This window comes from Pelecanus crispus, chromosome 23 (assembly GCF_030463565.1).
Source record: "Pelecanus crispus isolate bPelCri1 chromosome 23, bPelCri1.pri, whole genome shotgun sequence".
NCBI classification, from domain to species: Eukaryota; Metazoa; Chordata; class Aves; order Pelecaniformes; family Pelecanidae; genus Pelecanus; species Pelecanus crispus.
This window is the reverse complement of record NC_134665.1, coordinates 1325941-1396419: the sequence shown is the minus strand read 5'-3', so window position 1 is coordinate 1396419 and position 70479 is coordinate 1325941. Positions and strand designations below refer to the sequence as shown.

The following is a 70479-nucleotide window of genomic DNA, read 5'->3' as shown; positions in this document are numbered from 1 at the left end:
GTCCTCGGGTTTGAGGGAAAATTAGACTGGTAGGGCTTGTTCAAATGGCTTAAACTACCATTTGTATTTGCATCTAATCACGTTGGGTTTATGTGGTATGTTTAATGAAAGAATACCTGTTTGGGTAAGTCAGAAACGATACAGCATGCGATAGCTCAGTCAAGCCATAGCTCCCATGAATGGCTTACTGTTAAGTAGCACTAATGGAAGGATATCAGTATCCAATATTTCCAAGCACAATCAACAAACAACGTACTCTGCGAACACCATCCATCCAATCATGCAACAGACATCCCTTGGTCAACAACACAACTAGGTAAAAGCACACTTGGTAAGTTCTTGCATTTAGTTCCAGTTTCTTAGACATTCAGCACCCATTAGTAACTTGTCAATCATTGGCTCAACAAGTAGCTCCCCTTACCTAGAATCTCATCAAAGATTTTGTATAAGCCAGGCACAAAGGTCACAGCTCGGCAGTTCAGGCCCACGTCCTCATCAAAAACCCACACCTGCTAAAATAAGAAGGCAAGAAACACATCAGGTCCCCGGTACACCTCCTCTTCTGGGCCATCAGTTTGTAAAGCAGATGTTTGGTCCCTTATAAACAGACGTTAATGACTCCTCACCTGCACCCAGGAGTTCAGGCGGCTTAGCCCCACAACCCTCCCTTGCCCCGGGCCCCCCGCACCTGGGGCACCAGCTCCACGGAGCCGATGTAGGTGTCGGGATGGAGCAGGATGTGCTCCAGCTGCGTCTTCTTCTGGTACGTGTGCTCCACCGAGATCCGCTTCTGGGTGCCATCGCCCCTGGGCACCCGGGGGTTCCCGTCCGCGGGCTGCTCGGGGGGAGAGGCAGTGGCAGTGAGGGACAGCGGGATGCGGGAGGGGAATTGGGGGGGATCAGGTCGGGGGGGAGTTGGAGTGGGCCCAGATGGCGGGGGACCCCGACACGGTACCAGGGGAGAGGGGGAGGATGCCAGGAGGGGCCCGAGGAGAACGTGGATGGGGGAGATCTCAGAGGAATGGGGGATCTGAGGAGAGCGGGGGCACTGGGGGAAGAGGCTGTGAGGGGGGCCCGGCGGGAGCTGACGGAGGCCCTGGACACCCAGGGGACGGGGCGGCAGGGGAACCCCAAGCCCTGCGGGGACAGTGGGGCGGGAGAGAGTGGCGGGGGCCGCACGCCCTGGGAGGGGCGACAGGGACTGCTGGGGCTCCACTCGGAAGGGACAGTGGAGGGACGGACAGCGGGATCCACCACGACAAGAGCGAGGGGAGGGCACTGTGCGGCGGGGCCCAGCGCCTGCACGCTTGCCCTTGGTGCTGGGATGCACTGGGACGCACTGGGCACCTTCTGGGGACGCGCAGGGACCTACTGGACAGGCCCTGGGCACCCACTGGGCTGGCCCTCGTGTCACACTGGGGCATACTGGGCAGGCACCGGCACTGTATTGGGCAGGCCTGGGCACACACTGGCACCCACCGGGCAGGTCCCGGGGACATACTGGGAGGCACTGGGCAGGCCCTGGGGGAACACTGGGGACACTGGGGCACAGGACTGGCTCTTCAACAGGCGCCGGGCCCTGGAGCGTGCCCCCCCGTGCCCACCCCACCGCCACCGACCGGGGGGCTGCCGCCACGTGCAGGCAGACACCCAAACCTCTCTGCTGCTGCCAAACCCCCCGCCCCAGCCCTGCCCGCGCACCCTTGCCTTCCTCCTCCTCTGCGGAGAGCCTGACGCTGCCTGCTTCTTGGCCATTCTGCCTCCTCCCGCTGCCCGCACTCCCGCAGAGGCAAAGCCTGCTGCCCGCACCCTGGCAGAGGCTGCTCTGCTCACGCAGCACCCAGCAACACCCACATTACTGCAAATGGAACCCTGTGACTTCACCAGCCCTCTGGCATCCCCTCCCTGCCCACACCCCCCATTTCTGCTCATCCCAACGGGGATGAAGCCCATGCGTGGCTCCAGACCCTCTCCCCATTCCCCGGGATGGCTGCAGTGTGGCCCCCCCATGCCCCTCGCCCATGCCCTTCACCCTTTGCCACAGGCTCTGGTGTCCCGGAGGAGAAAAAGGAGCAGCGCTGCTCGTCACTTAGGAGGAGCACAGTGAGTAGAGCCTTTCTGACCTCCAGTTCTCCCACGACCTCGTCCATGAAATCTCCTGAATTCTGGTTGGAAGCAACTGCCAGCTGGATAGCATCACTGAGGGGCTGATGAGAAGGAGAATGCTTGTCACCCCAAGTGAGGGGCACTGCCTTTCTGTAACACAAGGAAACGGTTCCCACATCCCAAGGAAAGAGAAAAAAACCCAAACCTCTGCAACTCCCTACAGCTACCAGAACCTCACAAGTAGCCCAACAGATGTCCTGGGCCATTTTCTGCTCTCTGTGCCTACAGCAGCCTCCATGTCCTTGCGCTGCAGAGGGGTCTCATGGATGCTGAGCCAAACAGCCAGGTTCTACCTTCACTACCTTGGTGCCATCTGCAGCAGACACAAAGTCAAAGGGCAAACTGAACTTCCAGGCAAAGTGGAAGCTTTTCTGGGTCCCCTCCATAGCCGCTGGGGCAAAAATATAAGGAGAAAAAGAAAAAGGAGCAGCGGTCAGTAAGACACCACTGCAGGCAGAATGCCAACATATGCAGGAGTGGTGGAGCAGATGGAGACCAGAGCCTGATTTAGCTGGCAAGGCCTCCTCACTGGAGGGCAAGGCCAGGAGAGTCCTTCCCTAGGGTCTGAAAAGCAACAGCAGCAGCAAGGCGTTGACAAGAAGACACAAAAAGAAAAGACTTCTTGTTGCTTTATCCACAGTGCTTGACTAAATTACAGAGGGATTCTGGTATGTTCTAAACGAATAATGCTTTGCGGCTTAGAACATGTCAGTTCACTTGCTGTGCGGCAACCAGGAATGTTTCCCAGGCACAGCCCTACGATTTTTGCTGTGTGTCCACGTGACCTGGACACCATTGCCAGTACAGCCATGCCTCTCCCTCCACTTTGGCCTTTTTAACCAGAACTCCCCACGGCCCTTATGCCATGGCACCTACCTGCCTGTGAGGCAAGGGCACGCTCACAGTCTACACAGGACTCAACTGCTGGATATCTTTAACAGGCAGTCGGGTCCAGCTACCCCAGCCTCAGCAGGCCAGAGGCTTCCTTTCAGCTTTGGAACAAATCTCCTGCATGCTTACAGGATGTGCTGACACAGCAGTGACGGCTCAGTTTTGATAGAGAGGCAGCCTGTGTGCCAGCACAGGAGGATGACTCCAGCTGATCCGCCTTTGCTCACAGAAGCCACAGCTGACGTCGTTCACACTCCAAACGCTCGCCAGCGAGCACTGCCCAGGCAGCCACTCCCCACCTCTTTGCAGGAAGCTGCAGCCACTCTTCTGCAGGCTGGGCCTGTGTTAAGAGCTGTGGGCTGATCATTTCCTACTCTGGGTGCAATACAACAAATGAAGGCAAGGCCCAGCACTCTCTTGGAGCAGCGTCTGCTCACACAAGAACACTAAGAGCAGCATTCATCTAGACAGAGCTTCTGTCGACAGTAGGGCTACCAACACCAAGTCCGTTTGCCTCGCACTTCCCATACAGCCCATGCAATCGGTGGATTCAAGGCGGGCTTGGCACATCCTGTAGGAAAGGCTTCTATTAGGTGAGATCAATCATGCCCTAAACCGAGACCCTAAGCGGGTTAGGAGTCAGGAAACAAGACTCATCTGAGCTAAGAAATGGGAAGCGCAAAGTATAGGAAAGCAGAAAGGGCAGAGGACCAGAGAAGAATGTCTCATGTAGCACCCCTGCAGAACATGTCAGAACAGGGTTGTACTACATCATGCAATAGTCACATCACAGAACAAGAAAGGAATGCCCTCTTCCCTCACATCACCTCTGACAGGACTGCTTCTAAATAACCACGTACAATTCCGCTGTACGTACCACCTTACTGGAAACACAGTGACAAAAGGAAGGCAATTTAGAAGACAGCAAAGCCGCGGAATATAGTAAGAGTGCTATCAGGAAAGACAGGAGACAGCTAAACATACCCAACTACACTGGTTTTATCTGGCGAGGGAAGAAAGAACAGTGTAGCAAAGTTTTTTAAACCATGGGAAGAGACAAGAAATAGAAGGCGGCGTAACCATAAAAAGTAACATATGGGCCAAGTGTCTGCTGGGACTGTTATCAGTCAAAGTTCCACCAGATCACAGCTCAGACGCTACCCTTACCATAAGACAAGCAGGAGCCTGATGGTAATAGGATGCGTGCGTGCTCGGGAACCTCTCCTGTCCAGCTGTGTCCCACAAGGCTGTAAGACACAAAAAACCAAGCTGAGAATGACACAACTTTCCCAGTTCTCTTTTCCTCACAACTTAAACCCAGGATGCAAAGCCCAGTCCATCTACTCAGGGTCACAAATTAGGTTTCACCACACTAATCCAAAACATTCCAGGGCTAAGAGATTATGCAAAACTAGGGAAAACCTTCTCTTAGCTAGGCTTAGCTAGGAGTTGTGCTGACACTGAACTTGGCTGTAAATGCAGGAACAAAAGAGAAGTCAGATGTGATTATCACTACGGCGTCCAGATCCAGTGTTCTAACACAGTTCAGCAATATCTTTCTTGTCTTCACTTGACCAACCTAATGATGTGATCCCCAGACAGATTATGCTATAGAAATAACTTAGGAACAATGAAAAACAGGCAGACATGAGAAACACCCAGAAAAGACTGAGCAAAAAATTACTGATCATGCCAGAAAGCTTGCTTACTTGCACTCCTTCTCTCAATGTTTATCTTTCGACTTCTTTTTCTTCTTGACCTTCTTGTATTTTTTTCATTCCTTGGACACCTATCTTTCAGCATTTCTTTTCTATTTCACTTCCGCTTCCTTCTGTGTGGGTGTCTTTTCTTTTGCCATTTCTTAGTTTTTCATTTTCCCAGGAAAGGTCCTCAAAATGTGAACGAGCTGACACAGGAGGAAGTGCATGCCTTTCACAAGAATATTTTTCAGATTGCTGCTGAGGTACTGAACAATGATGTAAGTTTGCTCTGTGCCTGCTGAAGTGATGCACATCTTCCTCTCTAGAGAGGGCGTTGTGAGGCCACCTGCTTTCGCAATGCTAATCCTTATGCGACCTGTTGTTGTAAGCCTGACTCCATTTGTCAAAGTCGTTATCGCACTGAGAGGACTTTCTCTCTCTACCATCTCTATTCCATGAGAGGAATAATAATCATTGTAGTGTCTGCATTTGCCCCATCTCCGTGGTTCATCTTGATACTATCTTTCTCTGCTCCAAGTCCTCTCTCCTTTGCAATGATAATGCCTATTCCTGTCTTGTTCTGTTCTTTCTCTGCTTTGGGATCTAGAACGAGAATATTTTCCAGAGCTTCTGACATTATTTGAACTGTTTCTTTCATTATGGGAAGAGCTGTACTTGCTTTCCTTGCGATAGTCCTGCTTATGACAATTCTGCTTATTTCTTTCCACACTGCGAGAGTACCTCCTCTTGTGGGAATGATCATCTGCTCTGCTTCTGGTTTGCTTCTCCTTCTCCCTCTCTTCAGTGTCTGAGTTTTCTCTTTTCTTGCCGTCGTGGTTCTTGTCCATTTTTTGAGAGTTGTGTATTTTTTTCTTATCTTTTTTTCCTATGTTTATCTCCTTCCCATTTTTTATTACTCATATTACTCGCAGTCCCTCATTTTCTCTAGAAAATGGACTCACCAAAACGTTATCCAGCTTTGTAATAGAAGAGTCATTAACAGGTGGTACCTCTACATAGCTATTAGAAATGTCCTTTGCATCTTGGCATTTATCTCTAATATCTAGAGATGCAAGTTTGTTAGAAATACATTCACTGTCAGACTTTATGGAGGAAGTTTGCTCTGATTTCTCTTCGCTCTCAGGAGACCCTTTCATGTACAAAGGATTTTCTTTTGAAATTCGTTCAGGTTCTTTTGATCTTCTTTCTTTGTCTTTGTCTCTACTGTCTTCAGACTCACACCGCCCAAGGAATTCCCCTTCAGCGTCCAAGGATTTTTTTCCTGACTTTGTGCTGACCATTGATACTGGGATGCACATTATCAGCTTTTGTGATAATCCCTTCAGCAACTTCTTCTGTGGTAGAAATGGTTTCAGTAACGGTTTTGAGTAAGAAGATTCTCAACCTCACAGCTAAAGTTGAAAGGAATCTTCCTGGATTCTTCAGGGGCAAACAGTGCTTCCATCACTACAGTTTCTAGAAGAGCGTCATTCTCAGAAGATTTCTGAGGCCCAGGGGCACTACGCAAGATAAAAACATGTTTTTCACCTGAAAAAGGCCATCTAAAAGATGAATGTTAGGAGTAAAATCCCCCTAGGTAAAAAAATTGGTGGCTACTGGAAAACTCTGAAAGACATTCCCTTTAGAAACCTAATGATGACACCTTCCTCAGCTCCAGGAGAAGGTGGGTTTTCTTCCTCTTGATTCTGCAAGTATTGCATTAAAAACCCCACACCCAACACATCTGTCTCCCTTCACTTGCTGCTCTGAATCACATCAACAGCCAAAGCCACTGGATTTGCTCTCCCCACAACTAGAAAAAAGTAAAGACATGGCTTTCCCTCTCTCTCCCAAATGGCAGAGCAGGTGGTGGGAACTTACATTCACACAGCCTAGGATGGAAAAAGGTGAGAGAGGAATAGAAAGAGTATTCCAGACAATGGGGAAAAAATGGAAGAACATTCTATGAAGAAACAAAAGTTTTCCAGGAGGCATCCGCCTGTATTTAAGATCAGCATGATAAATGCTCAGTGCTCAGGTTTGCAACACTAGATGTACAGCGTGGAATTCTCTGGGCTGATTTAAATCTTTCTATTCAATAGTATTAGGAGACAGGTAAAACAGTGATAATCTTGTGTGAAACCTTGTTTTAGTCAGAGTGTTCTCATTTTACCTTATTTCCTCTGACAAGCTCTTCAACTGGCTCTATGTGAGAGATTCTAAGATTATTACTTGAGGAGCCGGCAACAAAGCTATAGGCATCTACAATTAAAACATAGAAGTTAACAGACAGAAAAAAATATTCTCCTTAGTAGAAAACTACTGTTTGCAATGTTTCTACACTGGAAGTTAAACCAGGTCACTTTGAGTTATATGCGCTATCCCCGTTTTACACATCACCCCACTCACCCCCCCAAATATACTTTATGAAACTTAGCAAGTATTATCTCAGAGGAACTTCTCTTAAGGTGACGTGTTCTCGTATGTCAGCTCAGCTCTGCAAATTCTAATGGGATAACAGCACAAGGTGTTGTGATGACATTTGCTGCTGCGTGTTTTCTCGGTATTTCACATCAATTAGGAACATTATAATGCTCCTGAACACCGAATACATCCCAGGGGAGAAATTCCAGATGCAACAAACATAACTCGCCGTTTCAAGCAATCCGTTTGTTCTAGAAAAGAAAATCTCAGAAGGTTTAACAGGTTGGACTTGGCAAGTGGAATCATCACATCTCAGTCCATTTTCTTTAGATTCATGATCTAAACTTCTACTTAAATTGTCTCAAGAGCATAGTCTTCAGTGCTTTAGGAAGCTGAGTTGGAAGTATAAAGTAATGAAGAAGCATGGCTGCACAATTTAGGATTAGCCACTCTTTGAATAACTCTGGCTGTAGCATGAGGGCTGTGAAGAAAGCTGCAGTGCAGAAGGAAAAAAAACCCTCAGATACTAAAAAAACAACAAAAAAAAACCACATCAAAACCAACACCCACTATCAATTTGGTGCCATTATCTGCCCCCCTCAAATTACCTTAATCGTATGAGGAGAAAGGCGTGCTCCCAGAAATGCAGCCTGCTCACTATTAGCCCACGGCTGACCAAGCAATGAACAGGGGTAAGACGGAGCTGGTAAGTAAGAAGCACGTTCTCCGAGCGTCAAATCACAGTGCCTGGGGAAAAGAGCAGGGATCTTAGTTTAGAGTTTTTCTTTCAGCCTATTCTTGGACTAAACCCCATCCTATAATTTTATAGGAACAGTTCATATGACACACAAGACATATACGGAAGACTTAGCCAAAACTGAAAATTAGATAATGGTCTTCCTACAATGACTATCCTTTTCAGAGCCATAACTCACCCTTACACCATCTATGGCCTTCATTTCTCCTCTTTTCTAAATTAGCCACCTACAGAGAGCAAATCTATAGCAATGTACACAAGCGCAGCAGCTGAAGCCCAAGCAATGAAAGATAATAACGGCACGGGCAATTTCAGGTTTGACAGAACCGAATTATACAAGTAGTAATCTCCTCCTAGGACAGAAAGAAAAACACTTGAAAGGAAGAAAAAGATCAGTAACAGGAAAGTAAATATATTCTCAACACATTTAGTATTTGTTATTACCTGATATAAAAAAGTACAGAAGCCTGCTGATTGAGAACTGCTTTGATATCAGAAAGGTCTACCGAGGCATCGTTCATTCCATACCAAAGTCCGTTACTGGCCTGCAAATAGAGACAATGATTCCTTTAGATGAACTGCATGGCTTCCAAATGGCATCACAGTTAGAACACTACAGAACAAAACACAGCAAAACAAATCAGACAAAACATAGAATGCAACCTTTCCCCCTAAAAACAGTGGTTACCAGTAAGGTTTGAATTTCTTTGTCAGCACTAGAAATCAAGCTGATAGCTGCCTTTATGAAGCAGAGAGAGTGTCCTGTGGTACAGCTGAAACCCCTCTGTACAAGAACTGCATATCAAGCATAGATGAGTGGTTCTCCAGCTGATTGGGACATACAGACATGCTTGAAGATCCAGGACATTTTACATTCTAAAGAGAGACCAAGAAGATTCAAAAATTATCCTGAAACACTCCATGGAATGGCCTGAGAAAAACACTTCTAAAAACACAGACTAGGATTATATGAATATATTTTTTGATTCATTTAAAAATACCTGTTCTCATAAACAACATCTAATAACTTAAGTTGCAGAGAAATGTTTTCTGCAGAATTAGCTCTTTAAGAGTCAGGTATGTTCTTATGGCCACACAGGGACTTTATCATACCTTGTCGATCTTTCCACCTGTAAAATTTACAAATCTCCTCAGTGCTATTGGGAGAATCTTGGGAGAACGATGTATCGTATACCTCCTTGATACAGCAACCATCTTTTTACACTTTAAAAACAAGCACAGACAAATGTTTAAAAGCATATTTCCCCACCACCACCCCAAAGTCAAACAAGGTTTCATCTCTTCACACACGCTTATGCTATTTGAGTGATAGTACCTGCATAATAGGTTTTTTCTTTTCAGAAATCCATACACTGCATTTCAGGTTTGTGAATCCAGAGAAGGTAGCAGGATATAAGAGGACAGCTCTACAGAACAAAGAAGAAAGGATTTAGAACATTATCTTTTCATAGCCAAACAAATGTCTGGACATGCATCTTTGTTATGCCAAAAAGGTCAGGCTTCCCAACAACTCGGCACGAAGCAGGACCAGGAATCTCTCACTAGAGCACATCACCAGAACGTCAGGCAAGGGCACCATTTCTTGTTATACCAAAGCAGCGGCTATTTTGAACACATGTCCTGGATACACTCCTTCAGCTTTCTGCTAGAATGCAAATCTTAAAAGTGCAACAAGAGAGTCTGGGTCCTCAGGACTAGAAACTGCAAGTAATTTCCAAAATGGATCATAGATCAATGTAAAAAATATAGTGGAAGGAAACAGGCATTCTGCAGGAGGGAGACATTGGACAGTAATAAGTCTTCATGTACTGAGTTGCCTGGAAAGACACCGAAACCATCTGCACCCCTTCGTAACAGAATTGTTGCACTGCGCACTCAAAGGGAGGGCCTGCAGAGTGAGCTGTGAAATTCAACCGCTAGCACAGACAAAGACTGGAACACGTCAGTTCACACCATCAAGAAAAACACTGTTGGGAGTCAACAAATAGAAAGAATTAAATAGTCTCTTTCAAACTCTGATGTCAAAATGCAAGGCACATAATTCCAAACTGATGGGGAAGTAATACCAGCTTCCATACGAGCAATGGAAAAGATACTGTACATATGCTAAACCTTTCTCTTTAAACTCACAAAAAGACTGAAACTTCTGGGTTTATGTGAGACTCAACTGATCACAGCCCACATTGATGAAGGAACGTGCAATCCAGATGTGAGGTGCTTATCAGAGTTATCTTACTCTTCCTCCGCCAGAATCTGTAAACTATGAGAATCCTTCATACGTTACACGGTGCTTGCTAGGATACACAGGCTGAAATGAACCTGGGATTAAACTGTTGTAATAGCCTATTGGATGCTCTTTATGCAGCATCTGCATTCAAATGTACTAATTAACTTCTAGTTTTCCAACAACAAAAAGCAGGTATTCCTGTAGAATAAAGTGCCAGAAAATGAGAAGCAGTTCACTGATGGGTCCTGTCGTCTTGTGGGCAAGCATCGGAGGTGGAAAGCTGCTGCACGGAGTCCTCTACGACAAGTCACAGAAACTGCTGAAGGCATGGAGTCGAGTCAGTTTGCAGAGGTGAAAGCCATCCAGCTGGCTTCAGATATTGCTGAAGGAGAAATGTGGCCAGTGCTTTATCTCTATACTGACCATGGGTGGTGGCAAATGCCCTGTGGGGTGGTTGCAGCAATGGAAGCAGAGCAACTGGCAGCGCAGGGGCAAACCCACCTGCAAAATCTGGTGCTGGAACAGCAGAGCATCCACAGCAGACAAGTTGTCTTCTCTAAGGTCGACCTCTGTCTGCTCTAAGCACATAGTGGGCATCACCTTCAGGTCCATTTTCAAAAACCAAAGCAGCCTTGAGTGCACTCTGCTCAGGTGCTGGAGCCTACAGAAGCTTTTCTAGGAAGGGGTCATGAGCCTGTACGGTGGGGCTCTCCCTCATCCCTGCACAGGGACCCTGGATGTGTGGAAGAAGGGTGTTCCAGGGTTGGGATCTGGACCCAGGGGCTGCCAAGAGCACTGGATGGGCTTTCTGGGCAATCATCTCACCATCCTAGAAAGCAGCAGCTTTATGATTTAATTACAAAGTGAGCCTTACCCTGCCACTAGATATTTACATACATATTATCCCTATTCACATAAACCACTGACCAAGCCTGAGACTAAGATTGGACCCAGCCGCACCTCGACTCCTCTCTGAAAAGGAGTTTAGAAAGCAAGGGGGTCTGTTCTGAACCTCGGGACTCAACGGGAGGGTCCCCCTTATCCCCTGCACACACAATCTCTCTGTGAATCATTCCAGCTCAGTGTAACTCAATTTCCCTTTATGCACTTCTTCCATCTAGTAATAGAGTGAACCTTGCCGTCTTTGAATCTGTAACTAAAGTCACTCTTTTGATCAGTTTTGTCTGATCACTTTGTTAATCACTGAGGACTGAGTGTTATTAAAATATCACAGTCAAATCCTGCCATTTGCCACAAGTAAATTCTCAACTGCTACTAAATCAAACTGTGTAAAGTCACTCTTTCATAACAAATTAACATAATCAGCAGGATTCACAAACCTGCGTTCGCGACAGTTTGGCGTAGTCGGCAGGATGGTAAGCAGTAGCTCTGATTACTTAAAAACAAAGGGAGTAAGTCCGAGTCCCAGATTCTCAGAAGAATGGGCTTGTGATAACTGGCATGATAGGGAAGCTGTGGAAGAACAGCTAAAAGTTACCAGGGGAAATATTAAAAATGGGAAAGGAAAGGGAGTCATTTGCAAAATGCTAGGCACCTGCTTAGAAGCTGCCTGCAAAGACTGAGAAAGGTTTCATAGAAGGGAGCAGGATCTAAAGGACGAACTAGAAGGCAGGAAGGCAGCGGAATTAATACTGTCCCTACAAATTGAACAACTACAGAAACAGATACAGAAAGAAAAGGAGGTGTGGAGTGATTGCTGGAGGTGACTTAGACACCAGACGTAGATTTACGATTACAAGAAAGGTACAGCATTGAAGAAGCTCTCTGGATGGAATGCAGCTGGATGCAAGGAATCTATCCCACAGAAGTTCCTAAGCCTGTAACCTTGGATGTCGCAACCCAGGGGAGCCTGGTGTGCTGATTCTGAGAGGAGCTGCCCAGGGGGTGGAGTGGTGTGGAGACATCACGGCCAAGCCCTGTGATAAGGGAACTCGGAGGGGCACCATGGCCCTGATAAGCTGCATAAGTGATACCCTGCATCAGCAAACTATAATGATGTTGACGAAAATGCTGTCCTTTAGTAACCTTTACTCATTATAATATCATTATAATACTAGAACACACTCCCATCTCAAAACCCACCCGCCTCCAAGGTAAGACCCCCCCTCACTGAGCCTGCGCTCTGAATTTTTCTGGGCCTGTACCTTTAAAACGAAGCGAGAAAGTTTTACACCAATCGTAACAAAAGTATGTATGACTAGAGTCCCTCATGCTCCACCTAATGTGTAAAATACTATAAAATTGGCCTAAGGGAGAGGGGATGTTGGGGAAGACATCATCGTGTACTACTCTGACCTCTGGGATCAGTCGCCGGGCTGAGCCTCTCTTCCCCCCCCATCGGGACGCCTTTGGGTAAGAATCTAACACTTGGTTATACCAAGTGCCTCCACGGGAAACTTACAAACCTCTATAGAGTCGCTTTATGTCTGTTGATGCATCTGTGTTATTCTAACCTTTGGCAATCGTAGGTGCCTTGCAGTCAGTGAATTTATCACCGGTAATCCAAAGAACCTGTGTGTCTGTTGCTTTAATAAATTGCTTTGATTTGTTGCTCTAGCGTGATAGTGGTCATTGAATGCGACCAGACACTTTAAGTGTGGCCGTGATAGCTCATGCAGCACGACTAGACGAAAGATGCCTACGTTATTTGTGAATCTGTAATCGTGACAGTTCAGTGTACTGAACGCGACCGGACTTATAACGATAAATTGGGTACCTTCCAAAGCCTCTCTTCATGCAACAGGAGGAAAACCAAAAATTGGCAGAGAAGGTTGAGATGATGCTTGTGCAAGCTCCCAATCCCCTTGACATTGTACAAATTAGGAAATTAATTGTATCCCCTGAAGAATGGGATGGAAACATCTGCGCTGACCCCGATGATAACAAAACGGTGTAAGATGATGATTCTTTATCTCCTCCAAATCCCCCTACATACGTAGCGAGGCCCATTATAAAAACAGAAGAAACTACTGGGCCTCGGGGTGGAGCAGGAAATAACCCCATGTGATCCAATCCAAATGGCTGACCTACAAGAATGCTATGGCCCTAAGCCAGGCGAAACTGAAACTGAGTATTTCTGGAGAGAATGTTTAACTGGCGGAGATAGAATTTTACTAAACGGCAAGGAAACCAATGGATTCTGGGGCCCTGGTGTCTTTTCAAATGCTGCCTCCAGGCCTCCAGATGATCCCCACTCCATAACCAGCAGAGTGGCATACTGGGCCGATGGAATTGATATAGGGGAGAGAGGAGAACCTCTAGTAATGCCTATTAAATCCCTAAATGAACTTTCCACAGCTGTTACAAAAGCTGCCGGTATCCAGGCCATGCATGATCGCAGCCCTCTTGACGTTCCCATATCAGCAATCGTGGATCATGAGAGGCTAAAGCCCTTAATTAAGGGAGCCCCTGCTATGCTCAAACCCTACCTCGTTGCAAAACAAGATGAAATTAGGAGGGACGCAGAGTTCAGTGCCCTGTTAGACATGAGGGAGGTTGCCAACAAACAGGAAGGGGCCCTAGTGCGCAGACATCTCCCCACATGGGCAACACTGATGCACAACATCATCAATCATGGACGAGAAATGGGATGGGGTGATCCATCTGTTGAAACCCAAAATCCTAGTGATAACATCAGACAAATTAAACAAACACCCCAAAAGAGTTCCCAGGAACCAAAATCCATTAATCGTCAACCTAGGGGTCAGAGGTGGAGAGAACTACAGAATCAAGCACTGACATTAGGCATTCCGAGAGCTGTAATTCAGAAACAACCTGCCAGCATTATCCAAGATCTAATTCATGCAGTTCAAAGACACCATCGGAGAGAAAACATTTCCAACACTCAGATACCATCACCAGCTCCGAGAGGGGGTGATGACCCTTTCCTTCCCCAAAATCCAAGATCAAAAAACAAGTAGTGCCTGGACGACAATTGGGTCTGTCCATCTGGCAAGTGGACTCCTACCAATGGATAGATGATAATGGCCTATATATTTTAATCCCAGTTCGCCCTCAAAAACAATTCATCAAATTCCTAATAGACACCAGTGCACAAAATTCAATATTGACACAACAAGATGCTGAGAAGCTGAGTATATGACCCAGATGGCAAAGAGTTAAAATTACTGGCGTGAACGGAGCAAGTGCTGTTTGTCAGACTGCAACGGTTCATTTATGGCTCCCGGGTGACAAACGCATGCTGTCTACCCATTTGCAGTGAAAAATCTTAATGAAAGAATTTTGGGCTTTGATGTTTTGAATGGCCGAACCTGGCGCCTCCCAGACGGTGGGATGTGGTGCTTTGGTTCAAATATTAATCCTAACCTGATAAAGATCAGGAGCCTACAGTGCGTTTACTCCGTGCAGCCCCTGCACTCCCTAATTCAGAAGTTACTAACGTACCACAATACCCAGTTTCTGCTGAAGCTATTGATAACAGTGGTATAAAACACAGAATCACTACTAGGTGGATTTATCCTGTATCATTAAAGAGGGAACCCGCTTGGACTCTCCCCGCTGAAACAGGGGTTTTTTCTCTTCCCTCTCTTTTGCAGCACCCCGCAGGATGGCGAACGGAAACGCTGTGTTCATGTTACTATTCCAAACCCTAGCAACGCTGCTCCTCTTAGCCTGTGAGCAAAGATCCATCACCTACCCCCACCGGAACTGTTGAAGGCTAACTCTGAAAAAAAACCAAAACAAAATACAAAAGAAAACAAAAGAAAACAAGGTCTACGTCACTTCACATTTTGAACCATTTTAAACTGGTACAAAACTGAACCTTTGTAAACGGAGCAGAATTTGTAGTGCTTCATATATAAAACAATGCCTATTTTTAAGATTCATTACATATCTACGTAGATAGGCTTGCTGGAAAAGCTGGGTCTGTTGTAGACCAAATGCTACAAATTAAAGATTTGTGGCTTACCCGTTTCATTTCTACATTTTCTTGGAAAATGGTTCTAGCAAGATTTTAAAGATAAAATGTAAATACTGTACAGATATGGACTGATAGAAGTATTACTCGGTGCACACAAGTGATTTGCATGACAAATACTCTGGATCAATCATTGGTAAAAATGGGATGTTCTATGTAAATCCACTGCAGTATTCATGTTTTCATTTGTCATGAAGACCTGTGGCTTAAATCTGGTGATTTTCTCAAAAATAGGGGGAAACTGTACTATTGCATAGCTCCTCATTTACCAAGAACACATGGGAGGCAATTGCTCTTCTTTTTTTTTTTTTCTTTAAAGTGATTAAATTTTACAACATGTGTTATAACTGCTCTTGTAAGTAAAAGGCCCCTGTTCCCTGCCTTTACACACACTAGTTTATATTATCAGGGTTAAATTTTCAGACAGAAAAAACCTTCAACTGCAACATAGATTGTTTCAGTGAAGTATGCTACAACTGTGAGTTTTATTCCATTAAGAGCTGGTTTCCCTCGAGAGTCACCCTAAATTAAGGAGGTATTTTGTTCCTGTTCCATGCAAGTCCCCTTCCATGAGTTTCAGTGAAATGTAAAGGGGGGGGTGCGGGTGAAAGCGGATCTCTGCTCCTCAGGTAGATTAATTAGACCTCCCCCAGTTAGAAACAGCTGACGCTGCTGCAGCTGCCCAGTCTGCTTCTCCACAGCTCTAATCTGAAGCTGTCACAAACTGCCCTCCCTCCATTTACTGCTTAGTAGCTACTTGGGGCAGTTGTTGCTTCTGCAGCTCTTCATCGGGGTGCAGCAGTCAACATTTAAACTCCTTTGATACTTTTAGGCCAGGGTTATTCATCAGACAAAAGACAAGACACCAAATCTTGGAGCCAAAGGACAAAAGAGGGAAAAAAGCCAGATACAGGAAAGCTATGTGGTTTCTTGGTCATGCTACTTTATGTCACCTCACATAACTGTTGCCATAGGAACATTAGGCAGGGGACACTTACCCTTTGGCCTTAGGGTGTTCTCCAGGTACCAAAATATTCCTTGCACTATTTAGTAAAACATTAACCTTGCTCCTTTTTGTCATGGTGTCACACACGGGAAAAAGCTACTGCTGAGCTTCCAACCTGCTGCTGGTTTTGGAAGCTTTTAACGTCAAAGGAGAAAGCCGTCTGCGTTCTTGCCTAGGCAGCTGAAGTCCCCAGTTACTTATCTTCCCTGGGTCACACCGACAGCATATTCTCACCCACCACTGAACGGAAGAGCTGATTTCAGGAGTATCAAACCCACTCTATACTATATAAATTTTACATGCTATATATATTTACAGTGGGGCAAGTGCTTTTTATCCTTAAAAACAAAACCCAAAACTTTAGACATCTCTGAACAACACAGCTTGTATCAACCAGGCAGATTATTCAGATGAACTGTATTTAATACAGGTTCCCCACTCACCTCCTGATGCAGGACCAGTGAAGAAGTCGTCCATCACTGTTTGATAGCATTTAATAATAAAAATAGAAATCACAGCATGAACTTGTCTGTAACTAGACACTTTAGAGAGGCAAAACAGACAACCCAGACTTAAGACAAATGGTGGTATATTAAGACAATGTAATAAAAACATATGGAAGAGTAGACAAATAAACTTGAGAGAGACATTCAGAACTGCATATCCCGTGTTTCACAAGTATTCCCTGACCTGATCCTCTTCCACCAAGGGTACCTCTTCCTTGCTCCCGCCTTTCCACCTGCTCTCTGGGACCTGGCACTCCTGAAGGCTGCTCTTGCTAGTAAAGGCTGAGCCAGAGAAGGCATTCAGTACCTCCGCTTTTTGCACGTCTGTGGAACCAGGTCCCCTGTCTCGTTGAGCAAGGGGCCCACAGTTTCCCTCGGCTGCTTTTTGTCTCCTGCGTACTTAAGAAGTTCTCCTGGCTATCTTTGACATCCCTGCCCAGATTCAATTCCATCTGGGCTTTGGCTTTCCTGACTTGGTCCCTGGACGCTCGGACAATGTTTCCATGTTTCTCCCAGGACTCCTGGCCTTGTTTCCACCCTCTGTAAGCTTCGTCTTGCATACAATCATGGAATCAGAATCATTTAGGTTGGCAAAGACCCTTAAGATCATTGAGTGCAACTGTTAACCTAGCACTGCCAAGGCACCACTAAAGCAGGTCCCTAAGCGCCACCTCTACATGGCTTTTAGATACCTCCAGCGATGGGAGGAGATGGATGAGGAGAAACTGGAGGAAAACATGAAGGAGGAGGAGGAGGAGGAGAAGGAGGAACACAAGAAGGAAGATGAGGATAAGGAGGATGAAAAGATAGGACAAGGATGAAAAGGAACAATGAGGAGGAGAAAGATGAGAAATGAGCAAGAGGAGGAAGAAGAGGAGGTGGAGGAGGAACAGGAGGAGAAGAAATAGGAAAAGGAAGAGGCATAAGAAGAGGAAGAGCAGGATGAGAAAAAGGAGAAGAAAGAAAGGAGGATGGCGACAGGAGGATAAGGGGGAAGAGGAAGAAGGAAAGGAAGAGGAGGAATAAGAGGAATAAAATTAAGAAGAGTAGGAGGAGAAGGAAGAAGAGGAAGAACAGGATGATGAAGAGGAGGAAGAAAAAGAGGAATATGAGGTAGGAGAAGAAGAGGAGGAGGAAGGAGGAAGGAGAAGGAAGAGGAGGAAGTAGAAGAAGAGGAGAAGCTGGAAAAAGAACAGAAGGAACAGCAGGAGGAGGGTAAGACCAGGAGAGTAAACAGAACAACAGAGTAAGAGGAAGCAGAGGAAGAAAAACAGAAGGGAATAGGAGGAGGATGAGTTGGAGGAGGAGGAGGAGAAGGAGGGGTATCAGGAGAAGGACTATGAAGAACAAGAAGACGAGGAAGACAATGAACATGCAGAGGATAAACATGCAGAGGCATATGAGGAGACAGAGGAGAAAGAGAAGGAGAACGAGGAAGAGGAAGAAGAGGTGGAGGATGACAAGGAGGCTGAAGAACAGGAGTCAGAGGAAGAACAAGAGGAGAAGGAAGAACAGCAAGAAGAGGAAGAGGAGGAGGAGAAGGAAGAGAAGGAGGAGGAGGGAGGAGGAGGAAGAACGGGAGGAGGAACAGCAGTAGGAGGAACAACAGGAGGAGGAAGAACAAGACGAAGAGCAACAACAGGAGGAGGAAGAAGAACAGCAGGAGGAGGACGACGACTATGACAAAAAACCAGACGAGGAGGAGCAGGAGGAGAAGGAAAAGGAGGAGGAAGAACAGGGAAGAGGAAGAGGAGGAGGAGGAGGAAACACCTCCAAATTCACTCTAGAGCGTCAGCACATCAAAGTTCTTGGATGGAGCACCTGCTGCATCCATTTGTCCATGGGGATCCACTAAATCCAAGCTTACTGGTGAAGCCACTACTCACAGGAGTTGCTCCACATCATGGCCATCACTCCTCTCAGGAACAGACGGGAAAGCTCTGCATGACAAAGGCTGTCAGGACGTGCTCCAGAAGCAGAAGACCACTGCAAGAAGATCCCCGTCACCTAATTGCACAGAAATAATTCCAGCTCAGTGAAACAATTATTGAAAATGAAACACACAGAACAGCATCCACCATCAAAACTCTTTCAGTCGTAGTTTTAACTGCCACAGAGCTGCAGGCTGGCGACCTTACCATCACCGTCACAGGACCCCAAAAGAAATGCTAACTGGCAAACAGTAACTCTGCCCACAGCCCGTATCTCTCCAGCCTTCAGAGGCAGAATAGCTCAGCCCACAGCTCTGCAGGTACAGACCAGCCCAGGCTTACAGCCTGTGTCTGCCTACTCCATCATCTGCCCAGAAAGTCAAATCAGCGGCTCCCGTCACGCAGCTCCCCCTGCCCAGGGCTGGGGCTGGCAGCACAGACAGGCCTGCATTTTGGGAAAGCCTTGGGGCCCAGAGCAATTCCCGGGCAGCTCCCTCCCCGGGCAGGCCCAGCCCCCAGCAGAGCCCTGAGGGAGGGCAGGGCTGTGCACAGCCCTTGCGCTGCTGAGAGAACAGCCCCAGGGCCATGGCCCTTCTCGCAGGCCGTCTCTCCGCAGGCCCAGTGTCCCGGCGGGCTGAGGAGCCGCTGCGGGCTGGCGGGCAGCGGGCGCAGGGCAGCCCTGGCAGGAGAGGCGCGGGCTGCCTGTGCCCGCCTGGCAACAGCCACGCCATTGGCCACAGCTGAGCCAATGAGCGGAGCCGGAGGCGGCCTGTCAGTCCCAGGCAGCCTGGGGCGGGGCCGGAGGGGGCAGAGGCCGAGCAGCCTGAGGAGAAATGGGGGGGGGGAGCGGGGAGCTGCGGGGGCGGGAGGAGGAGAAGAAGGAGGAGGAGGAGAAAGAGGAGGAGGAGAAAGAGGAGGAGGAGGAGGAGAAGGAGGAGAAGGAGAAGGAGAAGGAGAAGGAGAAGGAGAAGGAGAAGGAGAAGGAGAAGGAGAAGGAGAAGGAGGAGCAGGTATCTCCCCGTGCGGGTGGGCCTGGGGACAGGGACCTGGAGACCTCAGTGCCCTGGGCCCCAGCATGGCCCAGCTCCCCAGCCCAGCCCCGAGTGCTCAGCCCCAGGGCCAAGGCCACAGGCAGGGTCCGAGCGGCTCCTGCTGCTGCCCCGAGGGTCGCCAGCCCGCGCCCTGAGAGCTGGAGGTGGGTGTCTGATGTGCGCAGGGCAGGGGAAGGCGGAGTGGCCTCCTCTCCAAGAGAGGGCTGCAGGCTGTGGAGCGGGCGTGCTGTGGTGGGGACAGAGCAGGTGCCTTTGCTGTCCCCAGGCCTGCACGTGGGTCTCGTGCTCATGGTCGGCCCCACCTCTGTTGACAGCCTTTGATAAAGAAATGTGCTGCCTGCAAAAGGCCTGCCCTTGGGCCTAATCCTGCACCCTAATATTGGCATCACCTTGCAGGGTGGCCAGGAGTGGGGAGAAAAGCCCGGCTGGGAGGAAAACAACTGCCCAGCTTTGGGTTTTTTCTTGGTTTGCTTGTTGGTTTTGCTTTCAAAATAATACTATTTAGGCTCTAAATACAACCTGCAAGGAAAAAGGTAGCAGGCGTACCAGGCTGGCCACATTTCAAGCCTGAATGCATTCAACAGCCGCACAAACCACCGCTCGCTCCCACTGTGCACACTCCACCGCCTGCCTGCAGGTACAGGCAGCCGCCCTGTTTCTTGAGCACTCTCCAGGAGCGGCACCACCAGGCATCTCAAAAAACCCTCCTGCCTGCAAAACCTTGAGCAGGGGTTAATGGGGGACAATTTCTCCTCTCTTCAGGCCTGCTGGTTAAAGACTCGTCCATGGAGAGATGGCTCAGGACCACGGCAGGGCCAGCGGCGCTGCTTTCTGGATGCCATGGTGGCGATGGGCAGAGGGACCGGTTGTCAAATCCCAGGTCTGGGTACCCGTGTGGGGTGTGAGGGTCCCCCCTGCCTGGCTTTTCCCGGCAAAGTCGCAGCCGGTGCTGTCCCCGTGCTGCAGCCCCGGGGCCAAGGCTGAAGGAGCCGGGCATTTCTGTGGGCGCTGCACCCTGCCGGGCCCCAGCGCTGTCCGCCCTGGGCTTCCCCCGCTGTTCTCTCCATCTCTGCTTTCTGCCAGGGCCGGGGCACCGCAGAATGTCTTGCCCGCTCCCCACAGCCATCCTGACCCACGTCTGCAGCTTGTACATTGTGTCCACAGCACCCAGCGTGTGATTTGGGGGTGGCAGGTCTCTCTTGTGGCACCCTGGGAACAGGGACAAAGCAAACGCCATCGCTCTCTTTTGCTCTTTGTCCCCAGGGTGAACAAGCGGAGACGTCCCGTGTGCTGGAGAGCGTCCTGCAGGGAGGTGACAGCGGATTGCAGAGCAGCACTGAGACCCGCCTGACAGCCAAGGCGCGTGGTGGCCGCAGAGCAGCCCAGGTGAGCTGGTTCTCTTGCTTCAGGTTTGAACGCCTGCTCATGGTGGTGACTGCATGCAGTCCTTAGCTCCTGTCTCAAGCCACAACGTGTGCTTAGGGCGAGGTTCATCATCCATGCTAGTGGATGTGAATCTGTATTTCAGATAGATTTCTTGATCGTTTTGGATAGTGGGGGGTGAATTTCTTGTCAGATCTGATTCTGATCTTCCTTGGTTTTGCATCTTCACGTGGCTGGCGAAGAGCTCGTAGGAGGAGTGGGAGAAGGGTCAGTGGTGCCGTTTCCACATTGACCGCTTGTACGGGAGTTATCAGGGTTCTCTTCCATTGGCGGTTTCTTTGCAGGCATCTCTTGAAGCCACTTGTCTGTTTTGTGAGGGGTAGTGGACTTAACGGGAGACCTGCTTTAACTTTTTTTGGTTGTTCTTGCATTCTTTGGCAATATCTACTTAAAAGTCTACTTCAGGAAAAGAAGAAGAACTCACTTTGGGTTTCTGTGTCTGCCTGAAAGGACTAAGCTGATGACAGAGAGAACTGATGTGAAGAGCCATTTTTTGGCGATATTGGGTGCCCCATCTGACTTGTCTGTCTTTCCCTGTGGGTAGGGTGGTGGTTTGCGCATGGCACTGCTCTGTGCTGCTGGGTCCACGTCCCTGTTGGTTGCCAGATGCAAGGCAAAGGGCTTATCCTCATTTAAAATGACTTGTCTAATTTCAGAAATTGTCTGCATAGAGTTAAAGATGAAAGTCTTCCTCATCTCTTTGTGCACTAGTAGAGAAGCGGTGGGGGTTTTCAGGGCAGTGCCTGTGAACGAGCCTTTAGGAGATGCTGTCCCTTGACCCTCAGATGGGGCAGTGAAGTTTGAGAAAGTTGTGGGTGTTTTGGTGTTCACCAAAGCAGGTTTGGTTTTTTTTTTTGTTTTTTTTTTGTAGCTTATATTTCTTATGTAGGAGAGCTGTGAGGCTGTGAGGACAGACTGTGGGTAGGAGGGAATGTGCTTAGTTGCATATCAAAGGAAGATAAATATCTGAGTAAGGTCAGCGTTCAGAGTTCTGGCTGTTTACATGTGGACCTGAACTTTTACCAGAATGGATTTGCTTGCACTTCTCTTCTAGTTCATGCGTGGGTACAGGAAAGAAGGCAGCAGACGTATACACTAGGTCAAATCCCTTTTTATTGCCGGCCATAAAGGTGCCTCTCGGCTGGGAGCCCGAGAAGCACGCCGTGTTACAATTCTTGATTCCTTACATGCAGTCTTAAGGCTACTCACGTATTCATTTTGACAGTCTAAAAAACTCTCTTGGATTTGACCATGATGTAGCCTGTTAGCATTCACTTTTGAGTATTTGTTCACATGAACCCCTGTGCAAGAACGCTTAATGCATATTTCCCAGCTGAGTTGGCACTCTTTTGGTGCAACTTTGCTGCTTTCAGCTGGTTTCCGTCTGGTTTCTTCTAACAGTAGAGCCACTTGTATAGGCGAGGTCACGGTCGGTCAAGTTCTCTTGCGCATGTCTTTGAAGCCATCTTTACATAGGAGCTTTTCTTATGTACCGCAATGTGCTGGTCAGCTTTTTCAGCCGGGCTAGTTCAAAGCCCCCTTCCTCCCACTCCTCCTCCACAACTTCATCCTAATCCTCCTTCTCCTGTTAAATGTCCTTATTCTCTTTTTCATCCTCTTGCTCACCTTCTTCTTGTTTCTCCTCCTTCTTCTTCTCTTTCTCCCCCACCTCCTCCACTGCCTCCTCTTTGTTCTGTTCGTCTGTTCATCCTGTATGTCATCCTCCTCTTCCTTCTCTTCATCTTCCTCCTCATCATCGTCCCATTCCTCCTCATTTTCCTTCTCCTTTTCCTTCCTCCTCCTCCTCTTCCTGCCCCATCTACCTCCTCCTTCTCGTCCTTCTCCTCTTCCTCCTCTTTTTTCCTCTTCTTTCTCATGTTTGTCCTCCTCCTCCTGTTCTGTGTCTTGTTCCCCTATCTTCTGCTCCTCCTCCTGCTCCTCCTTCTTCTCTTCCTATTCTTCCTCCTGCTCCTGGTGCCACCTGTTCCTCTTCTGACTGTTCCTCGTGCTCCTCCTCCACCTCTTCTTTCTCCTCCTCTCACTCCTCCTCATGTTTGTCCTCCTCCTCCTGCTCTGTGTCTTGTTCCTCCTTGTTCTCATTCTCCTTCTGTGTTCCTCGTCCCCTTCATCCCCTTCCTCCTCCTCGTGCTGTCCATCAGTTCATCCTGTTTGTCTTCCTTCTTGTTCTCCTCCTCCTGTTTGTCCTCCTGTTAATTCTCTGTGATGGGGTCATCACAACGTGGTTGGTTGGGTGCCTGGGAGTCGGTGATAGATGAAGGGATTCCCCGTTTAGAAGAGGCTTTCCATATGCCCTTTTCTCCTGTCAACGTGACAAAAACGACAGGCTGACAGTGGGGGTTTTAAAGGGTTTGTGGGTTGGAGAGAGCAGGGAAATGAGCTCATTCCACTGAGCACTCTGTCCTGTGCTGCTAAAAGGTGGTCTCGGGCTAATCGATTCTGTGTTACCATTTGTGGTGATAAGTTGATTTTTTCCTGTAGGGCTGTAATACTCCCTGCGGTTTCATTACTGGCTTTTTCTAGTTCTCTTGACACATTTGCAGTAGCTCGCTCTAGTTTTGCAACCCCTAAGCATGGGATAAAAGCTGTTACAGACAGGGGGAACTTAGTGCCACGTGCCATCAGAGGGCTGTAACACTTTTTCCCATAGCTATCAGTAGCTGGGAGCTCCAGAGGCAGAAGAGATGCTGGTTCTAACCTGTGTGGGAGGTATTATTGCACTTAGAATCCACTTTTCAGCTCAGGTGGAGGGTAAATCCTGGAATGCCCTTTCTTCACCTCTCCAATATTGCCCTGGTAGTTGTGCAAATAGGGCAGTCTGATCTTCAAATGAGTCTGAATGATGCAAATGATTTCCTGTGCAAGGGTTAGCATGTGCCGGATTGGGCTGTTCAGGTAAACCAGTGAGGTTGGGACCCAGAGGAGATGGCTCAGAGCATCAGGATCCTCTAGGCCCGTAGTGGCAGCCAAGTACCATTACCTTTAGTTTGATTGTGGCTTCCTGCAGAACAGCAAGTGAATCTCTCTGCGAACATCCACGTTGTCTGGCAGTGTGCAGGGCCGGATGAACTCCCTCCAGGAAGAAATGGCCAGCGTGATGGCTTATTCGAATGGGTTTCACGTAAGGGCTTCTGGAGAATCTCCCTTGCCCACTCAGTGGATGTGGTAGATGGGAAGGTTTGGAGGAATGTGTGGAGGAATGGCGATTGCCTTTAGGGAGAGCTCAGGGTTAGGAGGAAGAGGGCGGGGCCGCCGTGCCCCCATGACGCGCGCCTTTTGTCATAATGCGCTGGGTGAGGTGAGGCGCTGGCGGCAGCCCGTGCACTTGTCGTCCAGGAAAGCCCTGGGCGGAACGCTGAGGCCGGGCGCCCGAGTGGCCATAGGGAGCGGTCGGGCCTGGGAGCGCTGCGTGCGAGAGAGGGAGCGGAGGAGGAGCCGGGGCCGCGGGGGCCTCTCCCCATCGTGTGGCCGCCCAGCCGGGCTGCGAGGAGGAGCATGTCGTGCGTCCACTACAAGTTCTCCTCCAAGCTGAGCTATGATACGGTCACCTTCAGCGGCCTCCACATCCCCCTCTGCGACCTCAAGCGCCAGATCATGGGCCGCGAGAAGGTGAAGGCGGCCAACTGCGACCTGCAGATCAGCAACGCCCAGACCAGCGAAGGTGCGTGGGGGCGGCGGGCGCGGGGCCTTGGGCACCTAAAGCTGCCTGTTTATCTGCAGATATGTCCTGGTTTTGTCTGGGCCAGAGTTGGTTTTCTCCCTAGTAGCTGGTGTGGTGCTGTGGTTTGGATTTAGCATGAGAATAATGTTGATAGCACACTGATGTTGTAGTTGTTGCTCAGGAGTGTTTGTGGCAGTCAAGGACTTTTCCGCTTCCCATGCTCTGCCGGGTGCAGAAGAAGCTGTGAGGGGGCAGAGCCGGGAGAGCTGACCCAAACTGGCCGGAGGGCTGTTCCATACCATAGGGCGTCATGCTCAGTATAGAAAGTGGGGGGAGTTGGCTGGGGGGCAGCGATCGCTGCTCGGGGACGGGCTGAGCATCGGTCGTCGGGTGGTGAGCAACTGCGTTGTGCATCACTTTGTGCTTTGTATGTTCTTTTATCATTAGTAGAAGCGGTATTACTATTTCTCTTCCTCTGCTGTCCTATTAAACTGCCGTTATCTCAACCCATGGTTTTTACCTTTTTTCCCCCCCAATTCTCTCCCCCATCCCCACGGGGTGTGGGGGGAGGGTGAGCAAGTGGCTGTGTGGTGCTTAGTTGCCGACTGGGGTTAAACCACGACAAGATATTTAAACTGTGTTCAGGAGAATGTCTGTGAAGAGACTTAAGAGCACACTGTTAGGGGTCTCAGGAATGCCATTGGATTGCATGGCACGCGTAGGTAGAGATCCATTTCAGGAGTCTTGTATTTTTCTACTACTGTTGAATGAAATTGTCAAGAGCTTTTGAAAAATGGTTACTTTGCCTGAAGGGCTTTGCTGCAGAAGGGTCTGTGAATGTTGTCTTGGGTTGCTAAGGTACTGTCAGCTTCACACATGCCAGCAGGCTGAGTGGCCAACTGGCTGGCGTCACTACTGGAATGGTTGGGTCTGTGTCAAACAGAGCCTTAAAACCAGACTGATGGATGGTCCTAAATGTGATGGAGCCCAATTCTTATCCCCAGGAGAAAATATGTTTTGAGATAGGCCGAACATGTGGCTTTTCTTATAGCAGGTGAGGAACAGAAAGCAAAGTTTTAGAAGAAAAAGTGATGCTCATAAAGATGTTCCCCCATAAAGTGTTACTCTAATGTATATCATACCAGTTTTACAAAGTGTGTTGCTTTGTTTCCATACGTAATCAGAATCCGGTGAAGAAAAAGTGTCTGCTTCCCTAGGTTCTGTTAAGCGTGGTGTTCCCTAAAGGTGAGGTTAAACAAGGAGTATCTGTTATGCTTTAAAGAGCATCCCTCTTGTTCACCAGTGAGCAGATCCTCCTCTAGGTCGGTTGTGTTGCCCTTTGACAAGGAGTAAAAGGAGTCTAAAATTTTCAACTTGGTCTATTAGTGACACAGGTGCTTCCTGAAGCTTTCCTAAGGGTGTTTCCCATGTGAAAATGCAAAAATCCCCCCGTGGTTTTCAGAGCAAAGCTAGAGAATACATTTCAGTGTAATGTATATGAATGCCAAATTTTTGCTTGAAATGCATAACCATGAATTTCAGTTTTTATTCATCAGATGTAGATGCTTAAACTCACTAGAAGTAAACAGGATTTTAAATGTCAGTGGAAAAAAATGATATGATGGACTCTTTTGAAGATCTGGGAAGGCAAACTGGATGGTTGAGACCTATTTTGAATGTCGGGGGGGCAGGGGTGTCCTCTTCCATGCTTCCTCTAGAGGCGTGTTCTATAAAGGCAGAATTCCCTTCAAAAAGCCTGCACTCAGGAACGATGCATTTCAACTTGCCGCCTCCTCTTAATTTGATCTGAACTTCTTGACCTGTCTTTTAGAATGGATGTTCTCACAATGTTGTGGAAGAACTGTGAACTGCAGAGCTCAGGATTCCTGAGTGCTCTTTCCTGCCCTGTAACATTCTGACTCCAACCCCTTGGAGCATGTGCTATTCTGCTTCTCAGGCAAGAGACAACAAACCAACAACCAAACAACAAACCCCAGCTGGGACCTGACCTGGTCTTAGTGCAGATGGCAGGCTGTCTTCTGTGTTCTGTCAGTCCTGAGTGACCTTGGAGACCAGTGTGCTGCTGGCATTCAAACTGTTTTAAATGAATGGAAAAGATTTTGCTGCTTGTGTGTGATTATCAAACCTGAAGACTTCTAGGAATGTCCCGTTAGTGTGTTGAGACGATAAAAGCGCAGTGTTACATAGAAAGCTTTGCTTTCATCCCTGTGAAGGGATTGCCTGAAGTGCTATGTCATTACGTAGTAATAGACATTCTTACAAACTGAATACTGTTTTGTTCTGTATTTGTGTTGTTTTCAGAATACACAGATGCTAATGCGCTGATTCCAAAGAACTCATCAGTGATCGTTCGAAGAATCCCTGCTGGAGGAGTCAAAGGCACCAGCAAAACCTATGTTGTGTAAGTATCCATACAGCATTGTACCCTTTGTTAGGGCTTTCAGTGTGTTAGCTGGTTTTGTGGATATTAGTTTACAGAGGCATTCCGATTGCATCTTTGTTGTTAAAGGTGCTGTTAATTTTGGTTGTCATGAGGTAGATTGTAATGTATCTGTCCCAAAGTCGACTGGGACATGGGGTTTGAACTGGAGCAATGGTAACTTTTAAGATGATTCTCTTGGGCTTCTTCTTGGGCTTGATTTTGCTGAGACCCAAGTTGTAGGTGCTGTTTCCTCTACCTGAGTGGTCATTATTAAATCTTCTTGCTTCTATTGCTTTTATAGTGAAGAGAGATAGGCATTGTAGTGTGAACTCGGAATTTGTTCCCATCTCAGAAGAATCTGATTGTTGGGGTTTGAGTCTTTCTTGCCTTTGGGGGAGGGAGGGTGGGATATGGCAGGTATTCTTATGCCCCAGGTCTGGGGTTTTGCATCCTAGCTGTAGAGGAAAGAGCAAGGGTTGCCAGCTGGCGAACCATGCAAACAAGAAGTTCCATTCATAAGGGATTTGTATCAGTTTCCTAAAGACAGCGTCCGTTTCAGGCAAGAGAAAAAGAACAATATCCCAAAGTGTATTGCCTTTTGAGCGAGTACAATGAAGGAATAGTTAATCCTTTCCAAACCTGAAACGCAGGAAGCAGTTTAGCACATTGCCAACTGTTGCTAGTTCTCTTTCTACATCTGTTTTTACCCTAAGCTGACATCTGTGCTCCAGGTTTTAGTTCTGTATTCCCAAGATTTAAGGAGGGCAGATAACTGGGTGTATTGATTAAAATGACAGCCACTCAAATGCCATCCTGCCTACAGCATCATTGCTGTCATTTCTGTATTCACACAGTCCAGTTGTGTATCAGCTGCATTAGCACTGTTTGAATGGTCACGTTTTCCAGCCTTCTTAAAGATAGACCTCTCCACCACAGTTAGTAGGTGTTATTAGCTTGTGGTTTTGCCATGTCCTTCTGATGTGGGTTCCCCATAAATAAAGTATACTGATGAGTTACAGTGTGTCTCGAACAGACAGTACAGCAGCATCCTGGTGCCCATGAAGCACTTGCAAGCAAAAAAACCCTGAATTTGTGTGGCTCTGCATGTAAACTTTGGGCACATTACTGCAGCAGTTGTTGCAGTGCTTTCAGGCACTACTGAGTAATTCTGGACGCCACAGCGTTGTGCTTATAAACGTGGCCTTGTTTTGGGGGTTAATTGAAGGATGGATGCTCAGTGCTGCCTTGTGAATGCATCCTCCGTTTCTGGTTGGGTGGCACCCTCTCCTGGTATTGTAATGCTGCCCTAAAGTGAGAGGACAGATGCTGCTGGCATCAAAGCTCAACTAAATCCCTGTGTGTGGGGACAAGGAAGGAATGGCACTGCTGTTGTAACGTTGAAAATTAGCCGTGCAGATTAGCTTTTGATTCCTCCAGCTGGAAACATTGCAGAAACTGCTGGTAGAGTGGTTAATGTTTGGGAATGATGAATGCATGCTGTAATGGTGGAGAGGCCTTGAAAATGCGTTACTCGCCTTGCAGTTTGTTCTTGAAGGAGAATGTGCGAAGAAACCCCTGTGTGGTGATCTACAAGTATTTCCTTGTACTTCCTCATCTTCAGGAGGTACGGGCTCTATTTTAAGTTCTGATCACCTCCATTTCTCTTCCAGAAGGCGAACGGAGCCAGTGAGTGGACCATCAAAACCAGTACGTAAAAACACAATCTCACACTTTATTCTACACACTGCACTTAATTCTAAACAATGTAGCTTTGTATTAATTTTCCAGTAAGTCACTGAATACTTTACAAAGTACACTGAAAATAAGTTTCCTGTAGTGATGGTTCCTTCTCAAACAAAATTAAGTATTTTTTTAAATTTTGGCACAAGGCTAGAGCCTGGTGCATTTGTGGGTGAAATCCCTGTCATTTGTCCTAACCTCTGCCTGCAGTATGCTTTTGGAGCTGGGTGACTTCAGGGTTGGATGCTGCTTCAATTTCGCAGAGGTTAAGCCTGTCTTTAGTGTACCACCATATGATGCTAAACATATGGAGAAGGAATGATGAACTGGAGTGAGGAATCTTTTTCTGCATGTAGAGATCTTTTTTCCCAGAGTCTGCTAAAAACTGCTGCCTTGAATTCTTCCACTGCGTTAGGCACTAAAGGACAAGAGCGTTTTCCACGGAAGGCTTTCAATCTCTCTTCTGATCCAGTTAGTGACCCCTTGAGGAGAGCCGTTCAGTTTACATTGTGAAATGTTACTCTATGCTTTTGAACAACTTCAGGCATAATAAGCAGTGATTCGAGTGTCTTTCTGCTAAGGTTTTACTGGTGTGAGCTTCACTGCTGCTTGTGGCGTAATAGAATTGAGTATACTGGAAAAGGAGCAAGCGAAGAGTTCCCCTTTTTCCTTGTGGAAAAAGTGCCCTCCAGTCTTAGTTCTCAACAAACACAGCAGTCCATTACGAACCAGTGGCCTGAGGACTTCATTCCTGCAAGCCCTTCCGTAGGGAGCTGGGAGGGAGGAGTGTGGCTGCAATTTATTCTCAGAAATCCCTTTTTAGCTGCAAATTGGCAGCTTCCTTACCCCTGTGACTCTTAAGCAGTTGTGAGCATTTGACAAGGGTCCCTCTCTGAGATAGTCTGGAGCAGTAAGTTGATCTCAGGCGGGTTTGGTGAGTTTGGTTTCTTCTCATTAACCACAGAGGCACTCTGGAGCTGTCACAGGTTTGGACGCTTTTTTGAACAAATACAGATTACACTGGGTTGGAAATGCCTCTTTCAGTGACACTCAGAGGATATGGTGCAGCCTTTCAGACTGCAGTAGAGGTGAACTATTGCTGTGTTTTGATTGTAGAACTTGAATATGTGTTTAATGTTTTGTGCACAGATCAATGACTCTTCTGGATCTATTTCTCTGGCCCAGCTCATTAAGGTATATCTAGATATATTCTTGTCAAATGCTTAAAACCAAAAGTGTTTGCTTTGTATTTTTAAATCTTATACGGTGATCTATAGCTGGATAACTCTTGTAATGTGAACAGAACTTTAATTTAGATTTTACTAATTTAAAAGTATTTATTTTAACTATAAAATATGTGCGTATTTTGATACTGTCCTGTAAAGAGTAGTTGCCAGTCTGGGAAGATAGAAGGGGAGTACCTTATCAGCCTCAACGTAATGTTGCCATATTACTCACCTTCAAGACACAAAGAAGCAGCACTGCAGAAGCTGTTTACCGTTTTTCATACGTTTCATTCATGTTGTGTTGGAAACTAACACAACTTTCAGAGAAGAATTATATGGTCTGTAAGTTATGGACATTTCAGGGCGGGTTGCAACACCCAAACGAGAAGCGTTTCTGGAACATGGACGATTGCGTGGCTATTTTTGAATTTCTAGTCACGATAGTTACAGTTCCGTTCTGTGAATGCTGCAGAGTTTCATACATCGTAGTACATCTACAGTGGACAGCACAATCTAATTTGTTTGAGTGCAGGCTGTGTCAATTGTGTAAATGTACCTGACTGTTTATAGGAATATGCCAATGTGTACGTGTGGCATATTAGCAGATGTGACCTTCTGAAACTGTTGCAGTGCCGTGTTTTGCTGTGGAACTGCTTGCGTTCTGTGCTCAACAATGTGTAGCTTTGCCTGGTGGTTGCACTAGTGATTGCACGTTGTGCAAAGGCGTAGTGCTAGCCAATGGAATGAGTGGTCTTTCGAGTGACAAAGATGAGAGAAGGCAGGGCCTAGTGCAGAGGATCTGCTTCTTTCTTCTGAAAATAAAGGCTGGAGTTCATTTCCAAGAAAGAGAAATCTCTTCCCACTCGTAACTTCTTCCCTCACTCACTGCAGAAATTACACTGTGTACCTTTGGCCAAAAAAAAAAAAAGAAAAAAATTAGTTTGGAAGGTATCCACCAGAAGAAATTGGACTCCATTAGTGCTGTGCCTAAATGTGTCCTTGATTCTGTAAACTCATGTGAAGTTTTCCCCTGAAATGTGAAAAACTGTCCAAGTGGTGTAGACATTTCAGCTTTTGAGAACATTTAAAGAAAAATACAGGAAAATAACATAAAGCAGCTCAGAACTGTTACTTGCTCTGACCTCCTGAGTGCAGACTGCCTTAGCATGGAGGCAATGTGTTGTAAAAAGTTTTCCGGTTTGTTATTCCTATGTATTAAATGCCATATTTGAGTTTTGGTCTATTCCTAGGATGCGTTATTTTGTGTTTTGGAAGTGTTCTGTAAACCGTTTGGGTTCAAACAAACTAGTCAAGTATCTGTAAAGTTGTCTGTAAATGTTAATGGCAGTGACTTCATAGATGTTGATCTGGATGATGTTACAGTTGAGAAAAAACTGTCTATATGAATGACTTGACAGATGTTGATGTGAATGATGTTACAGTTGAGAAAAAAACTGTCTATATGAAACAACCATTTAATAAAATACTGAAACTAGATGGTTGCTTTTGTGAATGAATGCATCTAAAAGCAAAAACATGCGCTGTTGATCTGAAAGATAGGTGCTTGAAGGTCCAAGTCATTTACAGTCCCTCCCTTCGTCCCTGCTTATGTCTGGACTAGCGTGCAATAAAAAAATCTGACCAAATACTGGTTAAACAAAAGCAGCTGGCTTCAAGAATTTGAAGACGTAGTTGTGCGTAAGGTTTATGAAGAAGTTAGTAGGGGGGAACATGCAGTTTGGACTGCCTACAGCACATGATGGTGACATTTCTACTGAAAAGAATCCTTTGTCTTGCTGAGGGATTCTAAAAAGCTTGATTCCTTTTCATGCTTCTGTGTCCGAAGCTCAGTTTCAGCAAGCAGAAACCAACTTCCCTGACTCCTAAGTTGAGTGTCCTTTTAATGCTGCAAAACGTAAATCATGATAGTGGCATACATCTTTCTCAATTAAATGTACAGTGGAGATCTTCTCCTTCACATAGTCTGGAGCTTAATATCAGTTCAAAAATACTGGACAGTGTAATTGTTTCTACGCGGAGCTTGAGTCCACGTGGAAGAAAATGGGGCTGGTTCCACAAGCCTTTATGTAAGGTGCAGACAGAGCCCAAGGTTTTGGGTGCCCAGGAATGCTCTTGTCAAGCAGGTTACCAGGCACCCAACCCCCACGTAAGGGCGTAAGGACTCCCCAGAACATCTTCAGCACAACTCTGTTTTATATGAGTAGCTGTTTTGGTGCAGCCTCAGCTGGCGTTGTGCTGCTCTTGACGGGACTGGGTGAGTGCTGTGGTCTTTGGCCGTGGGGGCTTCACTGTGTTTCTCATGCGTGTGTCAAATCCTGACCTGTTAAACAGACTGCCAATCTGGCTGAAGCCGATGCTTCCGAGGAAGATAAAATAACAGCGATGATGATACAGTCTTGCCAGGAATATGATCCATCCAAGTAAGTGTTGCTGATGTCGGATCTGTTCTTTGAAGATGATGGAAAAGCTGAAAGGATGCTTGTTGGAACAAGAGAGACACCTTTGCATACCTTTTTCTTTCTTTCCCCAAAATCTTTCAGTTACCTGAAGAAAGCCTTGGGTCCACCTCCACCATCTTACACTTGCTTCCGTTGTGGAAAACCTGGCCACTATAGGAAGAACTGCCCAACACATGGGGTAAGATTGTGGGGGACTGCTGGTGTTCGGTAGTTTGTCATTGTTTTTACCTTGGCAGTCACGTAACAATACAGAAACGCTCCTATTAAGAATTGTTTGTCTTGGGGTGAAACGCAGAGGTTACCTGGCAGTGTTGCAAAGCCCTTCAGACTTCCAGGGAAACCTGCAATTACAAATGTAAAATTGGCTTTTCTCAAGGTCATAGACATTAAATATGTCCATAGACCCTTCTCTGTGGACTTTCACGCACATTTTTGTATATTTCAATATCACTGGAAATGTTTCTGGTTTTAGCTCTTTTTAATGACTGGTTGTAGACAGGTTTCAGGATTCCGTCTAAACCCAAGATGTTTCTGTTGACCCCATCTTGTGACTATGTGCGTGTTTTAGGTACACAAGCCTCTGGTTGAGTATTCATGCCATTGAACGTTCGTCACTGAATGCATATGCATGAGGTCTGAATTCAGCCTTCATCTAGAGATGGTGAACACAAGTTTCCCCAGCGAGTGATTCAGAGCAGCGAACTGAGCTCTCGCGCTGAATTGCGCTGGGGAGGAGGAGCGGGTTTGTGTCTCTTCTCCGAGTGGATGGCGAGCGCAGGGGTATTTCCCCCTTCAGGAACCTGAAGTTAAGCCAAAGAATGTCAAATGAGTTCAAAACGCTGCTCAAGCCTTTTGAACGTCCTGGCTCTGTTCTTTTAGGAAAAGAAGTATTTTAGTTGAGCAACCCTTACGCTGGGTACAAGGAGAGCACTAAAGGCTTTTGCTGCTTCCAGTAGTCCTTGAAATGTCATTTTAAGTGTGGGTCCTGAGATGAGATATGTCTGCATTTCTTTCCTTAACAGGACAAACAATTTCAGTCTGTTCCCAGAATTAAAAAGAGCACAGGAATTCCCAGGAGTTTCATGGTGGAGGTGGAAGATCCCAACACCAAGGGTGCTATGCTGACGAAAAGTGGAAAATACGCAATACCAGCTATTAATGCGTAAGTAGGGAATTAATTGGACTGACCACAAAGGTAATAAGAGAAACCATGGGTAAATGTTTGCATGGCAATGCAACCAAGTTGGCCAGCATCTGGAATTACAGGGGAGGAAGCATTGTCATTGTAGCTTACCCTTAAAATCTGTGATACTTTCTACCATTAAAATAGGGCGGTCCTTCTGTTCCAGCCCCTGCAAGTTGGTGAAACTTGCGGTATGCTAAGAATCTGTATTTCTGCAAAACGTTTCAGTAGTGTTTACAGCGGAGTCGGTCTCTGTGAACGCTCGTTTTGCTTCTGGGTTATGCTTCAAAGGCTTCCTGCAAAATGTAACAAAGAGCTGTTGGACTGAGCTTTCCTGCCCCCCTGACTTTAATCCAATCCCATGTGTGAAACAGACTGAAGTTTTCCTGAGGCTATAAATTAAGAAAAGACTACTGTGTGCTGACAAGAGTGGCTGCTTTCAAATGCACTTGGTAGCACTTGTGTTTTTCTGTTGTGGATCTCCTTTTGTAGAAGCTGTAACACAGGCTTCCTCCATTAATCAAACGTAATTACTCAGAGACTAACTTTACCCCGAGCCTGCAATTTACACTTACCCTCTGGCAAAGGAGAGGTGGGATTCATTTCACCTGATTTCTAGGTGTCAAGGAATTCTTCTTCCAGTCTGAGCTGGTTTCTGAGTTGATCCAATGAATGGGAGAGTTCTGCAGAAGGAAAATTCTTCCGCCCCGCCCTCTTTTAGTGCTGTGGCTACAGAAAAGTAGTTCAAACGAAATGCCTACATGTTAGAAGGCCAATGGGGAGTGAGAAGGATTCCATCTATTCTCTTCCTTTGGTAAAATGCAAAGCTTGGAAAAGTTTCCCTTTACCCATCTTTAACTCTTTCCTTTTTCCTTCCCCACCCCGCCTCCAGGGAAGCTTATGCTAGAGGCAAGAAGGAAAAGCCTCCCTTCCTACCAGCGGAGCCGTCCTCCTCCTCCTCCTCAGCTGATCCTGTTCCAGAGGAGTTGTTGTGTCTCATCTGTAAAGATCTAATGACAGATGCAGCTGTTATTCCCTGCTGTGGGAACAGTTACTGTGACGAATGTAAGTGTTACTGCCCTGTCTGTTCATGCAAAACATCACATCTGATCTTCGGAAAGCAGAAATAGGAGATAACAAAATTACTTTCTTACGTAGATGCTGAACAGGAAAGAATTCTTCTCGTATAATGGGGAAAAAAAAGGCAGAAAGCTTTTTTCCCTTTTTACCTATCTAGTTAAGTCCTCTTTACATGGGAAAGGATGAGTATGAGAAGAGTGCATCACTGTGCAGGTGATTACAGTATTGGATATGGAATGCATTTAGTTTGTCCACAGCCCTTTCCCTCATACAAAATTATACAGCCAGCTCTGGTGCCTCACTGTGCTCTGCAACAAAGGGAGAGTTAGGCATTTAATCCACGTTCTTCTCCATGGGAGAGCTGGTTAAAACCTTCAGAACTCAAACATACAAATGTTTTTTTGAGACATGTTTTATTCATTAACCTGGAGGTTGGTGACTTCTCGCTGTACTAGAGAGTGGAAAAAAGACTCGTGGGAACATCAGGACACAGCCTACTCTACATCTTCAGGTGTGACAGTAGTGAAATATCAAAGCTGTACGGTTGTGTGCTGCATACGAGACATTTGTGACGCTATTGAACTTTTATAGCTTCATGCTCTCAATTCCAGACCACAGTCACCCATTAATCATAGACGTGTTTTGAGAATTGATTAGAAGCCAACAAATGTCCTCACTTTGGCTAAAACCTGTTTTGATGGTTCTAATTATTCACAGGCATTAGAACAGCGTTGCTGGAATCTGAGGAGCATACCTGCCCAACATGCCACCAGACAGACGTTTCGCCTGATTCTTTAATTGCCAACAAGTTCCTACGCCAGGTGCCATGATGCCTTTTACGTAAACTGTTTGTAAGACAAGTCTGTTTGTGAAAAGGTGAAAGGGAAGCAAATCCTAACTTACATCTCCTTTAAGCAAGGCTGAACTGAACAAGGCCAAATTTACTTCTGAAATCCATGATCTGTTGTTACAGAAGCTTACAGCCTGGCACATTCAGGTCACACTTTTGTTTAAGATGATTGCCTCGCTTTCAGATTTGGTGTTAACACTGAAGTACTTTAAATACAGATACTCTGAGTCACCAGTCAGTAATATCAGTGTCTAATGGGATGTGTTCATATATCTGTATGGGGATTTATTTTACGGTTGATAGCATTTATAAGAACACAAAAGCAATTTTACTCTGTGGAGGCTTTTGTTCATTTATCTACTGAAGTTCCGTATTACCTTTTTGTCAATGTTTTTCTGCCTCTAGGCTGTGAACAACTTCAAAAATGGAACTGGCTACACAAAAAGGCTCCATACCCAGATTCGGCAGCAACAGCCACCACCACCACCACCACCACCACCACCACACCTGCCCGTCACCCCTCCTGCTGCTCTGGTGAGTGCCGCTCAACTGTCTAAACCTTCCCCTCTGTCAATCAGCAGTCTGTTGGAAGAGAAGGTAAGTTTTATTTCAACATATGCGCTGATTCCTGTATTTTCATAGAGCTTATTTTCCAACTGTTTGCATTTATTCACAAGGGCTACCAGGTTCCTGTACAAAGGCAGCCCGCAGTAGCAAGTGTTCTGGGCCCCCAAGGACAACCAATACCCACAGCTGGTAAGTAACTGTAACTTCAGGATTTCCTGAAAAGAATTATCTTCAGACCAACTGAATGGATTTTTTTTCTTTTTTGTCTCCCCACTCCACAAGATCTTCCAATGAGAGCCAAAACAATTTGCTCAGCAGGTGGCAGAGCAGGTTGGGAACTGTGAGTATTTTACAGAAATTCAGTAGATGACCACTTGTAACCTGTTAAACGAGGCCGTAACACATGACTTGTACAGCAGCTGGTTTATAATGAACTGAGTATGCACAGATCGCTGTTTACACGTGCTTTTGCTAAGGAACTGATGAACTATAAAAAGATTCAAGAAGAGCATAGGCATTCGTTTTCCAGGTAACTGCTTTCCATGTCCGTAAAGGAGAAGCAGATTGTCTGGAAGAACCAGGAGGAGTTCCACTCCACCTCTCTCGTTAGGTGGATTGGGTGACTCAAGGGATCAGCAGTGATAGGAGTTGCACATGTAGGTTGCTAGCTCAGCTCTGGCAGAGATTCAGGTTGACCGATAGTTGTCCTTTGGCAGCCGTTGTTAAGGAACAGGCGTCTCTTTTCCTAAAGCTTCTCTGCAGTGACATCCTTCACCTCCTGACAGCCGTGAGAGGCTGGAAACTGAGTAGTGTAGTTGCTGGATTTTCTGTGTCTCCCTATTCTGACTGTAACCATGACCTCAAAGCACTTTGGAGGAGATACGTGAGAGAAATTGTCTTCATTTCCTCTTTTGTTTATTTCTGGAGGATACATGGAGAGATTTTAACCTGGACTGCAAACTGGTGGCTTTCGCTAGTATTCTGTTGACATTGTTGAACTTTTCGTAGGAATTAAAAGATCAGGCTTGTTTAAGGAAGTCTTAAATTGGTGAAGGACTTTGAGAGGAGGAATGATGCTAATGGACATAGGCGGAATAATGTGAAATAATGTTTCTTTAAAAAAATAATAAAAGAAAAACTTGTGAAGAAAAAACTCAGGGTAGCTGATGTTTTCTATTCCTCAAAATCACTTGGGCAGGAGTCTGAATAACTCTGTTGTTCATGCTCTCAGGATCTTTCCTGGAGTAATGGCATTGAGTCACATGAAACCAATCAACAGCTGTGGTAGTTCATGTGATAGAAGTGAGTGGAAATAGCCTTACCCTTCCTGGATGTTTTTACACTAACAAGGCAGCAGCTGTTGTGTCTTGTAAGCAGAAACTCTTACATGTTAGCAAGTTCTTCGCTTTGCAGTAGCATCATGTCAACAGCTGAAAGAATCTTTGACGTAAGCATATGGAGAGGAAAAAGTAACCCAAACCAAACTTGGGAGGAAAAAACCTGGGGAGAATGACTGTTTTGACTTACCTTCAGTATTCTTTTCTGTGTTGTGTTTTTTTTAAGGTCCATGTCTCCTTGCAGTACTTCATCTTACTCTAGAAGTTCATATACCGACTCCAAATCAAGATCTGGTTCTTCCTGCACTCGCTCCTCCTCTCGATCATATAGACGTTCCTGTTCTCATTCCTACTCAAGATCACCACCATATACAAGAAGACGCAAAGAGAAGAGTGGCAACTCTCATTCTAGGTCAAGGGTACATGGTTCTCACAGGTCAAGGTCAAGGTCACCCCCATCCAGAAGATCCCGTTCACGGTCAAGATCACCAGTATTTAGAGGCCAGTCTCCCACTAAACGGACAACACCTCAAGGGCAAGGAGAAAGGGGGTATTCTAACAGACGGAGAGAAGTTCCACCGTATGATAAGAAAGCTCCCCATGGCAGATCTGCTGCCTTCCGACATCCATCTGAAAAGGAAAGATACAGCGCGTGGGAGAGAAAGGTCGACACCAATCATGAAAAATCTGCTCACATGGAACCTCCTGTGAAAAAAGTGAAGAAGGAGTAGCCAGACACAGACAGTGTTAGAACATCTTCCTTTTAAAAGGATGAGAATACTTTGATACTACCTGTAAAGAGTAGTTCCCACTTGGGAAGCTAGAAGGGGAGTACTTTTTGGGGAGGGGGGCGTTGCAGAAGCCATTCTGGAACATGGACAGTTGCATGGCTATTTTTCTCTTTGTTTGCTAGCTATACTTTACTAGTTATACTTTGTGTATAAACACAAATCACACGCTCATAAATAAAGTTAAGATTCTTTTAGCCTCGTCTATTCCCTGGCATGTCTGTATTACATTTCTAAGTAGCATCTTGCCATAAGGGAACAGAGAAGTCTCAAAAAAAAATCAAACCAAAGGAAAAATCCTGGAGTGGGAGGGAAGACTTAGAGTTAGTTAGAAGGAATTCAAGTAAATGAAAGAGAAAGCAAACCCATTCCCTTCTTGTTTGCTCTGACTGTCCCTGATTTGGGCTGTGGGTGGCTGTCGGCAGGGTGGAAGCCTTGCATCTCTCTTCACAAGTCCTCTCTCCCTCCCCTGTAAAAGCTCTGCAGCCTCAGGTGCTTCTGCGCTTGGAGGCACAATGAGCTGCATTCTTAAAGCTACCTCAGGTCTTGGTCTACAGAGAGGGGGTTTGGTCTTGGTTTTGGTTTGGTTTCTTTTTTTTCATACACATATCCCTGTATGAACTTCGAAGCAGAACCTGGATCTGTGAGTGGCAGGAATAAATCACTGGAGAGCCTGCCAATTCTTGTTGAACAGCAAAGCAGCAAAACTAAAATGAGTGAAGATTTTTTTTAAAAAAAAAAGACGCACAAAAGCTTATGCTTTGCGTTTTTCTTCATTGTGTTGCTTTTATGTTCACTGTCGTTCTGCACTTGCAAATTTGTGCTGCCGTCCTGCTGTTCCTGCAGCCAAAGCAAGCAAGTGGATCCTTTTTGGTTTAGTATGACTATTTCAGTAAGTGCAGGGATCTCTGGTTGGTGTTTGTCCTTAGAGGCTGCAGAAATGCAGAGTCATGCCCGTTGTTTCAGCACTGTCAAGCACAGCTGTGATCCTTCCTGGCTGAACTTTGAGTTTAGCCAAGCCATTGGGTTTTAGGAAACCACTGGAATTTATATGCAGCACTGCAGCAGTGAGATTAGCCTTTTCCTGCTATTTTCTGTCCCCTTTCCCACTTGCTCTGTGTTCGTTTCTGTTTAGTCTTCTGTTGGAAGTGGGAGTTAATACATTCACTGTCAGTTCTGGGTTTGGGGTTTGTCTTTTCTATTTCTGGTTTTTTTTCCCAATTCTTCTGCATTATTATCTTCGGGTTGTATCCAAGTTGCATACATCGCCTGAGGATGGAAACATTTACCCTGCTGCTGGGAGCAGGGAGGGCTCAGGAGCATATCTGAAATGCTTGTACCCCAGGGCAGGCAGTGTGAGAAACAACCAAGATGAACTACAAGCCTGGGTCCATTCCCAGCGCTAGGATATCATTGGTATCAGTGAGACTTGGTGGGGCAGCCGGGTGTCAGCTACAGCTGCTCACATGCTGGAGTGCAGGGCAGTCGCGGGAGAAAAGCGGGAGCCAGGCACGTGCGTTGCATTTGCTGAGCAGGGCTGGGTCCCTGGAGGGCAGAGAGCAGTGGCTTGAAGAATGGCAGCCTCAAAGGGCGTGCAAGGTGCGGGAGCTTCCTGCTGCCACCCTGGCTTGTGGGGATAGAGCTGAGGCACCCAGCCGAGTGCAGCCTGGTCCCTAGGATGGCAGGGCAGGCTCTGCCTGAAAGTGGAAGAGCTGCTCTCAGGGCCCTTGAGGCGTAGCATGGCTTCATGGGCACCAGAGCTGGGCCCCAAACCAACTGGCTCAAGGCTGCTTTGGATTTTGGAATGGACCTGAAGGTGGTGCCCAGTATCTGCTCAGAGCAGACAGAAGGCGGCCTTAGAGCAGACAGCTTGTCTCCTGTGGATACTCTGCTGTTGCAGCCCCAGATTTTGCAGGTGGTTAAGGGGGATGGATGTGAGAGGTGGCCACACTGGACAGCAAATTGAAGGAGGAGTTGGGGTCTTTTTGGGGAGAGGAATCTGGCAGGGACAGCAGTACCCAGGAAACCCCATCAGTAATGGCATGGAAGTCCAAGAAGACCTAGCTAACAGCACCTGAAACACCACATCTGTTCCCAGGTGTGGCAAACGTGGGAGGAAGGGGGAAAAATAAGCAGGGGTAGGTGCCTTGTTTGGGAGGGGGCACGGGCGCAGAAAGGCAGGAGCCAAGGAAGCTGAGGGGGATGTACAAGCATGGAAAGTGGAGAGGAGTGGGGATCAAGGATCCAGCTGCTGCTTGGTTTGCTGGTTTGACTGAGCCCTGCACCTAATCCCCACAGCCCGTCCGACCTTCTTTTGGAGGGCGATTCCAAATCCTTTTGTGTGTGGCCCCACTCTGTGTACCCGGTGCGGGGTGGGTGCAGAGGCCTGGCTGCTGCAGTGGCAGAAGGGAGCACAGGGCATGGGGACCCAGCAGCTGGAAACACCGAGTGTCCAGGGCCAGGTACTGCTGGAGCGCTGTGTGTGTGCAATTCGCGAGTGAACTTGAAGCTGGACGAGCTGGCGAGCAAAGAGGAGAGACCCTTTCAGTCATGCGGATGGCATGTGGCTGCAGCACGGGTACACGGGGTCATATGTTGTTATTATTATTAATACTACTACGACTATTTTACTTCATTTATTTCAATTATTAAACTGTTCATATCTCAACGCACGAGTCTTCTCACTTTTAACCTTCCAAATCTCTCCCCATCCCACCGGGACAGGGAAGTGAGCGAGCGGCTGTGTGGTGCTTAGTTGCTGCCCAGGGTTAAACCACCACACTCTGTGAGCTGCTCCCTTAGAGCCTGCAGTCACCTGCACGTGTCTGGGGCCACCTCCTGAAGCCCAAATGTCGCCAGGTGTTTGTGCCTGAACAGCTCCCTCCTGGCCTCCATCTCCATTATCGCCATGGGAGCTGAGACAAGGAGCTCCCATGCAGGTGCCCATGTTGTGCCCACCTGAAGTGAGGCAGGAGGAATCCCCCCTCCTGTGGGTTTGTGGCAGGCATGGGAGGGAGCTGAGAGCCCTTGCAGCCCCAGGACTCCAGGCCCAGGATGAGATGGCTCCACTGACTCTGCTGAACCCGTCCCTCAGCAGGGGCAAAGGAGATCCCTGCCTGTCACTGCCTGGGTGTCCTGTCTAAGGTGGAGACAAGGAAAAGTGATTACAGGTCATAAATCGGACTCAGGTGAGAGAAATTACACTGCTGGAAGTAGGAGTCTCTCCCCAGCTGCGGGAGGGAGCATCAGTGATGGCTTCAGGCTGTGTCACAGCAGGTTCCCCTGCAGCCCCAGGGACAACACAAGGCAGCCCAGAGGGGCAGAGCAAGGGCTGCCTTGGGCTGGTGCTGTGCTGCTGAGCTGGGCCGGGCTCCTGGGACGCAGGCAGCTCCTGGCAAGCGGGCAGCGCTGCAGAGAGACAGCTCTGCCCAGGAGCAGCTCCTGTGCCAAGCGCAGCAGGGCTGAGGGCAGTGCCTGCAGGCAGGGAGGGGAGAGGAGGGAGGCAGGGAGAGGTTAAAGGCAGTGTGGGGTGGGAGGGTGCTGAGAGCTCACTGCGGGAGAGATCTTCACAGCCCTTGACACAGTAAGTCTGTGACTGCAGGGCTATGCAGCTGCATTTCCTTGAGGGGTCTCCTAAAGCTGGCACATGCCACAGATGACAGGATCTGTAAGTACAACTCTGAGAATTTCTCTGTTGTAGAGAAGAACATGCTCCAGAGCAGGGCTGCCCTACTGCACCATGAGAGACTGGGACAAGGCATGACGGCTGCCTTCTCCAAGGGATGGCTGCAGGGGTGTGAAGGCGGGTGTGCAGCCAGGGGTGCCCAGGGCTGTCCTTGTGAGCAGGGTCCCTGCACCCCAGGGTGCTGTGTGCCGGGGCAGGGACTCTGCCACCTGCCAGGGTCAGCTCTCAGCCTGCCCAGGGAACTCCCCACGGTTGTGCCAGGAGAAGCTGTGGGTGGACAGAGTGACCCCAGCAAGGCAGGGTCCTTCTGCTGGTGAGAGGGTGCTGCGTGGGTCAGGGCTGCTCAGAGCTTCAGCCTCATCTCCAGAGTATTTCCAATAGGAGGTTTCAAGGGGAAGATCAAGACAAGGATTACTATAAAGAGAAGGAATTTCCCTGTGCCTTCAATTCCCTTCTCTTGGGGAACAGCAGGTGAGAAATGATAAAGGAGTTCTTAATATTGACAGAGCACTGAGACTGCTGAACTGTAACTCTGAGTGATCAGCAGGTTTTCCAGGAGTCTCCCAATGAGTTTTCAGCCACTCCTCTGCCCGTGGACAGAAACAGGATCACCTTTGATGGACCCATCAGGCTTAATCTGACCTGTGATTTTTTCTACCTGCAAACAGGACCATGCGCCCAGCCAGTGCCCTGCAAACATGCCGGTTTCTGGAGGGCTAAGGAGAGGGCACAGAGGTTGGGATGGGGTCTGTGAGTGCTGGCAGGGAAAGACATGGCACAGGGAAACAGCTCCCATGAGGAAAATCTCCTGGCAGCAGGGATATCATCAGGGAATGAGAGGAAACAAAAACCACAAATGTTGTGAGAGGGAGAGTTCAGAAACCTCCGTCTCATCCCCTGCCATGCAGAGCCCTTCCCCTGAGCAAGCCCCCTTGCCTCCTCTCCCAGCCAGCAAAGCCTCTGCCCCAAGGGCTGGGGGCTCCAAGGCGCGAACCAGCTCCTCTGCAGCCAGAGCTCCAGCAGAGCCGTGCTGCAGCTCTCCAGCCCCGCGCCCAGGGCCCTCTGCAGAGCACAGGGGCTGAGAGCAGCTGCCCGGCAATGCTGGTGCCTGGGAGGTGGCGGGCACAGCTGGGGAAGGGCAACGCTGGCCTGAGGGCCCGCCTGCCTCTGCCCTGGCCTCTCTCACCCACACCCGCACTCCAGTTCTCCTTCTCGCTCCACTCGTCCCTGTTAGTGCTGGGGTTATTTCCTTCTTGCTGTCAGGCTCCCTGGGGAGATGGAGTTTCAGCTGCAGAGTCACACACTGGTCTTGTGGGTCCCCCCATGCCCGTGTGTCCATGGGAACAAGTGTCCCAGCTTTCCTCTAAGCTGTGGGGCAGTGGGCAATGCAGTCAGTGCATGGAGGCAATGAGCTGAATCTCCCTTACTCAAATGCCATCACTAAGACACTTGGCTATCTCCTTGAGGTGTCCTTCCAAGCTGTGAGCTTCCCTCCAGCATGCAAACCTGTCCCATAGCATCTTTGTGTTATCTGAAACTGCAAGGGAGAAGCACAGAGATGCTAAGACAGAAAAAATGCTGTTGGGTTTGTGCAATGAGCCATGCGTGTCCTTGGCTAGAAGTGGGGTGCTGAGACCTTGAGAAAGGCTGAGACATTTAGTGGTCTGTGGAAGATCCATCTGCTCTCAGCAGTGCCTGGTGGCTTTTCAGGGTAACATGGGAGTGTGATCAGCCTCCATCTCAGAAAGCTGCAAGCCCGGAGAAACTGGGACCCAGACAGAGAGACAGAGCAGCTGCCCTCACTCTGCACGGAGCCACAGGCAATCCTCTTGCCTCACAGAACTCGCTCTGTTCTCCCTTTGTGCAGCAGAAATGCTGGGGGTTTCTGACATCCAAGAATACTCCCCAGGGTGGCAGGGGAGGGGGAGCTGTAGAAAACCTAAACCTTTCAAGTCGCCTTCTGTCTTCCTGGGTCCTTAGCCCTGGGAGTGCAGATGCTGACAGGCCCTTCTGCGTTAGCAGTGGTTCCATCTGACACAGTTGAACACCAGGACTGGTCCCTGTCCCTGCCCACTGCTGCAGAGCAGGGCTGACTTCTCAAGAGCCCGTGGGCAGATGCCCTGCTCCTCATGGCACACACGGCCAGCACCAACCAGGGCTCCAGGCACATTGTTCAGGGAAGGGCTGCTAGAAAAACAAAAGGCTGGGTGTGTGTTTCAAGGGGAGGTCGTATGGGAAATTGCTTTGATTTTGCTCAGAGAAGTCTCTACTACCTTGTCACTGTCTTCTTCTCCAATGACAGTCACTGACTCCCAGAGGCAGCAGATGTCCAACGACAGCTCCATCACTGAGTTCCTCCTCCTGGCATTTGCAGACAGGCGGCAGCTGCAGCTCCTGCACTTCTGGCTCTTCCTGGGCATCTACCTGGCTGCCCTCCTGGCCAACGGCCTCATCGTCACCGCCATAGCCTGTGACCACCACCTCCACACCCCCATGTACTTCTTCCTCCTCAACCTCGCCCTCCTCGACCTGGGATCCATCTCCACCATTGTCCCCAAGTCCATGGCCAATTCCCTGTGGGACACCAGGGCCATCTCCTACTCAGGATGTGCTGCACAGATGTTTTTCTTTCTCTTCTTGATTGGAGGAGAGTATTTAGAGTATTTTCTTCTCACCATCATGGCCTATGACCGCTACGTTGCCATCTGCAAACCCCTGCACTACGGGACCCTGCTGGGCAGCAGAGCTTGTGTCCACATGGCAGCAGCTGCCTGGGGCACTGGGTTTCTCTATGCTTTGCTGCACACGGCCAATACATTCTCACTACCCCGATGCCACGGCAATGCTGTGGGCCAGTTCTTCTGTGAAATCCCCCACATCCTCAAGCTCTCCTGCTCACACTCCTACCTCAGGAAAGTTGGAGTTCTTCTCGTTAGTGTCTGTTTAGTGTTGGGTTGTTTTGTTTTCATGGTGTCCTGGTTTCGGCTGGGATAGAGTTAATTTTCTTCCTAACAGCAGGCATAGTGCTGTGTTTTGGATTTAGTAGGAGAAGAATGTTGATAACAGGCTGATGTTTGTAGTTGTTGCTGAGTACTGCTTATGCTAGTCAAGGACTTTTTCAGCTTCCCATGCTCTGCCAGGCGCACAAGAAACTGGGAGGGGGCACAGCCAGAATAGTTGATCCAAACTGACCAAAGGGCTATTCCATACCATATGACGTCATGCTCAGTATATAAACTGGGGGGGGTTGGCCGGGGAGCAGCGATCGCTGCTCGGAAACTGTCTGGGTATCGGTCGGCGGGTGGTGAGCAATTGCATTGTGCATCACTTGCTTCGTGTATCATTATTATTATTATCATTATTATACTGTTACTATTAGCATTACTATTTTACTTTATTTCAATTATTAAACTGTTCTTATCTCAGCCCAGGAGTGTTTCTCACTCTTACTCCTCCAATTCTCTCCCCCATCCCATCGGGGTAGGGGGAGTGAGCGAGCGGCTGCGTGGTGCTTAGTTGCTGGCTGGGGCTAAACCACGACACTCCTTTTTGGCGCCCAACGTGGGGCTTGAGATAACAACAGATTAATCAGAGTGTATTAAGGAGTCTGTTAACAGTTGCCGGTCACGATATTAGTTCTTCTGATCTGCACCATGTTCTTTTTTTTGCAGCACGCGTTAAAGCTTGCTGTCAGTTTGTGTAGTGTGCTATGCTCTGCAGTGATTCATGATCTTTTGCTTGGGAGGCTCCTTATCAAAACCCTGACCTTGAGCATTCTTTGGTATTTGGGTTTCATACAGAAGTCACTACTGTACTTCGGGTACTACCTCATAGAGAGAGTTAGCAATTATACTTCTTACTCTGAGAGGCTTGTTGTGGAGGAAATACAGAATGGCACCTTTGCTGCTTTCTTCTATGATGTTTCCTCCTTCATTACAACAACTTTCCTGTATCTTGAACACCCCTGGGCAGTTAAGATACTTCTATTGATAATTCTTGGGAATGTTGTTTCCATTTTGATAAAGGTCAGTAAGCAGTTTAAAAATACCATCCAGAGATCTACCCCAAGGCTGGATAGTTATGAGTGGCAGGGTGTGTGGGATCGTATGCGCAAGTACCTAGGGCAGTGGGGACCTCCAGTGTTTTGGAACTTCACCCCTGAACAAGTGCAGAATCCTGAAGAATTAGTAAAGTATTTGGAAGAAGTATGTTGTCACCCTGGTAGCTCCAGAGAGACACAAATCATTGCAACATGCTGGGGACTGGCCCATGCCTATCGAGCCGTGGTCAACGCTAATCAGTACCCTCAAAAGAAAGAGAAGGTCTCTGGATCTGATGACAAAACAACAAGCACTGTGGCTACTCAAACCCCCACTACAGGCCCTGCGGCTACTCCAACCCCCACTACAGGCCTTGCAGCTACTCAAACCCCTGCCCCAGGCACTGTGGCTACTCCAGCCACAGCCATGAGCACTGCGGCTACTCAAACCCCAGTGACAGACACTGTGGCTAAACCAGAGAACCAACCTGCGCCGGTATCAGTTGCCCCTATACAGAAGAAAAAATACACGAGGAAATCAGTTCGTTTAGTAAGGGATGAAGATGAACCAGGGCCATCACGAGAACCAGAGGAGGAAGAACCCATAAATGAGATGGTGACCACCCGATCCCTATCCCTGAGTGAGCTGCGAGATATGCGAAAAGATTTTGGTCGTCATCCAGGCGAGCACATCATCACCTGGCTGCTCCGATGCTGGGATAACGGGGCCAGTAGCCTGGATTTAGAGGGTAGGGAAGCCAAGCAGCTGGGATCCCTTTCCAGGGAAGGGGGCATTGACAAAGCAATTGGAAAAGGGGCAAAACCGCTCAGCCTCTGGAGGCGACTTCTGTCAAGCGTGAAGGAAAGGTATCCCTTCAAGGAGGATGTTTTATACCGCCCAAGCAAATGGACCACCGTAGAGAAAGGTATCCAGTACCTGAGGGAATTAGGCGTGCTGGAGGTGATTTACAGTGACCTGAATGATGAGCGGTTAACCAAAGACCCAGATGAAGTCAGGTGCACACAATCCATGTGGCGGAAGGTGGTACGGAGCGCACCAGCATCGTATTCCAACTCGTTGGCAATACTAGCCTGGAAAGACGACGAGGCACCAACGGTGGATGAAGTGGCTAGACAACTCCGGGACTACGAAGAAAAGCTCTCTTCCTCCCTACGGGCCTGTGTCTCGGCTGTGGAAAAACTGTCTGAAAAAATATGCCAAGAGTTCCAACAACTCAGAGAGGATCTGTCCTACTCCCCACCTGCACGGACCAGTGTCTCAGCCATTAGGAGTCAACGTCCCTATGCTCAAGAGAGAGGATATAGAGGATACACACCACGGGGCACCCTGTGGTTTTACCTGCGTGATTATGGAGAGGACATGAGAAAGTGGGATGGAAAACCCACCTCAACCTTAGAGGCACGGGTGCGTGAATTGCAAGGAAAAACTATTAGAAAAGGCGGTTCTCCCAGGAAAATTGCAGCTCCAGTTTCCAGTGAGCAGTTCCCGAGACAGAGTAAGAGGGCTAATTTTACTTCCGACCTTGATCAGGGAACTTTTGATTCACATTTACAGGAAGTGAACAACGAATACTGTGACCAGTGTTAGAGGGGCCCTGCCTCCAGCCAGGTGGAGGAAAGGGACAACCGGGTTTACTGGACTGTGTGGATTCGATGGCCTGGAACGTCAGACCCACAGGAGTATAAGGCTCTAGTGGACACTGGTGCACAGTGCACGCTAATGCCATCAAACTATAGAGGGGCAGAACCCATTTGTATTTCTGGAGTGACAGGGGGATCCCAACAGCTAACTGTACTGGAAGCTGAAGTGAGCCTAACTGGGAATGAGTGGCAAAAGCACCCCATTGTGACTGGCCCAGATGCTCCGTGCATCCTTGGCATAGACTACCTCAGGAGAGGGTATTTCAAGGACCCAAAAGGGTACCGGTGGGCTTTTGGTATAGCTGCTTTGGAGACAGAGGAAATTAAACAGTTGTCCACCTTGCCCGGTCTCTCAGAGGACCCTTCAATTGTAGGGTTGCTGAAGGTTGAGGAACAACAGGTGCCGATTGCTACCACAACTGTGCACAGGCGGCAATATCGCACCAACCGAGACTCCCTGGTTCCCATCCATAACCTGATTCGTCGACTGGAGAGCCAGGGAGTGATCAGCAAGACTCGCTCACCCTTTAACAGTCCCATATGGCCAGTGCGAAAGTCTAATGGGGAGTGGAGACTAACAGTGGACTATCGTGGCCTGAACGAAGTTACACCGCCGCTGAGTGCTGCCGTGCCAGACATGCTAGAACTTCAATATGAACTGGAGTCAAAGGCAGCTAAGTGGTATGCCACAATTGATATTGCTAATGCATTTTTCTCCATCCCTTTGGCAGCAGAGTGCAGACCCCAGTTTGCTTTTACCTGGAGGGGTGTTCAGTACACCTGGAACCGACTGCCCCAGGGGTGGAAGCACAGCCCCACCATTTGCCATGGACTGATCCAGACAGCACTGGAACAGGGTGAAGCTCCAGAACATCTGCAGTACATTGATGACATCATTGTGTGGGGCAATACAGCAGAAGAAGTTTTTGAGAAGGGAAAGAAAATAGTCCAAATCCTTCTGAAGGCTGGTTTTGCCATAAAACAGAGTAAGGTCAAGGGGCCTGCACAGGAGATCCAGTTTTTAGGAATAAAATGGCAAGATGGACGTCGTCAGATCCCAATGGATGTGATCAACAAAATAACAGCTATGTCCCCACCAACTAGCAAAAAGGAAACACAAGCTTTCTTAGGCGTTGTGGGGTTTTGGAGAATGCATATTCCAAATTACAGCCAGATCGTAAGCCCTCTCTATCAAGTGACCCGGAAGAAGAACGAATTCAAATGGGGCCCTGAGCAACAACAAGCCTTTGAACAAATTAAACGTGAGATAGTTCATGCAGTAGCCCTTGGGCCAGTCCGGGCAGGGCAGGATATTAAAAATGTGCTCTACACCGCAGCCGGGGAGAATGGCCCTACCTGGAGCCTCTGGCAGAAAGCACCAGGGGAGACTCGAGGTCGACCCCGAGGGTTTTGGAGTCGGGGATACAGAGGATCCGAAGCCCGCTACACTCCAACTGAGAAAGAGATACTGGCAGCATATGAAGGGGTTCGAGCTGCTTCAGAAGTGGTTGGTACTGAAGCACAGCTCCTGCTGGCACCCCGACTGCCGGTGTTGGGCTGGATGTTCAAAGGGAGGGTCCCCTCTACACATCATGCAACTGATGCTACATGGAGTAAGTGGGTTGCATTGATCACACAACGGGCTCGAATAGGAAACCCCAGTCGCCCAGGAATCCTGGAAGTGATCATGGACTGGCCAGAAGGAAAAAACATTAGAATATCACCAGAGGAGGAGGTGACACGTGCTGAAGAGGCCCCACTGTATAATAAATTGCCAGAAAATGAAAAGCAATATGCCCTGTTCACTGATGGGTCCTGTCGTCTCGTGGGAAAGCATCGGAGGTGGAAAGCTGCTGTATGGAGTCCTATACGACAAGTCGCAGAAACTGCTGAAGGAGAAGGGGAGTCGAGTCAGTTTGCAGAGGTGAAAGCCATCCAGCTGGCTTTAGATATTGCTGAAAGAGAAAAGTGGCCAGTCCTTTATCTCTATACTGACTCATGGATGGTGGCAAATGCCCTGTGGGGGTGGCTGCAGCAATGGAAGCAGAGCAACTGGCAGCGCAGAGGCAAACCAATCTGGGCTGCCGCATTGTGGCAAGATATTGCTGCCCGGGTAGAGAACCTGGTTGTAAAAGTTCGTCATGTAGATGCTCATGTACCTAAGAGTCGGGCCACTGAAGAACATCAAAACAACCAGCAAGTAGATCAGGCTGCTAAGATTGAAGTGGCTCAGGTGGATTTGGACTGGCAACATAAGGGTGAATTATTTATAGCTCGGTGGGCCCATGATGCCTCAGGCCATCAAGGAAGGGATGCAACGTATAAATGGGCTCGTGATCGAGGGGTGGACTTAACTATGGACAGTATTGCACAGGTTATTCATGAGTGTGAAACATGCGCTGCAATCAAGCAAGCCAAGCAGTTCAAGCCCCTTGGGTATAGTGAACGATGGCTAAAATATAAATATGGGGAGGCCTGGCAGATTGATTACATCACGCTCCCACAGACCCGCCAGGGCAAGCGCTATGTGCTCACCATGGTGGAAGCAACCACTGGATGGCTGGAAACATATCCCGTGCCTCATGCCACCGCCCGGAACACCATCCTGGGCCTTGAAAAGCAAGTCCTGTGGCGACATGGCACCCCAGAAAGAATTGAGTCAGACAACGGGACTCATTTCCGAAACAACCTCATAGACACCTGGGCCAAAGAGCACGGCATTGAGTGGGTATATCACATCCCTTACCATGCACCAGCCTCCGGGAAAATTGAGCGATACAATGGATTGTTAAAGACTACCCTGAGAGCAATGGGTGGTGGGACGTTTAAACATTGGGATACGCATTTAGCAAAAGCCACCTGGTTAGTCAACACCAGGGGATCTGCCAATCGAGCTGGCCCTGCCCAATCAAAACTTTTACGTACTGTAGAAGGAGATAAAGTTCCTGTAGTGCACATGAAAAATATGCTGGGGAAGACAGTCTGGGTTACTTCCCCCTCTGGCAAAGGCAAACCCATTCGTGGGATTGCTTTTGCTCAAGGACCTGGGTGCACTTGGTGGGTGATGCGAAAGGATGGGGAAGCCCAATGTGTACCTCAAGGGAATTTGATTTTGGGTGAAAATAGCCAATGAACTGAATTGTATAATATTAATTGCTTTATAATACTGTATGTTATCTCTTAACTATATGTTATCTCTTAACTGCATGTTAATATAATAATATAGTAGGTTAATATTAAGTATATAATACTATATATTATGATTGCTATATGCCGCATCAATGGTATTGCAGTAAGAATTGCCCAGCCTAAGGAAAATGAACTTTGATGAAACCATGTTGGAATGAGAACTGACTTCAGCATGCAACAGTCCAACACTGCACACCACCTGTCCTGCTCTGAAAGACTGTGATGACAGATGGAACCCAAAGTCATGGGCTAAATGAACTCAATGGACATTTTAGAGGGATGGGCCATAGACGAAGGGAATGATATCTGTGTGTATATCAAGATAGGGAAAGGGGTGGTGATTAATTGGAACACATTGGAAAGGGGAGGGCCTGTGCATGACGTAGATGGTATAGAATAAGGGGTGGATACTGTCCTGGTTTCGGCTGGGATAGAGTTAATTTTCTTCCTAACAGCAGGCATAGTGCTGTGTTTTGGATTTAGTAGGAGAAGAATGTTGATAACAGGCTGATGTTTGTAGTTGTTGCTGAGTACTGCTTATGCTAGTCAAGGACTTTTTCAGCTTCCCATGCTCTGCCAGGCGCACAAGAAACTGGGAGGGGGCACAGCCAGAATAGTTGATCCAAACTGACCAAAGGGCTATTCCATACCATATGACGTCATGCTCAGTATATAAACTGGGGGGGGTTGGCCGGGGAGCAGCGATCGCTGCTCGGAAACTGTCTGGGTATCGGTCGGCGGGTGGTGAGCAATTGCATTGTGCATCACTTGCTTCGTGTATCATTATTATTATTATCATTATTATACTGTTACTATTAGCATTACTATTTTACTTTATTTCAATTATTAAACTGTTCTTATCTCAGCCCAGGAGTGTTTCTCACTCTTACTCCTCCAATTCTCTCCCCCATCCCATCGGGGTAGGGGGAGTGAGCGAGCGGCTGCGTGGTGCTTAGTTGCTGGCTGGGGCTAAACCACGACACATGGTGCTGTCCTATGTGGAGATCTTCAGGGCCGTGCTGAGGATGCCCTCTGAGCAGGGACGCCACAAAGCCTTCTCCACGTGCCTCCCTCACCTGGCTGTGGTCTCCCTGTTTCTCAGCACTGGCAGTTTTGCCTACCTGAAGCCCCCCTCCATCTCCTCCCCATCCCTGGACCTGGTGCTGGCAGTTCTGTACTCGGTGGTGCCTCCAGCAGTGAACCCCCTCCTCTACAGCATGAGGAACCAGGAGCTCAAGGATGCAGTGGGGAAACTGATCACTCGATGTTTTCCTGAAGCTATAAACTTCTGCTGCAGAACATTTATATTGTAAAATTATCACAGGCACAGCCTGTCACCTGTATTTTTTGTTTTTGTGGTGCTTTTTCCTTGTGATAATGTTGTCATCTCCTTTCTAAATCACTCTCTGTCTTTCTTTTTCTGACTGAGTGGCTGTGTAAATGAGGAGCCCTGCTCTGTCTGTATGTTTCAGTGCAGTAGAGCACACTTCAGTCACCTTTTTTTGTCTTCTGTTCCTTCCTCCAAGGCCTTTAAACACAATAAAGTGCACTTCAGTGAATTTTCTTGTCCTGGGTTCCTTCCTCCAAGGCATATTTGGAGCTGCAGGAACAGTTCCTGTGTGCACCGGTGGAGGGGAAAGGAGTGCCAGCATGGCAGCACTGCCAGGGAGCACCAGCCCTTGCTCTTCCAGGGCTCTTCTCTTTCCACTCGCACACTCTGGTTCTGATCCCTTGCGTTGCTGTAAGGCCTGAGTGCTCTGGCAGCTTGGTCACAGGCGTGCTGCATGGTAGTGCTGTGACCGCAGGCAGGGACAGGCCATGGGCACTTCTGTGACAGAGCTGGCCTCCATACCAGCGTTTCCATAAAGAAAGGTGATCTCCTCAGGGCAGTGCCTGAAGCCTTAGCTCTGCTTTCAGAGTTGCTCTCAAGGAGACACTCAAGCAAGTGCTGTGTTGAGGGCAACACCAGTGAAGAGCTCAAGTGTGTGAGTGTGCAGGACGGGGGCACACAGCAGTGTCCCTTGCACAGCCAGGCCTCCAGGGATCGCCTTGAAGGACCAGCAGAGCAGGGTCTGCTCTGTGTCCTTGTTTGCTGGACACCGCGGGCAAGGTGCCCCAGGGCAATGGTCACAGAGCAGCCCCTTGCAACCACCCTTCCCAGCACTGGCCTCTCACTGCAGCAAAGAGACCTTGTTTGTCCCTCCACACAGGCACACCAAACAACGAGTTCAAAAGTCCATGTTTGCATTGTCCAGAGGAGACTTAAGCATGCCCATGGTGTGCATGTGGAGAGATGAACCCGAGTGAGCACAAATGGCATCAGCTATTGCCAGAGGTGCCATGAAGGCCAGTGGGACAGGCAGTGCCTCCAGGTCACTGCACCTGGAGAGTAACATCCCCGGGGAAACCACCTGAATGCAGCACTGGGATGTGCTCCCTTGACCCGAGGTGCCTGTGTCCATTCCTCCTGCCGTGGGGCATCTCAGATGGGTGCAGAGCAGGGCAACCCACCGCAGGGCTGAGGTGCCTCCCAGCCTCTGGCAGTGGCAGCAGGAGGCCAGAGGGTCATGATGCCTGCTGCAGTGCAGGGCCTGCGCGTGTGCAAGGGCAGGACTCGTGCCTCTGCGCAGCCCTGTGTGTGTGAGGAGTGCAGGAGGCCAGCTCCGATGGGGACACCTCAGGGGGCCCTGCCCTTCCTGGGTGTGACTCCAGGAAGAAACCCCACTGTGCCAGTGAGATTCATCTCACTCGCCTGGGACAGGCTCATGGCAAATGCTGCTGTCTGCTCACGTCACCCTTTCTGCATTGTGCCCTCCAATGTGTCAGAGCAATCAGAGAGGTGCTGGGCTCCTTGCAAAAGGCAGACATCAAACCTTTCTTCCAGAAGTGCAAGAAGGAGCATTGCAAGAATTAGAGGCTGGTCACCCTCAGCTCAGTCCCTCGGAAGGTGATGGGCAAAGTACTCCTGCAGGCATTTCCAGGTCCTTGTAGGACAAGAAAGGGATTGCCGAACCTGGATGGGTAGGGGAAAGCAGGGGGTGTTTTGTACCTGGACCTTAGCAAGGGTGTTGCCAAGGTTTCCCACAGCCTCTTTATAGCCAGATTGGTGATGTCCGGACAGAAGAAATACGTGATGTAATGGGTGGGAGTTGGACTGGTGCCTCAAGCCCCACTGTCACCAGTGGTAGAGTCCTCCTGGTGGCCACTTCCTAGTGGCATCCCTCAGTGCAAGCACTTGCGCCAACACTCTTGAGTGTCTTTATTAACTCCCTGCATAATGTGATGCAGCCTTTTCAGCTCCTTTGTGGGTGATGCGAATCAGGGCAGAGTCCTTGGGAGATCTCATCTGCTTAAGCCTGCCTTGAGCAGCACAGCTGGACAAGGTGATGTTCAGCGGTCTCTTCCAACCTGAGGTATTCTATGATTCAATGAATCTTTTCCTTGGAGAGCTTTCTGATGGCAGTCCAGAGAGAGTCAGAAGTAGAGATATAAAATGCACCAACAGAAATACAGCAGTTCCTCTGAGGAACATTTCTCCACTCAAACCATTGGGAGGAAATCTATGAGATCAATTTGGTGAAACAAGCTTACTGTTGTCTGCTCACGTAGTCAGCCACAAGGAGGGTGATGGCTGGATACAGTACCATGTGGTCACTTGTGTCTCAGGAGCTCGTAATCCAGCCAATGGCTGTGAAGGGGGCTGTGAGGTCACTTCTGCCTCTGGAGGTGACAGGCCAACAGCAGGACTGTGTCTGGGAAAGGGACTTCATTCTGAAACAGCTGATAGGTCAGCCCTTGACTCACGGCTGGGATCTGTGCTTTGAAGCGCACATCTGCCAGCGTCTCTGACAGGCCAGCAGAAGGCACCTGGTTGGCACATTGACTGGGAGATGCCTTCTGCCCAAGGACTGAGGCTCACTGCAGGAAGGGGGCTTCTCTTTTGGTTGTCATGTCTCTTCTGCCTGAGGACATGATGGGACAGCAGCAGGCACGCAGCTTGCTCAAGTCTAGCCAAGAAGCTGAAAGGGCGGCAGCTTTGGAAGATGATGGTGAAGTTCCTTCTGTGTGGTGAGGTGAAAGGCCACAAGAAGGCTGATGGGTTGGGATGCCTGCTTGAAGGGTTGTTTCACAGATGCTGCAGCTTTCCTTGGAGGTTGGAAAGAGCAGGAGAGAGAGACACTGCCACACAGTGCAGCTGGGAAGGTGGAGAATGGACATGAGGAGGAAGAAATGTCACTCAGAGGGTAGTGCTGTGGGACATGAAGTCCTCCAGAAGGAGTATGACATCAGTCCATCTCTCCGTGTTTCAAGGAACAGAGAGTGAGGGTGGACAGACGTCAGTGAATGCATGGAAATGCCAGTGTGAGAGCAAGGTGGGGAAGCAAGGTGGGTGCCTACAGCCTGCAGGGAAAAAGAAGCAGCTGTGGCACAGCGCAGGACAACCTGTGTTAGAGATGGCAAAGAGCGCTGGCAAGGCTGGAAGTCACCAAGAGAACCCAAGCCTTTGTGCCCCTGGGTACGGCAATCATCTCTGCCACCAAGGCCCATGAGCAGACATGTTGTGCTAAGGCACTGGGGGGGCCTCATGGCCTCCTTGCACACCCCCAGGAAGGCTGGGAGCTGTCACACCGTTGGCCTTCACTCAGCATCACACCCCCCACAGCCCAGTGCCCCAGGAAGGGCCCAGAGCAAGGTGTGAAGGACAGGATCTGCCTTCCATGGGGCTGGGGGTCAGGCCTTGGCCTTTCTGCTTCATCAAACAAAGCCAGGGCTTTCTCAGCAGCTGAGCTGCCTGCACATTACCTTTGCCTCCCTGCAATCACAGCCTCCAGTTCTCTGCTCTAACGAGTCCCTTGGGAGGCTTTGTCAGTAATGGCCCTCAGTGGGACTCATTAATGCTTCAAGGCACTTTGGGTTTTGCTTTTGACATTGAGTCTTGGAGAGGTTTGTGCAATCTCCTCTCAGTACCTGAGCATCAAGGACTCAGGATCGAATACACCATAGCACTCATTAACACCAAGCAAGCCCTAACAAGCTGTGTCTCTTCCTGTAATTGTCTTCTACTCTTGTACAGTTCATTAGAGAGGTTTCCTAGTGCACTTCTGGAGAAAGATTTCAAAGAACTTCTAATAAAAATGAATTTCTTTTTAAAGGGTGTAGTTTGTTAAGTTTCAGTTTAGAGAAGAGAGGATAGCAGCCTTCTTGGGGTGCTATTGACCCAGGGTCTCTCCTAAGGAGGTCAGGGCTGGTAGGAGAAGCTGTCTCATAAGCTCTGACACAGCATGGACACCCTTGCTCCTCACCTCCCCAAGCCCGTCATGGCTCTCATCACCCATCTGGCACTTGCATCCCTTGTCCTTACATCAGACTTCTCCTCTGCGCTCTGCAGCTCGATGGTACAGCTCCTTTGTGCCAGCTCCCACCTGCTTGCCTTTGAGACCTGGCTGCATAAAGGCAAAGGGGGATTGCTCTCATTTTTGAACAAGCAAATTAAGACTGCTAAGATTCACCATTGCAATCAAACACACTCCTCAACAGTATGCCAATTACAAGCTGCCACCAATGAGGTTCACCTTCCTTCATAAGGCATAATCATGCCACAAATGTTTGAGACAGAAGGGAAGTGGTAAAATAAAGACAACTAAAGAGCTGTCTAAAGACGGAATTAGACAGACTACTGAAAGATAGGCAAGCTTTTGACTCCATGGATCTCAAGGCTGCTATGGGATTGTTGAGAGGTGTCTGAATGATCAAAGGGTAAGGGGAAAGTAAGTCTAAGGACCAACTGCAAGTGTTTCTGTGCAGATGGGCTGCTGGCAAGGGGACTACAGACATGGTCAGTTTAGTTAGGACAGGTGGAAATAGGATGAGGTGTTGACCACTCTTGCCTGATGCAGGATAGCAGGGTACAAAGCTTCAGTGAAACGCTGTCTTCTTGGATGGCCAAATTTGCACTCTTCTCATCAAATCTGTGCTATCTGTCTTTCTATGTGAGTACATGGAAAAATCTGAATGTATAGAAAAATGTATAGGTGTGTCCAGTTACTCAGCAAACTACATTTCCTAGCAGCACTCTCAAGGGACAATCTTTGCTCTGAGGAATTACTGTATTTCTGTGGCTTTGTCGCTCCGTCCCCTGCCCCACTGGGCACGGGGAGCAGGGTTCCCTCAGCTGCCTGCCTTGTGCTCACAACACACTCAGAGAAGCCCCTCTGGGTGCCCTCCCCATGCACGGCCATTTCCAGCCACCGCTGAGCTTGGCCTTTGCTGGCTCCATCCCTGCACCCACAGGCCAGGGGTCCATCTGCCTCCTGGGCAGCCTCTTCCCCCTCCAGCCTCCCGGACCTTCCTTCTGCAAGGTCACCTCCTAAGTCGTGGGGGTCCCTCTTCATCCACGCTGACCTCTTGCCAGGCCCTGCTCGACTCCCTGCACATCTGACTGCCTTCTTCATGGGCTTTGAGGACATTGTCCCTGAAGATCTGCCGCCCGGACCCATCCCACAGGGAAGTCTGCTGCCTCCCTGGGGCCCGGGTTAGGGACATTATGAGGAAACTCCCCGACCTCGTGAGGCCCTCCGATTATTACCCGTTGCTGGTTATACAGGTGGGTAGTGATGAGATTACAGAGAGAAGTCCTAAGGCAATGAAGAGGGACTTCAGGGCACTGGGGCGATTGCTCGCAGGATCGGGAGCGCAGGTAGTGTTTTCCTCAGTCCCGTCAGTGGCAGCAAGGAATGCTGAAAGGAATGGGAAAACTCCCCTGATTAACTGGTGGCTCAGAGGCTGGTGCCATCGGTGGAATTTTGGGTTTTTTGATCATGGGGAGGTCTACAAGGCACCGGGCCTGCTGGCGGCTGATGGAGATCGGCTGTCTCCAAGGGGGAAAAGGATTCTCACCCATGAGTTGGCGGGACTCATTGAGAAGGCTTTAAACTAGGTTTGAAGGGGGAAGGGGATATACACGGGCCCGCTAATGAGGAGCCCAGGGGCAGCACGACAACGTTGGGGGCGAAATCGATAGCCCAGCTTAAGTGCATCTACACCAATGCACATAGCATGGGCAACAAACAGGAGGAGCTGGAGGCCCTTGTGCAGCAGGATGGCTATGACATAGTCGCCATCACGGAAACATGGTGGGACGACTCTCATGACTGGAGTGCTGCACTGGAGGGCTATAAGCTCTTCAGAAGGGATAGGCAGGGAAGGAGAGGCGGTGGGGTGGCTCTGTATGTTAGGGAGTGTTTCGACTGCATAGAGCTTGACAGTGGTGATGACAAGGTGGAATGCTTATGGGTAAGGATGAGGGGGAAGGCCGGAAAGGCGGATGTCCTGTTGGGAGTCTGCTACAGACCACCCAACCAGGATGTAGAGGTAGATGAGGCATTCTATAAACGGCTGGCAGAAGTCCCACAATCGCTAGCCCTTGTTCTTGTGGGGGACTTCAACTTGCCGGACATCTGCTGGAAATACCACACAGCAGAGAGGCAGCAGTCTTGGAAGTTCCTAGAGTGTGTGGAGGATAACTTTCTAATGCAGCTGGTAAGCGAGCCTACCAGGGGAGGTGCCCCGCTTGACCTGCTGTTTACCAACAGAGAAGGGCTTGTGGGAAATGTCGAGGTCGGAGGCCGTCTCGGGCTTAGCGACCACGACATGATAAAGTTCTCAATTTTGGGTGATGCTAAGCGGAGGGGCAGCAAAACTATTACCATGGACTTCCGGAGGGCAGACTTTGGCCTCTTCAGGACCCTGGTTGGGAAAGTCCCTTGGGAGGCAGTCCTGAAGGGCAAAGGGGTCCAGGAAGGCTGGGCCCTCTTCAAGAAGGAAGTCTTAAGGGCGCAGGAGCGGGCTGTCCCCGTGTGTCGTAAGACCAACCGGAGGGGAAATCGACCGGCCTGGCTGAATAGGGAGCTTTTGCGGGGACTCAGGGAAAAAAGGAGAGTCTACCGCCTTTGGAAGAAGGGGCGGGCAACTCAGGAGGTGTACAGGGATCTTGTTAGGTCCTGCAGGGAGAAAATTAGAAAAGCAAAAGCCCAGCTAGAGCTCAATCTGGCCAGTGCTGTAAAAGACAATAAAAAATGCTTTTATAAGTACATCAGCAATAAAAGGAGAGCCAAGGAGGATCTCCATTCTTTGCTGGATGTGGGGGGGAACATTGTCACCGAGGACAAGGAAAAGGCTGAAGTACTTAACGCCTTCTTTGCCTCTGTGTTTAACAGCCAGACCGGTCATCCCCAGGGTACACAGGCCCCTGAGGTAGAGGATAGGGATGGCGACCAGAATGGAGCCCACATAGTCCAGGAGGAAGCAGTTAATGACCTGCTACGCCACCTGGACGCTCACAAGTCTATGGGGCCGGATGGGATCCACCCGAGAGTACTGAGGGAGCTGGCGGAGGAGCTTGCCAAGCCACTCTCCATCATCTATCAGCAGTCCTGGTTAACAGGGGAGGTCCCTGATGACTGGAGGCTTGCCAATGTGACACCCATCTACAAGAAGGGCCGGAAGGAGGACCCAGGGAACTACAGGCCTGTCAGCCTGACCTCGGTGCCGGGGAAGATTATGGAGAGGTTCATCTTGAGCGAACTCCACAGGCAAGTACAGGTCAACCAGGGGATCAGACCCAGCCAGCATGGGTTCACAAAAGGCAGGTCCTGCTTGACCAACCTGATCTCCTTCTATGACCTGGTGACCCGCCTGGTAGATGATGGAAAGGCTGTGGATGTCATCTACCTGGACTTTAGCAAAGCTTTTGACACCATCTCACATAATATCCTCCTCGGGAAGCTGGCAGCTCATGGCTTGGACAGGCATACTCTTCGCTGGGTAAAGAACTGGTTGGGTGGCTGAGCCCAGAGAGTTGTGGTAAATGGTGTTAAGTCCAGTTGGCAGCCGGTCACAAGCGGTGTTCCCCAGGGCTCTGTTTTAGGGCCAGTCTTGTTCAATATCTTTATCAATGATCTGGATGAGGGGATCGAGTGTGCCCTCAGTAAGTTTGCAGATGACACCAAATTGGGTGGGAGTGTCGATCTGCTGGAGGGTAGGATGGCCCTGCAGAGGGACCTGGACAGGCTGGATTGATGGGCCGTGGCCAACTGTATGAGGTTCAACAAGGCCAAGTGCCGGGTCCTGCACTTCAGTCACAACAACCCCATGCAACACTACAGGCTTGGGGAAGAGTGGCTGGAAAGCTGCCTGGCCGAAAAGGATCTGGGGGTGTTGGTTGATAGCCGGCTGAACATGAGCCAGCAGTGTGCCCAGGTGGCCAAGAAGGCCAACAGCATCCTGGCTTGTATCAGGAATGCTGTGGCCAGCGGGAGCAGGGAGGTGATTGTCCCCCTGTACTCGGCGCTGGTGAGGCCGCACCTGGAATACTGTGTCCCGTTTTGGGCCCCTCAATACAAGAAAGACATTGAGGTGCTGGAGCGTGTTCAGAGACAGGCAACAAGGCTGGTGAAGGGTCTGGAGAACAAGTCTTATGAGGAGCGGCTGAGGGAACTGGGGTTGTTTAGCCTGGAGAAGAGGAGGCTGAGGGGAGACCTTATCACCCTCTACAACTACCTGAAAGGAGGTAGTAGTGAGGTGGGTGTTGGTCTCTTCTCCCAAGTAGCTAGCGATAGGACAAGAGGAAATGGGCTCAAGCTGCGCCAGGGGAGGTTTAGGCTGGAAATTAGGAAAAATTTCTTTACGGAAAGGGTGGTCAAGCATTGGAACAGACTGCCCAGAGAGGTGGTGGAGTCACCATCCCTGGAAGTGTTCAAAAAACGGGTAGATGTGGCACTTCGGGATATGGTTTAGTCTAGTCTACCCTTGATTGGTTTAGGTGGGCTTGGTAGTGTAGGTTAATGGTTGGGCTGGATGATCTTAAAGGTCTTTTCCAACCTAGACGATTCTATGATTCTATGATTCTATTCTAAGATCCAGGAGGGACTCACAGCCCCTGTGTCCTCCAGGACAGGCCAAGCACATCCTCAGCTAACTGCAATCAGCTCTCCTGCACTCCGCCACTGTCATTCTGCTACTTGTCCTCCTTCTCCACCACCTCATGGTCACTGCAGCCATGGCTGCCCTCATCCTTCACACCCCCAGACAGATCCAGCTGTCAGTAACTGAGACCAGCCCTGGTGAGCTCATCATCGAGTGCCTGTGTCAAAATGTTGTCTTCCACTCCCTCCAGGAATCTCCTGGCTTGCTTGTGCCCAGCCCTGCTGCCCTCCCAGCAGACTGTGCAGTGGCTGAAGCTGCCATGTCCCTGAAGAGCTGGGACCATGAGGCTTCCTCCAAGGCAAGGCTCTGTGCACGCCAGCCTCCCCTTTGCACAGAGCTCACCTCCACCTCCTCACGCGCCCACCTGCCCTCCTGAGGAGCCCTTGGCGTCCATGGCTGCCCTGCCACCACTCGAGCTGTGCCAGCAGGGCTCTGCAGTGCCCATGGGGGAGCACGTTGGTGCCTGCCCAGCAGAAAGGAGAGCGCTGGGGAAGGGAGAGGAGAGGCAGGGAAAGGGGAAGGGTTGTGGGAGGTTGGCTGGGAGGTTCCTGCTGTTGCCAGAAGAGGACGATGCAAGGAGAGGCCTGGTAGCTGGGAGGTGGATTTTGAAGTCCCTTCTTTGCAAACAACCCAATTGGCCCCGTGCTGAGGCAGGCCCCAAACTGTCAAATTTGGGTACAAATGGAGAAAAGCTGAGACTGTTGAGGAAAAAGTATCATCTGAGGGTGTCAATGAACTGGGGAGGAGAGTGAGGCAGAGAAAGGGAGGGATGGAGGTGCAAGGTGGAAGCAGCAGCCCGTGGAAGAGGGGTCAGGAGGGGGATTGAAGGGGCCAGGTGCCCGTGGGGAGGGGCTGGTCAGTGCTGGCATGGCCAAACCCTGTGCCTGATCACCGTGCTCTGTCCTGCTTATGGTACTGGTTTCAGCTGGGGTAGAGTTATCTTCATAGCAGTTTGTATGGGGCTGTGTTTTGGATTTGTGCTGAGAACAGTGTTGATAACAGGGATGTTTTTGTTATTGCTGAGCAGTGCTTGCACAGCGCCAAGGCCTTTTCTGCTCCTCACACTGCCCTGCCAGCGATTTGGCTGGGGGTGCACAAGAAGTTGGGAGGGGACCCATCTGGGACAGGTGACCGCAAGTGACCAGAGGGACATTGCAGACCACAGGACATCGTGCTCAGCAATAGGTGCTGGGGGAAGAAGGAGGAAGCGGGGGTGTTTGGAGTGATGGCATTTGTCTTCCCAAGTAACTGTTATGAGTGATGAAGCCCTGCTTTCCTTTAAATGTCTAAATACCTGCCTGCTGGTGGGAGGCAGTGAATGAATTCCTCATTTTGCTTTACTTGTGTGCACAGCTTTTGCTTTACCTATTAAAATATCTTTGTTTCAATCCGTGAGTTGTCTCACTTTTACGTTTCCTGCTATCACTAGTGTGTATGTGTGTGTGTGTGTGGGCGTACCTGCTTTGCTGGTCAAGTGGGGCTAGTGAGGAGGAAGAGGAGGCCACCAGGATCTGGAGAGACCCAGGGTTGGAACTACCAAGTGGGTGATATCTCTGAGTGGGGGCAGACCCAAAGGCCAGGCCCACAGTGGGAGATCCGATTTTCTTACAGAGATGCTAGGAGAGTGTCTGCTCTGCCCCAGAAACACACACTTTTCTATCAGGTCCAGGTGAGACAGAGCAGGTTCATTCCTCAGTAAGAATAAGAGAAATGCCAACATTTCTGTAGAAACTTAATAAACACTCAGAACCATACAGATAATGATAACAGAAATGCTACACCACCAGCCCCTCCCCGCAAAAGACAGGCCTGCAATGCTACACCCTGAGAATCATTTGTGAACAGCAATGGAAAATTTATCAGTGTTGAATATCATCCATGAAATCACTTTCTTAAAGGCCTCCTTGAGCTCCTGGTTCCTCATGCTGTAGATGAGGGGGTTCACTGCTGGAGGCACCACCGAGTACAGAACTGCCAGCACCAGGTCCAGGGATGGGGAGGAGATGGAGGGGGGCTTCAGGTAGGCAAAACTGCCAGTACAGAGAAACAGGGAGACCACAGCCAGGTGAGGGAGGCACGTGGAGAAGGCTTTGTGTCATCCCTGCTCAGAGGGCATCCTCAGCACGGCCCTGAAGATCTGCACATAGGACACCACAATGAAAACAAAACATCCCAATCCTAAGCAGTCACTAACCACAATAAGGCCAACTTTCCTGAGGTAGGAGTGTGAGCAGGAGAGCTTGAGGATGTGGGGGATTTCACAGAAGAACTGGCCCACAGCATTGCCGTGGCATCGGGGTAGTGAGAATGTATTGGCCGTGTGCAGCAAAGCATAGAGAAACCCAGTGCCCCAGGCAGCTGCTGCCATGTGGACACAAGCTCTGCTGCCCAGCAGGGTCCCGTAGTGCAGGGGTTTGCAGATGGCAACGTAGCGGTCGTAGGCCATGATGGTTAGAAGAGAAACCTCTGTTCCAACCAAGAAGAGAAAGAAAAAGACCTGTGCAGCACATCCCAAGTAGGAGATGGCCCTGGTACCCCACAGGGAATTGGCCATGGCTTTGGGGACAGTGGTGGAGATGGAGGCCAGGTCGAGGAGGGAGAGGTTGAGGAGGAAGAAGTACATGGGGGTGTGGAGGTGGTGGTCGCAGGCTATGGCGGTGATGATGAGGCCGTTGGCCAGGAGGGCAGCCAGGTAGATGCCCAGGAAGAGCCAGAAGTGCAGGAGCTGCAGCTGCCGTGTGTCTGTGAATGCCAGGAGGAGGAACTCAGTGATGGAGCTGCTGTTGGACATCTGCTGCCTCTGGGCGTGGGGACTGTCCAAGAGGGAAAAGACAGTGACAAGTTAAGAGAGAATTCTGAGCAAAATCAAAGCCATTTCTCATAGAAACCCACCCAAAGGTTCTCTCTTTGTTCAGGAGGTCCTTTGGCAGGTCCTGTTCACGAGCCCTGGTTGGTGCTGGCTGAGGGTGCCCCAGGGAGCAGGGGCTCTGCTGTGGGCTCTGCAGGACTCAGTCCTGCCCTACAGCAGTAGGAAAAGAGGAACACGGGGTGATTTCAAGTTAAATCCCCTCATGACATCAAAGAGCTTTTCAGCATTGTCGCTCCCGATTTACCCAAGTTTAGAGCAGAGCTGTGGGGATTGTGTTTTGTCTCTTCTGCTCTGGCTGCCCCACCACAGCTGAGGAGTGTTTTTACTGCAGAAACCCCTGGCATTCCTGCTGCCCTGCAAGGGAAACCGTGTGGGTCCTGAGAGGCCAGGGGAGGGTCCCTTAGTGCCGAGTGAGGACAGCCGCTCTGTGCATCAGCCCTGATCTCAGCTCCCTGTGCTGGCAGCTCTTTCAGCGGGAGGACTATTGCCCTCGGCTCTTCCCCCAAAAGAACCAGGACACTGCTGGGAGCAGAGGAATCCAGTTTCCAAGGGCAGACGGCCAAGGCCCTCAGCCCATCTCCTGGTACCTGCGGAGGATCTCAGCTCTGCCCTGCCAAGCAGGGACGCAGAGGGCTCATTACAGCTGCCGGCATGCAGCCGCCCAGCAGCATTTCAAGGGCCTTAGCACCCCGCTGGCTTCTCCATGGGGCTCCTGTGCAGCAGAGAGAGGCCATGGGAGAGCTGTGCCCTGCGGGAGGGCAGCCTGCAGCCCAGCAGCACCTCCCAAGGAAAGACTCACCTCTCCTCAATTCCTTACGTCCTGAAGAGAGGGTGAGATCCCTGCCAGCCGCACACACTGCAGCACCCAGAGCCCCGAAGGTTCACAGGGGGCGAGTTGGGTGCTTTTCCTCCATGGACACAGGTGCATGACAGCGCTGGTGTCTGAGCGGCACTTGAATCCTCACCCCCACACCCCAGTGAGTGTGACAGTCAGAACTGTAAGGGCAGCAGGGAGAAGAGGAGAAGATGCCAAATGAGGCCTTGCAAGGGAGGCAGGGGAGGGAGGCACAGTCACACACTTGAGTGTTTCTCCTCTTTGGTGGTCAGGCTGCTGCAAGGGCAACTCCTGAGCATGTCCCCATGATAGGAAGGGCAGGGGCTGTGCTGTGTGAGTGAGGAGAGCAGGGGCTTGCTCCCGGGAAAGCGCCTGCACTGCAGGGGATGGCAGGGAGATGCGTGAATGCCTCCTGCCATGGCATTTCTGCCAGCAGGTCTCTCTGCCTCCCTGCCCACCTCTCTGCTGCCTGCAGCTCTTCTTGGCCAGGACCTGTTTCTCTCTCCCCACATCTCCTCCCTCTTCATGCTCACAGAGCCCGTCCCACGCGCTGTGTGCTCAGCTCTGCCCTGCACACCCCTCCTGGCAGCAGGGCACTGCCCAGGGACATCTCTGGGGGTGTGCAGGGACCAAGGAGCAGCTCAGACAAGTCCTGATGAGAACTGGGCTCTCACTGCCTACTCCAGAGCACAGAAATACATTCCCATCTCCCACTGCCCACACAGCCAACCGAGAAGAGAAAAAGGACAAATTTCTACCCTTTCAGGTAATCCCCTACCTTGACATCCATCTTTAAACTGACCTTCTGCAAATATCCTGCAGGTGATGTAGGAGTCTGAGCAGCCCTGACCCATGCTGAACACTCTGGACAGCAGAAGGACCCAGCCCTGCTGGGGGTCCCTCCTTCCACCCACAGCTTCTCCCTGCAGCACCATGGGGAGCTGCTTGGGCAGGCTGAGAGCTGACCCTGGCAGGCGGCAGAGTCCCTGCCCCAGCACACAGCACCCTGGGGTGCAGGGACCCTGCTCGCAAGGACAGCCCTGGGCACCCCTGGCTGCACACCTCTCTTCAAAACCCTGGAGCCGTCTCTGGTGGAAGGCAACTGTCATGCCCTGTCCTGATGGTACAGCAGGGAAGCCCTGCTCTGCAGCACCTCCTCCTCCTCTGCACTAGAGAAACCCTGAGAGTCCTCCTGAAAGGTCGTATTTGCTGTGGCATGTACCAGCGTTTGGATATCCCTCCAGGAACACCACCTGTGTTTCCCTACACCCAGAGTCTTACCATGCAGAGGGCAGTGAAGATCTCTCCCGCAGTGAGCTCTCAGCACCCTCCCACCCCACACTGCCTTTAACCTCTCCCTGCCTCCCTCCTCTCCCCTCCCTGCCTGCAGGCACTGCCCTCAGCCCTGCTGCGCTTGGCACAGGAGCTGCTCCTGGGCAGAGCTGTCTCTCTGCAGCGCTGCCCGCTTGCCAGGAGCTGCCTGCGTCCCAGGAGCCCGGCCCAGCTCAGCAGCACAGCACCAGCCCAAGGCAGCCCTTGCTCTGCCCCTCTGGGCTGCCTTGTGTTGTCCCTGGGGCTGCAGGGAATCCTGCTGTAAACATGCTTAAGAAAAACTTTTCCTTCCCTCAGCTGGGGAAGATAGTTATTTCCAGCAGTGTAATTTCTCTCACCTGAGTCCGATTTATGACCTGTAATCACTTTTCCTTGTCTCCGCATTAGACAGGACACCCAGGCAGTGACAGGCAGGGATCTCCTTTGCCCCTGCTGAGGGAAGGGTTCAGCAGAGTCAGTGGAGCCATCTCATCCTGGGCCTGGAGTCCTGGGGCTGCAAGGGCTCTCAGCTCCCTCCCATGCCTGCCACAAACCCACAGGAGGGGGGATTCCTCCTGCCTCACTTCAGGTGGGCACAACATGGGCACCTGCATGGGAGCTCCTTGTCTCAGCTCCCATGGCGATAATGGAGATGGAGGCCAGGAGGGAGCTGTTCAGGCACAAACACCTGGCGACATTTGGGCTTCAGGAGGTGGCCCCAGACACGTGCAGGTGACTGCAGGCTCTAAGGGAGCAGCTCACAGAGTGTGGTGGTTTAGCCCTGGGCAGCAACTAAGCACCACACAGCCACTCGCTCACTTCCCTGTCCCGGTGGGATGGGGAGAGATTCGGAAGGTTAAAAGTGAGAAGACTCGTGCGTTGAGATATGAACAGTTTAATAATTGAAATAAATTAAGTAAAATAGTCGTAGTAGTATTAATAATAATAACAACATATGACCCCGTGTACCCGGGCTGCAGCCACATGCCATCCACATGACTGAAAGGGTCTCTCCTCTTTGCTCGCCAGCTCGTCCAGCTTCAAGTTCACTCGCGAATTGCACACACACAGCGCTCCAGCAGTACCTGGCCCTGGACACTCGGTGTTTCCAGCTGCTGGGTCCCCATGCCCTGTGCTCCCTTCTGCCACTGCAGCAGCCAGGCCTCTGCACCCACCCCGCACCGGGTACACAGAGTGGGGCCACACACAAAAGGATTTGGAATCGCCCTCCAAAAGAAGGTCGGACGGGCTGTGGGGATTAGGTGCAGGGCTCAGTCAAACCAGCAAACCAAGCAGCAGCTGGATCCTTGATCCCCACTCCTCTCCACTTTCCATGCTTGTACATCCCCCTCAGCTTCCTTGGCTCCTGCCTTTCTGCGCCCGTGCCCCCTCCCAAACAAGGCACCTACCCCTGCTTATTTTTCCCCCTTCCTCCCACGTTTGCCACACCTGGGAACAGGTGGTGTTTCAGGTGCTGTTAGCTAGGTCTTCTTGGACTTCCATGCCATTACTGATGGGGTTTCCCGGGTACTGCTGTCCCTGCCAGATTCCTCTCCCCAAAAAGACCCCAACTCCTCCTTCAATTTGCTGTCCAGTGTGGCCACCTCTCACATCCATCCCCCTTAACCACCTGCAAAATCTGGGGCTGCAACAGCAGAGTATCCACAGGAGACAAGCTGTCTGCTCTAAGGCCGCCTTCTGTCTGCTCTGAGCAGATACTGGGCACCACCTTCAGGTCCATTCCAAAATCCAAAGCAGCTTTGAGCCAGTTGGTTTGGGGCCCAGCTCTGGTGCCCATGAAGCCATGCTACGCCTCAAGGGCCCTGAGAGCAGCTCTTCCACTTTCAGGCAGAGCCTGCCCTGCCATCCTAGGGACCAGGCTGCACTCGGCTGGGTGCCTCAGCTCTATCCCCACAAGCCAGGGTGGCAGCAGGAAGCTCCCGCACCTTGCACGCCCTTTGAGGCTGCCATTCTTCAAGCCACTGCTCTCTGCCCTCCAGGGACCCAGCCCTGCTCAGCAAATGCAACGCACGTGCCTGGCTCCCGCTTTTCTCCCGGGACTGCCCTGCACTCCAGCATGTGAGCAGCTGTAGCTGACACCCGGCTGCCCCACCAAGTCTCACTGATACCAATGATATCCTAGCTCTGGGAACGGACCCAGGCTTCCAGTTCAGCTTGGTTGTTTCTCACACTGCCTGCCCTGGGGTACAAGCATTTCAGATATGCTCCTGAGCCCTCCCTGCTCCCAGCAGCAGGGTAAATGTTTCCATCCTCAGGCGATGTATGCAACTTGGATACAACCTGAAGATAATAATGCAGAAGAATTGGGGAAAAAAACCAGAAGAAGAAAAGACAAACCCCAAACCCAGAACTGACAGTCAATGTATTAACTCCCACTTCCAACAGAAGACTAAACAGAAACAAACACAGAGCAAGTGGGAAAGGGGACAGAAAATAGCAGGAAAAGGCTAATCTCACTGCTGCAGTGCTGCATATAAATTCCAGTGGTTTCCTAAAACCCAATGGCTTGGCTAAACTCAAAGTTCAGCCAGGAAGGATCACAGCTGTGCTTGACAGTGCTGAAACAACGGGCATGACTCTGCATTTCTGCAGCCTCTAAGGACAAACACCAACCAGAGATCCCTGCACTTACTGAAATAGTCATACTAAACCAAAAAGGATCCACTTGCTTGCTTTGGCTGCAGGAACAGCAGGACGGCAGCACAAATTTGCAAGTGCAGAACGACAGTGAACATAAAAGCAACACAATGAAGAAAAACGCAAAGCATAAGCTTTTGTGCGTCTTTTTTTTTTAAAAAAAATCTTCACTCATTTTAGTTTTGCTGCTTTGCTGTTCAACAAGAATTGGCAGGCTCTCCAGTGATTTATTCCTGCCACTCACAGATCCAGGTTCTGCTTCGAAGTTCATACAGGGATATGTGTATGAAAAAAAAGAAACCAAACCAAAACCAAGACCAAACCCCCTCTCTGTAGACCAAGACCTGAGGTAGCTTTAAGAATGCAGCTCATTGTGCCTCCAAGCGCAGAAGCACCTGAGGCTGCAGAGCTTTTACAGGGGAGGGAGAGAGGACTTGTGAAGAGAGATGCAAGGCTTCCACCCTGCCGACAGCCACCCACAGCCCAAATCAGGGACAGTCAGAGCAAACAAGAAGGGAATGGGTTTGCTTTCTCTTTCATTTACTTGAATTCCTTCTAACTAACTCTAAGTCCTCCCTCCCACTCCAGGATTTTTCCTTTGGTTTGATTTTTTTTTGAGACTTCTCTGTTCCCTTATGGCAAGATGCTACTTAGAAATGTAATACAGACATGCCAGGGAATAGACGAGGCTAAAAGAATCTTAACTTTATTTATGAGCGTGTGATTTGTGTTTATACACAAAGTATAACTAGTAAAGTATAGCTAGCAAACAAAGAGAAAAATAGCCATGCAACTGTCCGTGTTCCAGAATGGCTTCTGCAACGCCCCCCTCCCCAAAAAGTACTCCCCTTCTAGCTTCCCAAGTGGGAACTACTCTTTACAGGTAGTATCAAAGTATTCTCATCCTTTTAAAAGGAAGATGTTCTAACACTGTCTGTGTCTGGCTACTCCTTCTTCACTTTTTTCACAGGAGGTTCCATGTGAGCAGATTTTTCATGATTGGTGTCGACCTTTCTCTCCCACGCGCTGTATCTTTCCTTTTCAGATGGATGTCGGAAGGCAGCAGATCTGCCATGGGGAGCTTTCTTATCATACGGTGGAACTTCTCTCCGTCTGTTAGAATACCCCCTTTCTCCTTGCCCTTGAGGTGTTGTCCGTTTAGTGGGAGACCGGCCTCTAAATACTGGTGATCTTGACCGTGAACGGGATCTTCTGGATGGGGGTGACCTTGACCTTGACCTGTGAGAACCATGTACCCTTGACCTAGAATGAGAGTTGCCACTCTTCTCTTTGCGTCTTCTTGTATATGGTGGTGATCTTGAGTAGGAATGAGAACAGGAACGTCTATATGATCGAGAGGAGGAGCGAGTGCAGGAAGAACCAGATCTTGATTTGGAGTCGGTATATGAACTTCTAGAGTAAGATGAAGTACTGCAAGGAGACATGGACCTTAAAAAAACCACAACACAGAAAAGAATACTGAAGGTAAGTCAAAACAGTCATTCTCCCCAGGTTTTTTCCTCCCAAGTTTGGTTTGGGTTACTTTTTCCTCTCCATATGCTTACGTCAAAGCTTCTTTCAGTTGCTGACATGATGCTACTGCAAAGCGAAGAACTTGCTAACATGTAAGAGTTTCTGCTTACAAGACACAACAGCTGCTGCTTTGTTAGTGTAAGAACATCCAGGAAGGGTAAGGCTATTTCCACTCACTTCTATCACATGAACTACCACAGCTGTTGATTGGTTTCATGTGACTCAATGCCATTACTCCAGGAAAGATCCTGAGAGCA

General features: G+C 49.2%; 2 protein-coding genes and 2 pseudogenes across 2 annotated transcripts in view; 2 read left to right on the top strand and 2 right to left on the bottom strand.

Moving 5' to 3' along the window:
- Positions 1-24597: 24597 nt before the first annotated feature.
- On the top strand, positions 24598-38400 carry LOC142595820 (E3 ubiquitin-protein ligase RBBP6-like). Its single transcript, XM_075724669.1, has 13 exons — positions 24598-24763; positions 27086-27185; positions 28877-28979; positions 30096-30140; positions 32525-32613; positions 32734-32830; positions 33675-33814; positions 34728-34900; positions 35633-35736; positions 36171-36362; positions 36443-36521; positions 36615-36672; positions 37896-38400. The coding sequence occupies exons 1-13, from the start codon at positions 24598-24600 to the stop codon at positions 38398-38400; spliced, it is 1851 nt and encodes a 616-aa protein (XP_075580784.1).
- A 5973-nt stretch (positions 38401-44373) lies between these two features.
- On the top strand, positions 44374-52345 carry LOC142595819 (olfactory receptor 14C36-like; annotated as a pseudogene).
- A 10502-nt stretch (positions 52346-62847) lies between these two features.
- Positions 62848-63854, bottom strand: LOC142595873 (olfactory receptor 14A16-like; annotated as a pseudogene).
- A 5779-nt stretch (positions 63855-69633) lies between these two features.
- Positions 69634-70479, bottom strand: part of LOC142595818 (E3 ubiquitin-protein ligase RBBP6-like) — a 13823-nt gene continuing 12977 nt past the window's right edge. The window contains exon 13 of the mRNA XM_075724668.1: positions 69634-70138. Within this exon, the coding sequence (XP_075580783.1) occupies positions 69634-70138 (505 nt within the window). The remainder of the gene's footprint in view (positions 70139-70479) is intronic.

What these genes read in the sequence shown, in the direction of transcription:
- LOC142595820 (XM_075724669.1), top strand. Translation starts at nt 24,598, where the DNA reads ATGTCGTGCGTCCACTACAAGTTCTCCTCCAAGCTGAGCTATGATACG. An exon ending in AGAACTGCCCAACACATGGG is followed by an intron (nt 32,831 to 33,674) that starts GTAAGATTGTGG and finishes TTTCCTTAACAG; the next exon opens with GACAAACAATTTCAGTCTGT. An exon ending in CCAACAAGTTCCTACGCCAG is followed by an intron (nt 35,737 to 36,170) that starts GTGCCATGATGC and finishes TTCTGCCTCTAG; the next exon opens with GCTGTGAACAACTTCAAAAA.